This window comes from Acomys minous (genome assembly GCF_964271855.1).
Source record: "Acomys minous genome assembly, chromosome: 15".
Classification (NCBI taxonomy): domain Eukaryota; kingdom Metazoa; phylum Chordata; class Mammalia; order Rodentia; family Muridae; genus Acomys; species Acomys minous.
Genome location: NC_140497.1, coordinates 43,472,177 through 43,543,280, shown reverse-complemented (window position 1 = coordinate 43,543,280; position 71,104 = coordinate 43,472,177). Strand labels below are relative to the sequence as shown.

The window sequence follows — 71,104 nt, the reverse complement described above, 5'->3', positions numbered from 1 at the left end:
TAGGGTAACAAGTTCTTTGTAATGGAAAATAGTAAGAGGCATATGAGTGTGAATAATTTTACATCTCCATAAGTGAGGACAACCTGTCTCCTGACCCGGTTTTGTAAGGTATACCACATAAGATTATGGGCCCATAAAAATATAAAAGTTGCTATGTATTAGTTTATATTGACTTGCAATTATAAACTCTATATATTTTGTCATGTGATATTTTCTCATGGAAGGCATGGTCTTAGGCTATGATCTTAGCTATCATAGTCACCAAGTTTGAGCCATTGCTGCCTTCACCATGGGTGGCCATGTGACCAAGTGCATTGATAAAAAAAAAATAGGCCGATAATGTCAACAGTGCAGTCTTATACAATGAAAAATGTTAATAAAATTAAAGTGTGACAAAAAGATGGGCTGGTTGATTTTTTATAAATGTAGTCACAGGAAAATGAAATAGTGCTATTAAACAATGAAAGAGAAAGAAAGTGATACATGTGATTCTTCCTGCAAAAAAACAGGAAAAGAAAACGCTAGACAGGCAAGGTATCACGTGCCTGTAACTCCTACACTCTGAAAGCAAAGGAAGGAGAAGCAGAAGAAGTTCAAAATTATCCTTGGCTATATAGCAAGTATGAGGCAAGTCTAAAGTACACACAAATATGACCTGCATAAAGTAATAATTAAGTAATTAATAATTAATAAAAATTAAGCAACAATTATTCCTAAAATATGTTGGTTTAGTTTCTTTTGGTAGTAAGCCTCTGTTCTCCAAGCTCCTTAATCTTTCACTGGCTACTCCACATACACATTGTATCCTGGCCTGGCCACATTCAACCATAAACAGGTGACTTGCACTCCACTAAACTCAGCTTACTTGGTGGAAAATGGGGAGAAGGCTTCCTTTTCGATAGGATTAGGATTAGAAGGCATAACGTTTTTGGAGTAGCCTTACTGGAAGAAGTGTGTCACTGGGTGTCACTGGGGGTGGGCTTGGAAGTTTCAAAAGCTCATGCCAGGTCAACTCTCTCTCTCTCTCTCTCTCTCTCTCTCTCTCTCTCTCTCTCTCTCTCTGTGTGTGTGTGTGTGTGTGTGTGTGTATGTGTGTGCCTCTGTCTCTCTTTCTGTCTCTCTCTCAATCCCTCCCTCCTTCCATCTCCCCCTCCTCTCCCTTTCCCTATCTTTCCCTTTCTCTCCATCCCTCCTTCCCTCCATCCCTCTCTCCTTCCTGCCTCTCCCTCTCTTTTTCTGTCTGCCTGAAGATCAGGATGTAGCTTTCAACTACTTCTTCATCAACTTGGCTGCCATGCTGGTGCCAAGCTCCCTACCATGATAAACTGTATGCAAGGCCTCCACTTAAATGCTTTCTTGAATAAGAGTTGCCTTGGTCATGTTGTCTTCTCATAGAAATAGAAAAATATCTAAGACATATATGTAAGGTGTGTGGTACAGGGGTTCGATGCAGCCCACTGGGTTTTCTCCCTTTCTTTCTATAATGGGGCTTTCTCAACCCACCAGTGGTATATAATTACACAGAGACTTTTACAAGGTTAAAGCTTAAGCCTTTAGATAGGCAGATTCCCAGCTAATGCTTAGACTAGACCAGACTACTTTTGCCTATGACTCAGCATGCTCTGCTCTGACCCATGTCTCTTCCCTTCCCTATTGGCTCTCCAATCTTTCCCATTGCTTTTTTCTCCCAGCCTCTGTCTCTGTCTCTGTCTCTGTCTCTGTCTGTCTCTGTCTCTGTCTCTGTCTCTGTCTCTCTCTCTCTCTCTCTCTCTCTCTCTCTCTCTCTCTCTCTTTCTCTCTCTCTCTCTCTCTCTCTCTCTCTTTCTCTCTCTCTCTCTTTCTCTCTATGTCTCTCCTCCACTTCCTGCTCCAGCTATTGGCCATCAGATCTTTATTATAACCAATCAGCAGTAATACATCAGTTGAACATCTTTTAGATTGTCTCTAGGCAAGTGAAGAAGGAAGGATATATACAAAATAGAAAACCCAGTGATGATCCATAAGAATTACAATACCAATATCCTACCAGCACTTAGCTCACTGACAACACAGAATTAACAATAGAAAATACAGAGACACACCTTCACACCATGTGAAGGAGAGTTACCCCAACACTTTCAATGTTGTTTCCTGAAGAGAGTTGATATGTGCTGAATACTTCAAAGTTGTAGCATTCTGTATGTTGATTTACATAAAAGCATCTCAGTGAATAAAATATTTTCTTGTTCACATTACATTTTATTACAACTCTTTTCATGGTGTTATTATTTTCCCAAAGTATTAAGAACCACTACCACAAAGCTGACCCAAGTCTCATAGTGCATGCCTTCTTAGGAAATAGCCCCCATAGATTGCTGGCTATTCTGTGGTGAAAGCAATGATATTTTGCCAATGTCAATCCACAACTATTAATTGCCTATAAAAAAAAAAGCTGACAGATTAGGTCTTCTTGGGAAATGACACTTGGATCTTAGGACTTCATTGTATTGTGGAAATAATTTTCCATTTTGGCAATAAGGTAAGTTCCCATCTGTTTATAACGCCTTATTTTCATATAAGTGTGAAATACCAACTTCATTTGCTTTTGAGCAACTTTTAATATGCTTTTTTATTTTTTAAAATGGCTTTTCCCACCCTAAGATTTTCATAACCACTAGGTTTTTTAAAAAAATAAATGGAATGTTATTAATGTAGTAAATAGGCTCATCTGATTTAAATACAACACCATACTGATTTACAGAATAAGTATCTGGGCTTAGACAAACTTGGGTTTTTAGTATAATTTCACACACACACACACACACACACACACACACACACTTGAGCTTAGCTAAGTCACTGTGATCTGCTGGTGTTCAGTGACTTCCTTAACATCTCTCAATGTATCTGTAGAATAATAAGTGACTTTGAGCAAATGTTCAACATGCAAGTGAGACTAATGAGTCTGAGGCATGTGGTGATTAGGTTTGCCACAGAAGAATGATGCTATGGATGCTGAGGGTCCTCTGTGAAATGTAAGACCTCTCCAGAAGAGCTTGCATGCCTCTTATTTTTCAGCAAGATCATCTTGGATTTCCTTAGGAAAGCATTGTTTTCGTGCTTTCGGTCTAAGTAGCTGTGATAAGACTGATTCTTCTCCCTGTTCTAAGAGGTGCATTTGAGCCAATTTGGAAAAATCACTGTTACAAGGTCTATGTGAATTATTTTCATGTGTGTTTGCAAACATCTATCGCATTTGCCCCAGTTCATTTTCCTTCTTTGGCTGCCTGCCACTTCCATACCAGCATTGCCATAACCAATCCCATTATTTAACAGTGGTGCCATACTTCATAATGTATGATTCCAGTTGGGGTATTACTGAGAACATGGAACGAGAAAACGCATTCTCGTTTTTGTAATATTTATATAGTGACTTGTAACTCACAAAGCACTTTCACATGAGAAATTTCTGTGTTGTACTTTTCCCCTGTACATACCAGATTTTCCTTAGAACCAGCTAGCAATTATTGGAAACAGCTCACGAGGACATGAGTAACAGAAGGATGTGGTTATCATGGATTAAAAGCAGAAAAGTAGTCATTATGTTTAATAATTTCTGAGTGTTCACTAACCACCAAATTCTTTAGCCTTACTATTCTTTTTCACACTTCAAGCATTTTCTCAAAGTCACTGTGATTAATCCCATTCTACAGGTATGAGGCAAAGGCAAGAAGAGGCTCACCACAAATCAGCAGACCACCCAGTCACTCAGGCCAGGTTATGACGAGGATAGAGACCGAATTTTACCTAAGTCCAGAGCCAAATCAGTGACCACTGTATGAAACAGCTGGCCGATCTCAGAAAGAAGCACTTTTTGCTCATTGAGCTCCTGAAAGCAGCCCCTCAAAGGCAGCCATTTCCAAACTGGAGGAGTGTGATGTGTTCCTACCACAGCATGCTTAACCAATGCTGACTTCCATCAAGTATGGTATATATAGCGTGCTAAGAACTGAAAATAAGAAAAAAGCATTGCTCTGTGACCTCAAGATTTTTTTTTTTAAAAAGAAGTGCATCTGTGGAGCGCATAGACTTTGAGAAACATAATCCTGATCAAATGGATAAAGGCATTAGAGTGAAAAAGGAAATCATTAAACTGAAGTGATGGGAACTGAAAAGGGTCAGAGGCAGAGGGAAATGGTGACGAACCAGGACTATCTGCGGCTCCTGTTCTGTTCACTGCAGGCTGCTGGTACAGATTTGGAAGTCAAAGGTGAGCCATGGATTCCATATAGACGACTCAGTCTCACATGTGGAAGTGAAATTCCAAGAAAGAGCATACAAAAAAAATGTGCTTTGATAGGTTAGCAAGGATATTAGCCAGTCGCTCTCACTATAGGAATTAAAAAAAAAAAAAAAAACCTTTAGGAATTGCATACCTGGCGTAGCCTGCAGATTTCCTTCTGTAGATCACAAGGTCACTCTGGTAGGAGAAAGTACAGAAGAAGAGGGCATCTTTCTGGCAAGATCTTGTCACTCTAGCCCTACAAGCACGTTATTCTTTCATCCAGGAAAGATCATTATTTTTATTAACTCCAAAAAAAAAAAAAAAAAAAAAAAGCACAAACTTCGCGTTTTAAAAAAAAGCGGTTGAAATGCTCCTCTTTTGAATGTTTCACCAAGCTCCACCAAACTTGCTCCCTGAAGAGAAAGCTCATCAATTCACTCTCTAGGAGATAGTCTGTGTCCGATCCATTAAGTTATCATCCCGAAGCAGGGAATTTATCATAATTTATTCTAGGATATTTTGAATTTACTCTGTCGATTCCCGTTGTGTAAACAATGTCTGCTGGGAGTTGAGGGTGGGTGATTGAGTGCTGGGATTTGTCCTGAACTGCAGTTACCAGGAAGAGCTTTGTGGTCACTCTATCAGTACAAACTCCAGGGATGTCTAACAAGGAGACCAGCAGTTACAGGAATAAATGAGGCTATTTTTCTACCACAACGTTAATGGGCCACTTACTGAACTGTATCTTTTCAGAGAACTATGCTCATGTATAATGTTAAAAGAATATTGAGAAGTGGTTTGTGTTTGTTCAACAGCTCTCATTTAGAAAAAAAAAAAGCCCACACTTGCAGAAGTGAATATTGAAAGCTTGTCTTTAAAATATGTTGAGTATAAACATAAGCAATGCTTGACTTTCTTATAAGTATAGTGGGAGCTGCTAAAAGTTGAAAAAAACACTAATTTATTCTTTGTTTTCTAAGTTTCTAACAAAGATAACGGGAATGTATTTGGTATGCCCTGAGGATCCTGAATGCTTATTAAAATCAGTGACACCTGGTTGTTCATTTCCCTCAGTTACTGTTCTATCACGCACTCGTGCTTTCTTTTTACTTCACATCAAGCCGTATGTTTGTGGTTGCTATCCGAGTTATTTTTAACCCTTCCCCTTTTGGCATAGATATGGAATTGATTTTCTTGAGTCAATGTTAAGTTTGAACTTTCTTGTATCTCAGGGTAACTGCACCAAAAATCTTGTTTAAATAGTTTTATCTTTGTTGCAAAAGGTTTTTGCTTTTTTTTTTCTACCTCTTACCCCTTCCCCAAAGGAAAAACATAGTTTTTATTTTGTATTTGTTTTTTGTAGATAGCTGTGAGCCAGACTAGATGGCCAACATGCTAAAACTTTTTTCGGTTTACACTGACAGAAAGCTAGAAGAAAATGTCATAAAGGCAAAGAGAGAAATTTACCCATTATCTCCACTTCTTCCGGTCTCTTTGGCTTAGTTCAAATCAGTTCAGACTTCATTCTGCTGTCACCTCCAATGCTAGTTCATCTCTCTCTCTCTCTCTCTCTCTCTCTCTCTCTCTCTCTCTCTCTCTCTCTCTTTTTCTCAATATTGCAGCTGACTTACTGCATGTGTTTCAAGCTAAAATGTTACTGAGCAACAATGTAAGTGATACATAACTGTTCTGGATAATCCACGGACATCTAAGTGTCATATTACAGCCCCATAATTTGGATAATAGACATATAAAATGCCATTGATACACTACATAGATGGCACTGTGGGTAAACCTTGATGACAAGTCTGACAATTTGAGTTTAATCTCAAGAAGGAGAAAACTAACTTCCACAAGTTGTCTTGTGATCTTGAAAAACACTGTAGCATTCACATTTCCACACACATACATGTATAGTATACACATACCAAACAAGAGAAGGGGGGAGGGAAAGGGGGAGAGAGAGAGAGAGAGAGAGAGAGAGAGAGAGAGAGAGAGAGAGACAGACAGACAGACAGACAGACAGACAGACAGACAGAGACAGAGACACAGAGACACAGAGAGACAGAAAGATAAAGGGAAGGAGGGAGTCAGAGAGAGAAAGGGAAGGAGGGAGTCAGAGAGAGAAAGGAAGAGAGGAAAGGAGAGAAGGAGAGGGAGGGGGAGAGATGGCTAGGAAGAGAGGGAGGAAGGGAAGGAGGGAGAGAGGGAGAGAGGAAGGGGGAGGAAAGGAGGGAGGAGACTCCTGATGCTGTGTTTATATTTCCCTGTTACTCTGACAAAGAACTGACTAAGCAAAAGTGTTGTTCCTCCCAAAGCATTTGGAAAGATACTCTCCTGCCTTTATAGTATCCTCATGAGGCCATCTTCCCAATTTAAGAGCATAAGCTAACAAACATCTGTCGATGCCGCCCCCGACCAGCAGGAAAGACACCAACACCGGGAACTCTTCTTGCCGCAGTTTATTCAGGATCCTGGACTACCGGAGTGACCCCGGGAAAAGCTCCCACAGAACCTTTATAGTGTGCCTGGTCCTATCAGAGACTGCCACGTTGTCGCTCTTGGTTGGTGCGTTCGGATCACGCCACCTCACGCTATGCCTTCAGGCATGCGCAAAAGGGGCGCATTGTGCCGGGGAAGCAGCAGGGGGCGCTGCTATCTGTGGCTCTCCACAAACATCATTTCATGGCATCTTACTATTCCTTTCTGTTTGACATCCTCATAATTTTTTATTCTTTGCCACTTTTCTTTGTTACCATGTCTATCGTCATGTCATGATAACTTAGTTGCCTTCAATCTCTTCAAACTTTTGATGTTGATGAAGACTTGATCTTCATCTACTTAAATTTATCTTTAACTTTGTTCTTTCCTATCAAATTTTCTGCTCAGTCTTTGTTCTTTCAGAGTGTGGATATATAATGTAAAATATATACCACTGTCGCTGCTACAAAAGTTCTTTGTTTCTTTTTCTCTCCATTCCTTCCCATGGGTGACTATCATTATGAGGGAATGTAAAGAGACTTACAGATCTAGCTGAAAGCAGAGTAGTAGAATGTAAGAAGATAATTTGATCAAGTCTCCAGAAATGTTGCTGAAAGCTTAATTAGAATTGTTTTAATGCTCCACAAATCCTAATAGATAGGGTTATCCTGCAGTTCCAGACATCTTTCCAGACTTTTTACCTAAATAAATCACATTCACTTACATTTTTTTAAAAAAAAATCATAGAATTATCGTTAGAGTTAAATAAAAAATTATCTTTGAATTTTTAAAGATTTATTTATTTATTTATTTATTATGTACACAGTGCTCTGCCTGCACATACATTTGCATGCCAGAAGAGGGCATCAGATCTCATTATAGGTGGTTGTGAGCCACCATGTGGTTGCTGGGAATTGAACTCAGGATCTCTGGAAGAGCAGTCAGTGCTCTTAACCTCTGAGCCATCTCTCCAGCTTCTTGATTATTTTTGTATTTTCTACTTCTTCCAATTTAAAAATGCTCTATAAGTTCTTTGGGGAAATAGAGACACCTATAGCTTGAAGTAATTCCAGTAGATTCACACTTGTACCATCAACAAACACGGTACATATGTTTCATGAATGAAGCATGTCAGATGAGTGTGGATTAATCAGAGATATATTTTATTTTTTTATAACTTTATTTATCCTGCTGCATTTCCTTTGGTCTATTAGTCTTTATTCCATAAAATCTCTTTCTTTAGTAGGTTCTCTTTATGACATTTTAAAATGCATCACATGTCAAATCCAATTCAACTAAGATACTTAAATGCCTGTTATTTCAATTAAATATGGACAATTCGAAAAACTTATGCTTTTAATTGCATAAAACTGCCTTTCCACATTATATACATTGCAGAGATGAATGTATGCAAGAACCAAGAAATGTATCTTCTTAACTATTTGTTACAATAATTTTTGCTAAAGATTTCAGATATTATTAATCAAATATTCTTTCAAGAAATAAGAAGATCAAAAAGGAAGCAAATCAAACACTGTTTTAAGTCTTACTCTTATCTACTGTATGTAATCTTTTAAATCATTAATAATCAAACCCTCTTTGACTTTTTGTGTTTAAAAAAGTCAGCAATCTAATTGTTAATGCTAATAACATATTCATATAAATAACTATACCACAAATGACACAAGTCATGTAATCACCTTAAACTCTTAAAAACAGACAAAAAGTAGAAAGGGTTATAATAAGATCATGTTATGCTTCCTGGAATTTTTATATATACTATGGCCTATATGTGAATATTGGCTACTATAATTAGCAAATAAAGTACTCAACCCCTTCTCACTGTAGAAAAACAAAGGTTATTAAAATTTGAAGTCATCCACTTTGCTCATATAACTGATGTGTGCAAACATGAAGCTAATGAAATTTATTGTTTTAATTTTTAATTTTATTTATATATAATAATTTATTCATTTTACATCCCAGTTGTTATCCCCTTGCTTGTATCTTCCCGCTCTCACGTTCCCTCCCTCTTCTGCTCTTTTCTCCTCCCATAGAACTCTGACAGGGGGGCCTTTCTCTCCCACCCTCTGACCACAGCCTATCAAATCTCATCAAATATTAGACTAGTCATCTACTTGAAGAAAGAATTTTCCTCCCTAGAAAATGTAATATTGTAGTTCAACTTTAGTTGAAGTTTTTGTTGGGGGCACGGTAACAGCAAAGAGAGAGGTTTTATTTATTATTTATTAATTTATTCAGATTACCTAACAATTGTTATCCCATCCCTGTATCCTCCCGTTCCTCCCTCCCTCCTACTTTCAACTTATTCCCCTCCCCTATGTCTGTGACTGAGGGAGACCTCCTCCCCCACTATATGGTCATAGGCTATCAAGTCTCATCTTGGTAGGCGGCTTATTTTTAATCTGAGTGCCACCAGGCCTCCCCACCATGGAGAAGTGGTCAAATATGGGGCACCAAAGTTCATGTTTGAGCCATTCACTTCTCTCCACTCAACTGTGGATAACATCTTGACCATTGGCTAGATCCGAGAAGGGGTTCGATGTCTACTTCAAGTATTGTCTTTGGTTGGTGTAGTAGTTTGAGCAGAACCCCTGGGCCCAGATCTGCCCATCATAATGTTCTTCTTGGAGGTTTCTAGAACCCTCTGGATCCTTCTATTTCCCTATTCCTGCTATTTCCCCATTCTCCCATACTTCTCTCACCCAGTCTTCACTTACCAGGAGATTGAGATAGAGTTTTTTTGTTTTTGTTTTTAATGGGTATATTTGTTTTCAGTGATCCTTTGAGGTGTAGACCATGATATTTAAATGAGAGATGTAATCTTAAATGTAAGCTCCAAGTTGAGAAATGCGAATCTACTGATTCATTTTGGTGTCATAAAGGAGGAGCATCCTATGATAGACAAATAATATGCAAAATCAAACAATACAGTTAAAATGAGGGGCCAGTTGTGATGTAGTCGGGAAACCTAATAAAGTGGAAGCTTCCTAAAATACATACATATATGAAAGCCATCTACATGAAACCACCTAATAGCAGTGGGGACAGAGCTCAAACTGGACATTTCATGTCACCTGGCTCCCAATACTAGGACTGGGTTACATCCAATTGAATTGTGGGTCAAAGGGCTCCCTATGGGAATTCCCCCCCAACAACAACAACAACAACAACAACAAAATCCCAGGATAGTTCCAGGACTGTACCTGTGGCTTCTCTCCACAAACTCTCAGCAAGATCCTACATAAATCATTGACAACACCTACATAACTCACTGAACATGGAGAAGTTGAGCTGGTGCTTACATAGAGCCTTCACCCTTGTGGACTCGACTCTTTGGTGCAGGAAAGTACTCTGCATGCTACCAAAACGGAAACATAAACACCAAGCCACCTACAAACCCCTACATCTACAATTGTGTCTTGCTTACAAGAATGCTAGTGCAGTGTTGACACAACGCTTGTGGGAGTAGCCAACCAGTATGGGGTGGAACCCCTACAAAAATGCTGTTTGGGTGACCAAGAACCTGAAACTATCAATAGCCCAGGGACCTAGGGGAAAACACATTATTAACTCTTCTACTAAAAAAACACAGAAATAAAATGACACCAAGTAATTACTTGGCTATCATCAAAGAAGTCTCCTACTGCAGCCGCTGGGAACAAACACAGAGACCCACAGCCAGAATATGCACAGTGAAAAGCCTCAACACGTTCAACCCTAAATGGGATACCTGCATCAAACCATTCCCTTCATGCAGTGACTTGCAATCAGGACTCATGGGATCCTGTACAAGAGGGTGCAGAATGATCTTAAGAACCAGAGGTGGGTGGAGGGCACCAAGGAAACAGTCCTCGTAAAGACAGCAGGATTGATTCACATGTATAAACTCACAGGGAATGAGGCAGCATGCACGTGGCCTGCACAGGACGAGATGGGGTCCTAGAGCTGAAAGAAAAGTGGACACATGTCCCCATCCCTAACACAGAAGCTATCTCAACCACTTGAAAATGAACATTTAGTTTTCTTCAGTGGAGTCTCATTGGAATAATGAACAACTCTTAAAGGCCAGATACAGCAACAGAAAGGAAGCTCCATATTTCCTAATGTGGTGTTCTAATTTTTTAAATCATTTTTATTGTATATACTGTATATGAGACCTAATATATGTAATATATAATGTATTTATACATATTAAGATATACATAAAATAAAGATAAAAATATTTTATATCTTATATATTAATAAGTATATATAATATATACCCTACAGGTCCTTTTCATATATATTATGGCTTCCAATTTGTTTTTTTTTAATGAGATACTTGAGTGTGCGAACCAATTTATTTCTGCCTTTATATCTACTTTATGTGTCTTTTCTTGGGTTCTTTTCCTTCTAAATGTTTTTTCTGACCTATTTCAATTTGTTTATGTTTTTATTTTTTTATTATTATCCCTTAATGCAAAAAAGCAAAAATCAAGATTTTGGAAGATACCATAAGAGAACATTTTAAGGTATATTCAAATAGAAAATTTTGAGATATACACAAAATAAAGATCAATTTTTTTACTGACATAATAAAAAATTGACACTACAAGTATCCTTAAGAAAACGCCATGGTATACAATGACTATGCATCAACAAAAAAGTAGATGGATGTGTTTAATGTGATTATATAATGTATAAGGTGTCAAAGCTACATTAAATGATAAATGGATAAGCAATTATGATATATTTTGGAATTGAATAATATTCGGTGATTAAAAATGGATCATCCAGTGATACATACAATGTGAATGGATTCCAAAAACTTTAGTCAAAGAAGCCATGTATAAAAAACTGTTATTGCTTATATAAAACTATAAAGACAAAGGTATCAAAATCAGTAGCTGTATAGATTTCAGAAGGGAAGAATTTCCGAAGTCATGTTAAAAGAACAGGATAAAATAAATATTGGAAATAGAAAGACTCGGTCCCTGCCCTGTGATGGTGGCTGCATGCGAATATATGCCTGAAAAATATGTCTAAAGTAATTGAGTGAAATACTTAAAGTTAGTAGTTTTTCAATGAAAATTATACCACGCTAAAGTTTAATTAACTATTTTCGAGGCATCTTGTAACACAATGCCTTCACAAATTCTTTCCATAACCCACTTTCCACAATTAAGTTTTTACTATTTTCCAGAGACTTTTCCAACAGTACTCATATCATCCCAAGTACATGTCCATTAAAGTGCTGCTGCTGTAGCTTCGACACAGTTAAGTCCCCCAACCCTTGCAGTTAGCATACTCTAATGATTTTGTAGAAGGAGTGCATCTGCTATAAAACTTCAAAGATCAGGACAAAGGGGCAAGAAGAGAAGAGCGAAGATGGGTGGACTAAAAAACATCAATACCGTTTTTGGCTCTGTCGTTTTTCTTTTTCCCCCCATGTCTGTGCTGTCTCTTTGAGAATCCCAGGATGAGATCACGATTCACATACGTTCCTACTTACTGGTTGGCCTTGGGTGGGTTTATCTGTCTCTAAGTAATTAGCTGGAATGTGGTGGTAATATTAAGGGATGTCAAAGTTGTCAGTCTGAGCGCCATGTGGGAGGTCTTAAAGGGACCTCTATGGTGTAGGGGCACTTTTTATTTCTTTTTATAAGGATTTTTTTTTTATCCTCTTCAAAAGTCAGTCAACCTGCAGTCTGTCTCCAGGATTTCTCTGCATTTGTCTGGAATGTTACAAAGAGATTGCACCCCACAAAAGATTTTGACTTTTCTTTCCTCACGTCTTAGAAGAAGACGACCACATGAATGAAATATTGCAGTTTGAGACAGGCAAGTTTGGCAACATATGCAAACACATTTGAAGCAAGCCTCTATCTCTATTGTTCATTTTAGACCTTTGTGCTTGTGTTTCTGCCTGAGCTGTACAAGTAAGAGCTATAGTTACCTGTGCAGTGAACAGTGTTAAGTGAACGTCTTTAAGTGAATGGCACCAAGGTGGAACGTCATCATTTTTATTGACTTTTCCAACACCAGGAAACAAAACTCAGACACCTAGCATCTGATCAGAGCCTTAAACATCAAAAGAGTCTTTACAGTTGCACATTTAAGCATGTTTTGTTGTATTTTTTTCTTCTTTTAAAACTCTGACTCCATCTGAATTTATGGATTAATTTTATATTTATATTTCTCCCCTTTGCTTTACTCATTCCAAGCTCTTCCAAGTATTCGTCTTTCCTCTCTTTCAAATTTCTGGCCTCTTTTCCTTAATTATTACTACATTCATATATGTCTATACATACATATATACATACATTTTATATACATACATACATACATACATACATACATACATACATATATACATGTTCCTAAATATAACCCGCTCTATCATGGGTTTTGGTCAAGTAATATATGACTTCTCTAGATACTTTTCATTCTAAGTATTAAAAACAAAAAGGAAGCTATAAATTAACCAGGCTTGTTTGTGCTTTTATTCTTTTTTTCACTATTTTGTCTTGTTCTTTAAACAGAATCTCTTACATAGTCCGAGGTGCCCTTGAACTTCTATTTCTCTGATCTCAGCATTTCTATAGGCTGGGATTATAGATCACCATGCCTGAGAGTTCTTAATTACTTTTTTAAATTTTTTGAGATATAATCTCTCTAGGTGTCGTCATCTCTCCTGGAACTCACTGTGTAGACTAGCCTGGCCTCCCAAGGCGGACACTGAAAGCCTATGCCACCATGCCTAGATATTTATTTATTTATTTTTTATTGAATGTTGTAAGTGACTGAGATTCGTACTTTTACATTTTTAAGACACAGTCACAGTATGAACCCCTGACTGGCCTGAAACTTGCTATGTAAACCAGACTGGCCCCAGATTTGAGAGGTGCCTTCTGTCCCTGTCTCAAATGCTGAGAGTGAGGACATAGGCTGCAACACCCAGCCTCCTGACACTTCTTCTTTATCCATTACAGCACAACTAAATGATACAGAAACACTATTTCTAATGGGTTTTCTTTTCAAATTTATCTACGTTTTGACCCAAGAACTTTGTTTCTTTCATTTCCAAAAATTCTTGTTTGTTTTTTATTACCTTTGCGGAAATACTAATCTAAGTAAACTAAGTTTAACTTTGGACAAGAAACAGCAAATGCATGAGAAATCAATCCTATGGCAAACACTTGGGTATTTGAATTTAATTCTACCATAATTTTAAAGGGTGAGCTCATAGTTACACTTTCATACACAATCCTATGATGAAAACTAGCCATTCAAGTTGTTCATATAACCAAGTCAACATCGTATTAAGTTCTAGCATGTGTCATCCAGTGCATTGTTAATATTTAACATGTTGTCTGCTCACCACATTTTACTAACTGTATTCATGAGAATTAGCTTTCAAAGTTTACTATTATAGCAGGCTACCAAGATGAGACTTGATAGCCTATGCTCATATAGAGGGGGAGGAGGTGCCCCTCAGTCACAGACATAGGGGAGGGGAGTAGGGTGAAAGTGGGAGGGAAGGAGGAATGGGAGGATACAAAGGATGAGCAAACAATTGAGATGTAATCTGAATAAATTAATTAAATAAAAAATGAAAAAATAATAAAAAAACAAACAAAAAGCAAAGTATACTATTATAGATGTAAATAAATCATTGCATAGAAATATACATGCCTCTGTATTATCAAAATAAAGGATACTGATATCAATTGAGGAAGAAAAATGCTAGCAGTTGAAAATCAATAGAAAACCCATTATTTTTCTTCATTCACAACAACCAAAAATATTCATTTAAAACAAAAGTCTCATGGTTAGTTCAGTTCCCATCACCCACATCACATCTGATGGTGCATAACCACTTATAACATCAGCTCCAGAATTATCAACCCATTCATGGTTGATACACACCATACACACACACACACACACACACACACACACACACACACACACACACACAGATAGATAGATAATGGTTTAGATCATTTTAACTTTGTGTTTAGAAAGATTTTACTAAAGTATGAAAATATCATTAAATAAAATAAAACAAGTGCCAGAAACACGGCTTAGTAGAAAATATTCTTTGTGACTATAAAAATGTCCCCCTAAAATGCTGCAGTCACATACTAATTTAATAAAAATAAAACCCAGTGGAATCTTTTAAAACTGATGGGAATCTAGAAATTAGGTAGCTTCTTTTTGGTTGGGGAGAAGGCCAGAGGAGACGGACACAAGTAATATGTAATGTTTTAATTTACATTTGGTGGCAAAATGTTTGGTACATTAACAAAAACATCTTAGAGAAAGCTATCGTTTGAACTCAAAGCATTCTTTTCTCCCTTAAATTGTTTTCACTTAATGTTAAGATTTTCTTCTTTTAAGAAGTCAAATGGGGAGCCATTGCAGCTGTGTTTTCTTTGAACATGGGAATGGCTTTTACAGTAGTTATAAGTTTGATTCTGTCCAGAGACAGACTCTCCCAAGGGAAGATTTATCAACCAAGTCAATGTCAAGTACAAATATTCACAAATAGTTTCTGAAGTATTTTTTTTATCAGTAGTGCAGAATGACATCTGCTCTGCCCTTTACAATAAGGGGAAAGAGAATAGAAGATTTTAAAACTCCCTTTTTATGCATCCCTTATTTACCTTCTAAACTGAATTTCTCTTAATGATTTATTTTTAATGATGTGTGCATGTGGTGGTGTGCACGCATGTGTGAACAGGAGTTTGTGGAGTACAGGAGAAGGTGTTGGATCTCCTGGCTCTGGAATTATGATCCACTGTGGGCTGCCCAACGTGGGTCCTGGGAACCAAACTCTGTCCTCTTTGAGAGCATTCTATGTTCTTAATCACTGCGCCATCTCTCTAGCCCTGAGTCAATTTCTTATGCCAAGAAGAATTGAACTGGAGAAGAGATAGTGCATTGATTATGTCCAAAAAGGTAACTCAAGAAAGGAAAAAAAAAAAAAAAACACAGTCATCAGCACCAGAAAAGGAAGGAAGGAAAAATACAAATAATGTTGATATCAGCATACATCTACAATGAATCTATAAAATTAGCATAGGTAAAGAATATTATGAGGTCATTAAAATATAGAAAATAAGGGACAGTGGGATCCTCAACTCCCAAATGAGATATCTGCAATGCAAGTCCTCACCTTGCGTGGGCTTGTGAAATTGTAGAAGAGATGTAAAAATTACAAAAAAATGCAGGCCCAGGATTTCATTTACTAGGCAGTGTCCCTTAAACACAATAGAAAAGTTCCCCCATGTAATGTCAACAATATGACTGCCAAAATAAAACTTGCATAATGACAAACTTAGTTTGTTCCACGTGATCCCTGTGATGGCTATTTTTGGTTGTCAACTTAACTATGTGTGGAATTAACTAGAAACCAAAAATGATGGGCACACCTGTGGGGGATTTTTGCTTAATTTAAAGTGGGGAAATGCACTTCCCTTTGGAATCTTTGAAGTGGGAAGATACAATTTTAATCCATATTTTTTTGAGGTGGGAAGAGCCACCTCTAATCAGGGCCATACCTTCTCTGGAAGCCTGTATACGCTCACAGGAAGCATTTTCTCTTTGCCTGCTTGTTCTAACTTCACCAGTAAGTCGAGTCCTTCATTGGCATTAGAGCCTACTGCTTCAGGATTCCAGAGTATACTGAAGACCAGCTGAGACGTCCAGCCTCATGGACTGAATGTCTACTGGATTCTTAGACCTTTCATTGATAGCTAGATAGCCATTGTTGGATTATCTGCACCACAGCCTGGTCCCCTTTCTATATACAGAGATTTATTCTATAAGTTCTGTTACTCTAGAGAACCCTGACTAATACTGTCCCATCCGTAGATGAAGAGGGGCAGGTGGTCAGTGGCTGCTTCAGGTCATCAATGAGTGCTGCAGGTGGTCAATGGTTGCTGAAAGAGGGACAATCAGGGTTTTTCCAGGAACCAGCCCCTACATTTGATCTTGTCTCGAGTGATTAGCCCTGGCCACATATACCTACAAGCAGCACTCATGACCTTGGTAGTTTGTGTACACACGTAGCAACAATTAAAGAAGACCAGACAATTTGGAAGGAGAGGACATAAGAGAAACTTGAGGAGGAGAACGGGGTGTGGGAGAGATGTACACAGTGCTCATATGCAAGGCTCTCCAAAAGAACGAGAGAGACAGAGACAGAGGAGACGGACAAGCCAGAGACAGAGAGACAGAGAGAGAAATACGAAGTTAAAAGCAAATATTCAAATGAATATAGTTAAATGGTAGCAACATAAAAGCCATTTCAACATAGAACTTTCACAACCTTCAAGGCTTCCTGATATATCTATAAACTATTCATGGTCATTATTTACAGGATCAGCAACAAACAATAACTTTCATAACATAACATCACAACTACACCTGTGTCTGTTTCTACAGCAGGTACAATGACTATTAAATTCTTTTTTTTTTTTTAAGTATTGCTTATGATGGGGCATGATGTGGAGGAATTCAAAGGAAAACAATTTTCGCGCAGGCAGTTATGGACGTTTAAAATATATTCAAAGTATGTCGTGAGCATGGAGCCCTGGAAATTTCTCAAGAAGATTTAGCTCTTCACTTTGACCACTAAGCACTCATTTCTCCTGCTGTTCTAATGCTCAAAGGCTGTCCTCACACTGAGTTTGTTGGGCCAGCTTTTAGCTAGAGCCTTTTGACTTGGTCTACTCTCATTCACTCTTTGGTTCCCTTGGTGGGCTGAGTTACGTTTTTCTCAGATTCATATGTTGAAGTCCTAACATCTCATGTCTTGAAACAGGATTGTATTTAGAGATAGGGTGGTAACTATTTTAAATGAAGTGATCCCTATTTCAGTATAATGAACATTCTTTAAGAAGGTGTGATTTGGACTGAGACAAAGAGAAAAGACCATGTGAAGACATCAAAAAAGGCAGCCGTCTACAAGCTAAGGAGAGAGGCCTCTAGAACTTTAAAGATGATACATTTCTATTGCTTAAGCCACCCAGTCCAGGGTGATTTATTGTGGAATGTTTAGTAAGCTATTCCATCCCTTTAACACCTTATATCTTCAATTGCCCAAGGGAGCCAGCTTTTGCTGTACCAATGAGTCTCGCAGTATCCCCTCAGACGCCCCATATATCTGAATGGGGGATAGTTACTAAGTTAAGGCAGAAAGTCAACTAAGACTATGCAGGTATCATGTGAGACATACAGGATGAGGTAAGAATAGTTAATAAGTGTTAGGAAAATAATTCATTCTGAGAAATCAATCAAAGGCCAGAGGAGATGGTGGAATACATAGTTCTTGAGATGAAAGGATGTTCTGCTCGTTAATGAGAAACTAAAGAAACTCTAAGTTGGATGCACTATATAACTTATGGCATGCCATTGCCTTAATGATCATAGAGGAGATGTATTAGTGTTATCTGTAATATACTGATGAGGAACTGGGGATCCAACGAGGTTAAGTAACTTCTGTAGAGTCTCCCAAATCTGGAGTGATATCAGCCCCAATTTGCTTTCTTCAAGATTCTAAACATATTACCATGTTACCCTACCTCAAGTTTCAGTTCAAAGAGAGATCAGTCAGTGATACAGAATGCCTGGATAATAACATGTGCTATCAACCCTATTCAGGCATGTCTATCCATCTAGAATAGAGAACAAGAACAGGAACAAAAGTCACATTCAAGCAAAAGACTAAACAAAATTCAGATAAGAAAAAGACAGTCAACCACAACTTTATACCATTTTTCATTTCTATGCATTCATGTCCTAATTGTTCAATAATCGCTTTTGCTGTCCTCTGGTTCTTTCAAGCCAGTGTTGATTAAGTACATTTTGTGTGTGAGAGAATTTTAGTTTAGAATATGTTTATGAATCCAAAGACTTTGCTGGGGACTAAACGTCCCTTCCCTAGACACTCCACTTGTAGAATTCATAAATCACGTGGCTGGATGCTTCTTACATCTTCCAGATGCAGTTAGGAATATTGTCAGTTGGCACAGTAACAAAAGTGAAGAGGAGGCTTTAAAGATATATCCAAGTTTTAAATGCCATCTCTAAAATAATGGAGTGCATGAGTTTGGAGTGGATTTAGAAACTAGTGCTTTAGCAAAATCTAGTGTCACTGTCAGAAAACAGCAAAACGGAACAACGACAACAAAAATAGAATCTGAAACTGTAAGTATTTTTCAGTGTTTTTAATAGTCTAACTCTATTGCTTGTTTCAATTTTAAGTGAATGCTCTTTGAAATAATTGTTACCGATGCATTTAAAATAACATTGACTATAAAACTGGACAGAAATCATTTTTCTTCTCTGCTAATTAAAATGTGTTGACAAAAAGAAATGTCTATGTGTTATGCTGATTTGAATTTTGAATAAAATTTTGAGCTTAACATTCTTCTGTATGATTTATCATTTGTGCGTATGTGTGCATGTGTGTGTGCGTGTGTGTGTGTGTACGCATGTGTGTGTGTGTGTGTATGAATATGAGTGCAAATGGGTGATAGCAAAGACCAGAAGGCGAATGTCAGAGCTAGAGATGCATGTGATCCTGAGCTTCCTGACATGGGTGCTGGAAATTCACTCAAGTCCTCTGCAAAAGTGGCAAGTGGTGCTCCATCTCTCCAGTCCCAACCTTGAGATTCTCAACATTATTAAGATGTATCTAATTGACTACCATGAACATTGTCATTGTAATCATCCTATTTCAGCGCGTTCCTGGTAATGTCATTCAAACCAGGTGTTATATCCCCAACTGGGCAATACTTTGATGGCATCACAGCCAGCCACAAAGCAGGATAACTATAGCAATTTACATATAAATTATAACATTAGTAATTTTCAAAATATTTTGTAATGCTCTCCATTGAACACAAGACCTTGGGGATGCTAGGCAAGTACTCTGCTGCTGAGCTATAATCCAGCCCAGAAATATGAGTCTTTGTGGAAAAAAGTAAATATGAGTAGTGTTATCTCAACTTTTTGCTATTGATACCAAAATATTTCTCACATCATTATTTTAGTACACCTGATGGGAAAAGTTCATCTCTCTTTTATTCTGTGGAAAAACTTTCACAGTTTACTGTGGAAAGTAATTCAAACAAGATAGTCTATTTCCAACTTTACTACCTCTATGGACCTTTGTATTTCATACTAAATTGAAATTGTGACAGAAATTTTATTGTGACCCGTAGATAAGCTCATAAATCTATTCATGTCCATGGAGGGAGGATGGGTGGAGAATCCCTTGGATTCCAGAAGGACATAGACTCCTGACACATAAGCCAAATAAACAAATTGATATCAGTCATCTTCATGTTAAAAAACATAAAATGATTTGCCCAAAAGTGTAGTGTTTACTTAAAATATACATTAAATGCCTCAGTGATAATAGTTCAGAACACATATAGTTTGCTGTTCCAATGAAGAAATTTCATAAAAATGTTGCTTAAGTATTATTTAAACTTACAAAAACAGATAAAAGTTGATGTTATGATTTAGTACTTCCAGAACTTCTTTTAACATCCCCCAGACTATTGGTTTTGGTAGAGATTATTATTTTGTTTTGTTTTGTTTACAATTATTAACAATAGTAGCAAAAAATTGTAATTCAGTCTTTAAACTGCATTGACAGTTATCTCTCTATTTTTATCTAGGCAATAAATATGTATTGACACATATTTAAGTGTCAATAAAATCTAAGTGAGCATCACAAGAGAAAAATAGAATGACGATCCCTGTTATGTAAAGACGTTTTACATAAGCTCAAGCTGAAGAATGTCTAGGTGATTTTCATATTGCAAGCGCCAGCTCAGTGGGGCTTCCAGGATGGTCAGGGTGGAACCAAGTGGAGCAGAGTGGGACACTTCAAGCCAAGTTTTGAAAAGGATGAAAGTAAAGCTATTTAGCTGAAAGAAATAGATTTCCATAAACAACAAGCCTCAACTGCTCACAAATCCTGCCGAACTGTTGACCAAGGTGGCTTCTGTTTCAAATGTAAACAAAATAATAATAATGAAGTGCAGACAAAATAGCTAAATACACAATATCCATCCCTTAAAAATAAAAAGTCAATAAATAACAAACTTTCCCAAGTGCCCTGTTGCTGCACCATCCATGAGAATTGTGTGTAATCATTTTAATGTGAATATGACAGATTAGAATAGGGTGTAAAGACCCAATTCTAGTATTAATCTTGATGACCAAATATTCTTCAGGCTCTGAGTCTTATCCAGAGAGTAGAGATCATGGTTTGTACTGCAACTTTTCAAGATTGTCTGAGAACTATTGAAGAATAAAAAAAGAAATATTATAAGCAAAAGGCACTGCATGAAAACAATGTCTATATATATATAGGAACATGTATTAAGTACATGGAATTTGGAAGCAATACTTAGACTAGTCCTGGTTTTTTGTACACATACCTCCCGCCCATCTGCATCTTCTGTTTCTGCCCCCTTTTCCTCCCTCTCTCTTTCCTTTGTTTCTTCTTCCCTTCTCTCCTTCCTCCACCCCCTTTGCTGAAGAGAGAGAGAGAGATCTTGTATCTGGCCTTACTGAAGGGCAGACTGTGGTAGCTTGAATGAGAAATGTCCCCATAGTCTCTGACATTTGAATACTGGGTCCCCAGTTGGTAGTCCTGTGTGGGAAGGTTTAGGGTTGTAGCCTTTCTTGAAGAAGAGTATGACTCAGAACAGACTTTAAGAGATTAAGTGCTCACTCTACTTCAATGTTTCTCTCTCTGCTTAGCGCCTGTGGTTCCAGCAAGTGCTCTTGCCTTCTTGCCTCTCTGCCAACATAGCCACTGCTTGCTGCATGCCTCCACCCCACTGTTAGCCTCCCCCACAGAATCACAAGCTAAAACAAACTCTCTCTTCCTTACATAGACATTAGTGATGGTGTTTTATCAGAGCAACCAAAAAGTAACTTCCTATGACTGATTATCTATGAAAGTAAACCTTAGCTTTCCATCAAATATGTGAACACCTGATCTTCCAAGGTTCTGGATGGGTCATTTTAATCAATATTGATTCCCTCCAGAAGTGATGAGCAAGTTCCTAAATCACACAAGACTGCTCATCCTGTAGTCAATAACTTGACAAGTTAGGTGTGGCATTATAGATCTGCTATTCCAACCACTCAGGATGTGGAGGCAAGTTATCATGAGTTTAAGGCCAGACTGGACAACAACTCAAACTCTCAGGGAAAAAAATGGCAAAAATCGGAAATTGGAAAACTTTGTGTGCTATCAGCTTCTTTGTAGCCTTGAAAGGTGAGGATTTGTTTTGGCCATACTGTGGTGATTTACGAACCAGGGTGCGTTACAGGTTATGAGAAGAATATATGGTTCTCTTTCCTGCTGTGCAAATATTTTAAAAAATATAATATACTCCTCTTGTAATATATTAGGCATGAAATTATTTGAACAAAGTACTATTGCTCTTCTGCTCTTCTGATGTATAGAATGCTTCGTAAATTTTAAAAATCTTATTGAAAGAATGAAAAAGTAACATTATCTCATCAGGCTAGTGTGGTAGAAAACACTAAGCCAGCACTCTGAGGCCGAAGCAATGGGAACTCAGAGTCAAGGCCACTATGTCTTACATGGTGAGACCCTCACACAAATAAACAATAGAAAAGAATAACAATAAAAGTAATTTGATATGAGGTAAATGTGCACATTATCATTACAGAATGTTCCTCATGAAAATGATTCAGATGCTTTTAAATGATTAAAGGTCCCAACAGCAGGAATTTTATAAACAGCCTGTTTTATACTTTGCTTCACTTTGCACGCATTCAACCTTCAACTAACTGCATTAAAAATAGGTTTGTATCATTTGGATCGCTCTACCTTAGATTTCATGACAAGCCATGTAATCACAGTGTTGCTAATTTTCTTCCTCTAAACAACTGTTTTCTAGCATCTGTAAGTGACAGCCCCCGACAAGCCCTTCATCAGCTGTATGGCTGTGACATGAGACGGTGCACAGCATAATGTGTTGTGCCACATCTGCTCGGTCTCTCACATATTTAACTAAGCTTTCATCTCTGAAATACAAAGATAATGATTTCCAGAAGTCACTGGGAGGACCTAGACCGTCGGAAGATGCGGCATGTTAGAGATTTTCTTGACTTTCAGACAATAAGAAAAAGTGAAAAATCTCCCCCAAAGAAAGATTTGTGAGGTTCTACGGGAAATATGTGTTTTGCAGTTCAATTTTTGTCTTATAGAATAAGAAGTCTAGTATATGTCAGAAAATCCAACAGGGGAGGAGAAATGCAGTTAAGTAAGTAATCCCAGTGGTGTTGGTTTAAATGCACAAAGGGGGAAGGGCAAAGCTGTTCCAAAATCCAGGGAAGCTCAGAGAGAAAACTGGGTTCCAGCTTTGCTAGAGATGTATGGACATGGCTCAGTGAAAAATAAAAGGTGAATTAGCATCAACAATGAACATCAGCTTAAACAATCTCTGAGTAATGCTTAATATTTTATTAAAATTTTGCTGGTGACTTATTTTGTTACTGTGATTTGGAAATGCATAACTTGCCCAATTTTTCTTTTTCCCTTCTTCTGGATGATTAACTATGCAAAGACAAAAAAAAAGTAAGGCTTAGTAGGTCAGCTATCTGTGATAAAGAAATATGTCCTACTCGATTAAAACAAAATAAAAAACAACTCCATATGCAAATTAAATATAACTTTTTAAAAAAGTAGTTTTCTCTTTGGTGAGTTATGCCCCCGTACTGTTTATAAACCAGCATGGAATTACTCTCACATTCAACTTGCACAAGTCATGGCAACTGCCTCATGACATGGAATCTCTCAGTTGAAGCAGAGCCCATAACCATGCATATGCAAATTTCTTAGATATCACTCTGGCCTGGAGAAATCAAAGCGAGCAACTGTAGATGTATTTGGCACAGACATAGAACACAGTGTCTGAGGTGGCTGTGCTGAGTGGAAGAAATCATGCAAATTCATTACTTAGGGTTTATAATATTATAGTCATATCTTTGTTTAGATTAAATAAATCTACTTATTTAGTACTTCATACTTATCTAAATAAGTATTACTTACTTAGAAGTCCAGCTCTTGTCACATATTTGGATCATCATGCAAACCAGTTTTTTAAAAAATTCATGGTAAATTTGTCACTTTTCTATTTGGTTCACTAGCCTACGTCTGCATGACACAATTTCCGGTGTATTTGCGAGCATTGTCCATGTCTACAGTCAATGCCAGTGTAAGTCAGACTAGTCATTACATTCTGGGAGAGAGATAAAAACACTGGCTGTAGTATATTGTAGTATATGATGCTTCTTGGATGAGAATAAAGAAGTATAAACAATGTTCTTGGGCCAACAATGCAAACTGAGAGCTGGCTCAGTGGGTAAAGATGTTTGCAGGATCCACCGGGTGGAAGGAAACAGTGAGCTCCTGCAAGTTTTCCTTTGATCTCCACATGCCCATGTACTTACACACAAAATCAATAGATAAGTAAGCATTATAAAATACTTTAAAAATAAAATTATGATGTTTGGTTGTCTTCATTGTAATAACTAAGTCAAAATGAAGTAGCTGTTTGCCAGGAACCTCTCTGTGACTCCCTCCCTAGTCTGGGTCCTATAGCCATTCTCATGAGCCCCTTATATCACCAAATTTCTTTCCTGGTGGTTCCAAATGGCAGTGCTAATTCACAGTACATATCCCTATGTGGGGCAATACAACTCTAGGCCATTCTTTGTTTTTGCATCCCCTTTGCAATCCTGGCACAGGAAGGATGTTCAGAAGTGGACTAATCAATGAGTAATGTAAACAAGACTGCATCCTAGGGAATAGGCAGTGTTTGGGAATCATCAGTGTAGTGGCACTGTTTGCAGAATTTAAAGGGCATTATCCCTCTGCCTAAATACAAGAGTAAAAAAAATAGATTGGCCTTAGGTAGACCATCTTCCCACTGGGTACCACCAAGAGGGCTGCTCTCACTGGCATTGACACTGCCTACTACTTGCTTCCCCCGTTTGCACATTCCTCCAACTCAGGATGTCCTTCATGCTGTTGATTCTTTTTGTGTGTGTGGACTTTTAACATACTGCATAAATTACTCCACATATTCAACTCACCTCACAAGAATGTAAGTTCATGCAGATTAGGATGTGTGAACATTCTACTAGAAAAATGTAACCACAGAACACACACACACACACACACACACACACACACACACACACACACGTGCAGAAGTATTTATTTAATTAGTGAATAATTATCTGGATTTCAAGTGCTTAATAAGAGAAGAAACACTATGAACATCATACGATAGGAAAAGACACCCAAAGTCATCCAGTAAGGTCAATAAAATAATTTCACTAAGTGTTAGGGTAGAAGTTGACAAAGTTAGAAACAACTTCTGAGTTTGATAAACAATGATCACTGATAACTGCAGGAGAATTTGTACAACAGTGACTGAGGAATTCAGGCAGGAATTGGTTGAAAGGAAGTCCCTGTTAACCCAGGACTGCATCTGGAACAGGATTTCTTTCTGGTGAATTCAGTAGCAAAACAACACAGGCAGAAAAGGAGGCATTGGGCAGAAGTAAGGAGACAAAAAATATAGATGGTTTGAAAAGAAGGGATGATGGTCCTTTGGTGAAATACAGGGAAACTCTCTCAAGAAGACATGGGCCTGGGACGTGGCTCAGTGGGACATGAGGACCTGGATTTAAATTCCTAAGCCCTCCTAAAGCCAGGCACTCCTAGAGTGAGCTCAGAGGCGGAGACAAGAGAATCCTAGCAGATTATGGGTCAGCTGTTCCTGTCATACACAGCTGCCAACACAAAGAGAATCTGCCTCAAACAAGGAGAAGGTCAGGACCGATGCTAAAGCCTGTCCTCCAACCTACGCACACCTGATAGCAACAACAGATTTAACAGTTTCAACTAGCCCTCAAGTTATTTTCTCTCAAACAATAAGAAACAGAAGGCAAGTTCTATGCAAATGAGTTATAGAGGGGGGGAGAAGATACAAAGGAGCTCATGTTGTTGTGGTTTCTCACGTCCGTATACTCTACGCATATTATCCACATTTATCCTGAGCCTGGATCCCAGTCCGTTTAACTCAGTGGTTCTCAACCTGTGAGCCACGACCTTTTTGGCAAGCCTCTATTTCCAAAAATACTTACGCTATGATTCATAGCAGTAGCAAAATTATAGTTATGAGGTAGCAATAAAAAGAATTTTATGGTGGGGTGGGGGGGTCACTGCAACGTGAGGAGCTGCATTGAAGAGTCGCAGCATTAGGAAGGTTGAGAATCCCTGACTTAACTACTTTTTGCTTGCATGGTTGCTGGAATTGAACACCAGCAAAATACTTATGTTGGGTACAGTGTCTTATGCCCATAATTGCAGCACTCCATAAGCTGAGGCAAGAGGATCCCCAGCCTGGAGGTCAGCTGCCACTACAACCATGAGACTTTGTCTCACTGTAAGCCTTTTACAGTGACTTCCTCACCGTCCTGGCCAGTAGCGCTATAACCGGAGAGAATTCCCCACTAAAGAAGTGGAAATATTGGTTCAGCACGTAAAATTTCAGCCAATGGCACATGTTTAGGGGTCGGAGAAAGAAGCTGTTAGTGAGAACAGTGTCAAGAACTCTGAGAGGTCTGAGAAAGTTGCGTGTGAGCAAGCTGAGAAATTTACCTGAGGGGTTTAATGGATGCTGACTGAAGAAAACTCACGGCTCCTGGGGCAACGCTGAAACACTTCTTTACTCTCAGGAAGCATCAGCAAAAGATCCTCTCACTGTTCCTGGGGCTGCACCCTGCAGGGAAGTAAGAAGACCACATGGTACAGGGTAAGGATTCCATGGCATGAACCCTAAATTCGGGGAATCCGAATTCTTTTTTCTTTTTTTTAAGGTTTAAAGTTTTATTAGAAAAGTTGTAGCAAAATAAAAAAGTACCAAGGACAATACTGGTATTATCTCATCTGGCATATCCAAATCCATTCAAACGTGAGTTAAGGTGTAGAAAGACAACAACATAAACCAGGTATGGTGGTACACACCTTTAATCCCAGCACCCTAGAGGCAGAGGCAGGGAATCTCTGTGAGTTCGAAGCCAGCCTGATCTACAAAGTGAGTCCAGGACAGTCAATGCTGTTAAACAGAGAAACCCTGTCTGGTAAAAAAAAAAAAAAAAAGAGAGAGAGAGAGAGAGAGAGAGAGGAAAAAGAAAGAAAGAAAGAAAGAAAGAAAGAAAGAAAGAAAAGAAAAGAAAAGAAGAAAGACAATAGAATTCTTATTTGCATATATGTACAAATTTTGGTTACTGTAACTTCCTCCCTATCTTCTCCAACCTTCCCCGACCCCTATTAACTCTACCCCTTAATTATAGATCCTTTTCCCCTGTGTGTGGCTTTGTGTTGTTGTCTCCGTTTTGTTTTGTTGTTGTTTAGACTGTGAGCCTGTCTCACATTCTCACCAGAGGGAGACACTCTCTTTTTACATTGGAAATAATCCATTTGCTCTGAAGAGTGACACTGTTTCCCAGGCATATGCTATCAGACACAAAAGGACCACAAGACTGAGACCTGCCTCGGTGACCTAGCTAGACTTTTTTGTTTTAAGATTAAAAAGTAAACGGGGAAGAGGGGAGATGGAGGAGAGAGACTGGAAGGGGAGGAGAGAGGGGAAACTGGTCAGGATGTAATATATAAGAGAAGAATAAATTTTAAAGATAAAGATAAAAATAAACGTATAAATGTAAAAAAAAAAAAAGTAAAAGGAGGAGTAGAGGAAGGGCGTGAACTGGCTCACTGGATGAAGATCTCTCTCAACAACACTGATGACCTGAGATCCAACATGGTGGAAAGAGAGAGCAGTCTGCCACAAGATGTCCTCTGATCTCCACAAGTGTCCAGTGGCATACACACACACACACACACACACACACACACACACACACACACACACACGTATGATATAGCTCTGTAGTAGAGTTCTTCTCCTGCGTTCTTGAGGACCTAGGTTCAATTTCCAGTGCTAAAAGGTCTAGATGATGTTTCTGTTTGTGGGCAAAGTGGGAAGGTGGTCACAACATTGGGATCACTTTTGTGTTTCCTCCTTGGTCCAAGATCCTGAACCAGTGTCCTTCCATTATGGCTTTAGCTCCTCCAGGCCTTTAAAGCAGATGTCTTTCAGCCTTCGTGTAGTTTTCTAGTATAAAGAACTGCTCCAAATTATCTGCCATCCCCAACGCCCTTCAGTTCTCTGAGTCTTAATATTAATGTCCCAGGTCCATTTTATGATCAAACTCACTTCTTTGCAACAGCCATTTATACACTTTTGATTGAAGTGTGTGTAACAGGCTGAAGCGCAATCCTGCAGGCTGTGCATGTTATCTTTTTTAAAAACCACCCTGTTTTCACTCTTTTCACCTCTCTTCCAATTCGTCTTAATTAAAATACATCTGAAATGTTTTTTAAAGTTATTTTACACTTTCTTCGAGATAAAGAAGTTATTTTTCAGTAATATGATATGTTCAAAAGCAGCTCTGCTTTCTATCTGGAGACCGTGGCATCTTAGTAAAATATATGTCAAGTGCTAACTTGCACAGAAGCCATAGATCCCTTTGTCTAAATATTATTCAGCATGAGTGATGTTTCAGCAGAGCTTTGGAAAACAAAAATTGATGAGGTCCTTTCGTCGTAGGTTATATACTTTGTTGCTGTGCTGTGGTAGCATGGTTGTTTGTTTAATTATTTTTTTTTCTTTTGCTCATTTGCTTGTCAGATGATAAATTGAGGTTTCAAGTCTGAAGATGAGTTATTAGCAAGTAACAGAGATACTCACAGAATATCCATTTGGAGTGCAATGTTCACAGAAATTTGATACGCCCCATACACAGTCAATTTACAAGGGAATGAACGGTGGTTTGATTAATCTAGGAATCCTTTATTTCCCTCAACTCTTGGCTTCCTTGTCATTCCTAAGTGGGCATGTGTGCCTGTGAGTGTCATTCTCTCTCTCTCTCTCTCTCTCTCTCTCTCTCTCTCTCTCTCTCTCTCTCATGTATGTGTGCATGTGGTGTGTGTGTGTGTGTGTGTGTGTGTGTGTGTGTGTGTGTGTGTGTGTGTGTACCTGTGTGTGTGTGTGAACTTGTCCACCTCTCCAGTCCCATACCTCTCTGGCATCTGACACGGAAGTGTCCTAGCAGGCTGTGTTCCTTCTCTTGTAGGCAACGGGGCTGCTAGGGCAGTTGCTTTGTTTTCCTTGTATTATTCATGAGTGTGGTCCCAAAGCATTGGCTCAGCCTCCTCGGTGAGCACCTCTTGTTCTGTCCCTGTGGCTTCCTTGTTTCTGAGAAGCATGATCCTAAGGCAGCCAACAGGAGCCCATGCATGTGCATCCCTTAAGTCTTGAGGTCCCTGCAGCCAACTTTGAACAATAGGCTGGTAATAAGTTCTGCTCTCTTCTTCTAGTCCCGAAAATACTAGATGAAAGACCCAATAACTTCATAAATGTGCACTAAAGCTATTGTGTGAAAATGAGTCATGAGAGCATCATGAAGCTCTCTGAAGCCCAGTAGCAGACCCCCGTCTCTCCTCTCCCCCCTTATTCCCTGTGCCTGCATTTCTTGATTGCACCCCTTAATATGTGTTATTAGCATATATGCCTGTGCCTGGAACTCTGCTTCTAGGGAACTGGCCAAGGTAGGCTAATATCATCATTATAATGGGTATTTATGGCTAACTTGGTGGGCCTTGGTCAACACATGTACAATATTGATTAAAGATGTATCTAACAAATAGTATTTTGTTCAGGACAATTATCTCATTGAAGTTCAAGATGGAAACAATAGCAACAATTCAGGGACGATTTGCTGTCTTCCAGGTGCTGTGGTATCTTTTTGCAAGGATTATATATGTTATTTTTCCCAGGAGTTCAATTGATTGGTACAACTATTAATCTAGTTTTTACATATAGGTAACCTGGTATTGCTGATAGGTGAGGTTCAGAGATGACCATAAGTAAGTCAACGTCAGACCTAGAAGACCAGGATCCAATACCAGGACTTCTTTTTACTCCCTCTCCTTCAAGTCTCTAGCTCAAGTTGGCTTCGGGCCTCCCATGGGATTCCCATTGAACTTTTGGTCCTCTCTTCTCTACTTCCTGAGTACTGGTATTTCTTGAATATACCACCACATCTACTTTATACTGTTCTGTGGATAAACCCAGGGCTATGTGTGTAACTCTCTATGAACTGAGCAACTCCCCAGACCAGCACTTGTGTTCTCAACACAAACTGTACTACATTGTGCATTTTGGTTTTCCCTGAACTTCTATTGATTTTAGTATTGGTGCTGATGTTATTTCATAACACTATAATAAGATCACAACTGCATATATAATTTTCAGTAACTTTTCTCCAGCAAAGATTCTTTTCAGGACACTTCTATTGTATCTGCAATAGTTACTTTTCTGTTGCCGTGGAAAAACACTCTGACAAAAATCAAGATAAGTTTAATTTGGCTTACAGTTCTAGGAAGACAGTCTCTGCCACAGCTGGGAAGACATGGCACGCAGGAAGTATGATGACTACAGTTCATCTACATGCAGGAAGCTGAGAGAAAGAACAACGAGTAGGACCAGCCTACACACCCTCAAAATCTTCCCCCACTCCTAACGGTACCAAAGCCTCTTCAAACACGCCACCAGCTGGCCACCTAGTGTTCAAAGACATGAGCCCATGGGGGGAATTGCATATTTAAACTGTCTCAGTGATTATGTTCTTTGCAGTGTAAACAGTGTTGCTCTCATCCTTCGCACTGAAGAAAGAGGAGACTATAACAGTGTCTGTGTAGGATGCAGAAACAAAAGGAGCAAGCACCAGAAACTTAACGACTTGGTAGCGCCGAAATTTGAGTCGTGAATATGCAAGGTAAACGTACATCCTTTCTGTGATTTTTAAACTGTTTTTTAATGTCTATTTAAAAAAATCAAACAACAAAAAAAATATAAAAATGAAAAATCCTGTTGCATTGTTAAATCTGGTTATTTTCCAAAATCAATGAACGAATGTTTTCCTGAAGGGTGAAAAACAGTAGCTGGCTAAAGGCAATTTCTTATTCGGTTATCTTTCTAACCCGAAACAATATAACTCTTCAGTTTATCTGGGATATCTATCCTGATTTTCTATCTCATCGATTAATTAAAGTAAATCTTTTAAAGCATTGTCAAATTAAGTAAATAATTTTGAGGATTAGAGACATGGACATATCTGTCTTGCAGAGGATATGAGTTCAATTCCCAGCACCTACACTGAGTAATCCCACAACTTCCTGTGACTCCAGCTCCAGGAGCCTTGATATCCCCTTTTATCCTCCACAGACACCAGAAACCTCCCCACCCCCCCACCCCCACATATATATAAATATACTCATAATTTTTAAATTAACTTGTCTCGATAATGGAGTCATGTTGACTTTGTTTTATGCTTTGTTTTACCCAAGCTAATTTAAAAGGATATTATGTTGGGACTGGGGAAATTGCTCAGTGGTTTAGAGTGCTGGGAGATCTTCTAGAGGATAAAAGTTCCATTGCCAACTCCTGCTTGCCAGCGGCACACAGCCATCTGTAATTCCAGTTGGAGGGAGTCCAGTGCCCTCTTCTGGCCTCCAGAGGCACTGCACACATGGGGTGATCAGACTCGTATGCAGGAAGAACATCCATACGGCCATAAAATAATAAATGATGATTAAAAATAAAAGGATACTATACTGAACAAGTATCCCTATGTCTGAAATTAATTGTATTTAATTTAATATTCTTGGAGTTCCTTTGATCTGAAAGTGGATTCTAAATGTGTAGTCATATTTAAATGACTGAAGGAACCAAGACAAATTGGGGATCCTCATAATGAAGCCATACAAATACAACATGTATCTATTGCATGCTTACTATCTTTTAAGCACGACTTTAGCTGTTAAGAATCTACAATTAAATATGTTTGAATACGTTTTTAAATATTTAAATTTTTTTAGCCTGGAAAAAAAATGTATATCTGAGGAAAGCTCAAAGATTCGATAAGATAAAAGAGAACGAAATTTTATTTACATTCTAAATAAGTCCAACGTGGGTGGTGTATACCAGAAATCCCACAACTTCAGAGGCAGAAGGGGAAGATTGCAAGTTCAAAGCTTACCTGGGCCACACTGTGAGACCCTGACTCAAACATTCTAGGTGGATTAAATATCTTTTCTGATTAATGCTTTTATGGATTTCCATTCAAGGATTCAAACAGTTTCCTAGCATACCACTAAATTCTGAGCTCAGCCACTCTCACTTTAGAGTACAGCTTTCCAGCATGGCAGCTACTCATCAGCATGGCTAGGGAGCCCTTGCTAAAAACAATCAAATATATACTGGGCTCAGGGACCTTAAATTTTAAGCGAATATAAAGTTAATGTTTTCATAACTACTGAAATAATATTAATATTTAGCATTAAGTGAAATCAATAAAATTAACTTTTAATTTTATATGATTCTTTTTACTTATTTGAGGCAGCTGTTGTCTCTACAAGCCTCAAAAGTATACAGATGGCTTTCATTCTATAGTTACCAGACTTCCTGAAATGAGGGAATGAAAAGTTCTGTATTTGGCATGAATTTCCAGAAATCACCATGAAGAGTGTATTAATTACAGAGGTAAAACTAAAGCACTAGTACTATGCCTTCTATTCAATATGATTTAATATGGGTTTTTGTTTGTTTGTTTTTGTTTGTTTGTTTGTTTGGTTGGTTTTGTTTTTGTTTTGAGGCAGGGTTTATCTGTGTAGCCCTGGCTATTCTGGAACTCACCAGGCTGGCTTCAAACTCAGAGATTCTTATACTTCCACAGGCAAAGCACTGGCATTAAAGCCACATGCCACGATGCTCAGCTAGATATGACCCCTTAAATATATTTATCACTCTAAGTGTTGCATCCTTCTTCACAATGCCTTCTTCTCAAAGTAGAGTCACTCATTTGGATATACTGAAACATAAACAATACTTCAGTACTCAATATTTTCTTCACAAAATCACTCTTTTAACTGTGCTAACATTAGTGGAGTACAAGTTGCCTTTTATTTATAAACATCCAAGTACTGGGGACCTAAGAAATGACTCACTAGTTAAAGCTTCTTACTGGTCTTGCAGAGGACCTAGGTTCTGTTCCCAGCACTGAGGTGGTGACACATAACCAAGTGTAACTCCACTTCCTGGGCATCTAACACCCTCTTCTGGCCTCTGAGGCACCAAGCATACATGTGGTAGCACATACGTACATGCATGTAAACTCTCATACACATAAAGTAAATAAATTGTTTTTAACCCAGTCTCTAAAAAACAAGAGAAGACAACTGTGTCTTAGAGATTATATGTGTTGTTTATTTAGTGCCATAATAAATATTTCAATATTTTCTACTGGGTGTGCTAACGCCTCCCTGTTTCTCTGCAGCCAAAAGTAGAGGTCATTTTGGGCTCCATGACATTGTGTCTCCAAAAAGGAAAGAGAGAGAGAGAGAGAGAGAGAGAGAGAGAGAGAGAGAGAGAGAGAGAGAGAGATCTGTAAAAAAGATGTGCATCCACTATTACAAGGGGGAAATGTGCATTATATAGTATAGACAGAAAACATAGGTACATTGGTACACACATGTATTATTCATTTCTTTTGTTGCTGTGACCAAATATCAATAAAAAGTGACTTACAGGAAAGGATTCATTCTAACTCACAGTTCAATGAGTATAGTCCATCATGCATCATAACATCATACAAAGACATCGAGGGTGAGGAGGAAACATAACGGCTGGTCACATGTTTAAAGAGGAAGTGGGCTGGCCTGTGGCCCTTAAAGGCCCATGCCCAGTGACCTATCTCTGCAAGCCACACTCCACAGGCCAGGGACTCCAGTATTTCTCCAAACCATGCCACCATGCCACAATGTGGGGACCAAGTATTGCAAGACACAAGCCCATGGAACCCTTCAGATTCAAGCCATGATTGCAGAATTTTCTCCGTGATCTCCAAAGCATATCCACTATGTCTCTCCTCGTGAATGTTAAGTAACCAGATCAAATTGATCCTGTCATGTCATCTTTTGTTCTCCATCCTAGGCCCCATTTGCTTGTAGATCTGGGCCTGTCTGAGATACATAAGTGATGCTGTGTGAACTTTGCCAACTGTTTGTGGGAACAAATTAATTCTCTGTATTTTTCTGTTTCTATCAGGTGTGTGACCCAGTAAGTGTAGTGTCATCTAAACCTAACAGACGATGAAACTAAGTTGAGGAAATGTAAAAACAAGAAAACATTTCCACGTGACAATAAATTAACAGCTTGAAGTATTCCCAGATATTCAGGTCTGACACCAGCATCTGTATTTTGCATATCAAGGTGACTCATAACTAACTGCATACTGTCCTGCCAACTCCATTTCACATTATTCTCCAGGAGTCCTTTACAATCCGATAGGAGCCGTTTTCCATAGTGTACCATTTTAATTTTATTTTTCTAACACTTCTTCCATGCTTTTCTTTTTCTGTCTGGGGTATTCTTTCTTATTTCATCTGCTGTCCAAAATCTATGTATTTGTTTTTTGTTGTTGTTGTTGTTGTTGTTGTCTTTTTTTTTTTTACAATACATTCTCAAACTTTACATATTCAGTGAAACTTCACCTCTGAAAAAAAATGATTCCTAAAATCCACGTTTTAGATGAGTCTGTAGAGCGAAGACAAAATTAGGTAATTTAATCTAGAATACTTTAAAGGATCTGATTACCAATTATTCAAATGTAATAAACGTGTAAAAGTCAACTCCCTACACACTCACATGTATTCTGTGTACGGTCTCTTAATTGCCCTCAGGCAGTGATAGAAGAAATACCACATACACACATGCACATTAACACATGCATGCACAGTATATTTGTGTTAACTGAAAGGATAATGTTTCTGTCGCTACATTTGTTAATATTTTGGAAACAAATCATAACTGGATATATATTCACCATTTTTTTTAGCTCTTAGAATATTTCCCTGCTAAAATGACTTACATGTGAGCTTGTGGCGTTAAAACAAACTAACTGCACAATGTGCAAAGGATAGCAAATTAAAATTTCAACTCCAGTCATGACAACAAAAACATGTTTCTCTTCAAATTTAATTTCCATGAGAAACTCTTCTAAATTAAAACCTTCCAGTGCAGTGTCCTTCCATTTTTTGCATTTTTTACTACCTAGAGATCAAACAGTTTGACACAGCAAAAATTCTGGTGAGTTAGAAAGAAATGCTGATTGGTTTGTTGGCTGGTGGCCGGGGGAATGTTATGACCGAGTAATTATGTGTTCCGGACAGATGCATTAACCAGGCTTGGGACTGGAGCCACTGATATTATTTTAGTCATAAGGCTAGAGGAACTGAATAAATTTCAAAGCATTGGCTGGCTGACATTGCTGAGCTGATGCCTGTTCCAATGACTCCTTGGCAGTAACTTCCAACACTGCACTTATGACATGGTAAACAAAAACTACATTAAAGGTTTGCTTTTTAATCATGGAGGAGTTCAGCATCTCCACTAAAGCTCTCTTGCGATTCATCAAGCCACAGTGAAAGCTATTGCAGATTTTCAAAGTCCTATCTTCTGATGGGACTGTAGCAATGTGGCAGGCAAGAAAGGCTCAGTGCTCAGTGACGGGCAAGGACACGTATCAGAATAAAGACGATAATGCACGTTTCCACTTACCTCCCCGTGTAACAAACTGAAAGTTGATGTTGTGCTTTAGTGATGATTTATCTCAATGTGTAAGATCCTATCCTTTGCAAAAAAAACCCTCTGTCTAGTGATTTAGAGAAGTACACATAAAAATAAAATAGCACTATCAATATGATGCTCTTTGGCATCTATGTAAAAAATTCAATAATGAATCAGTTGGATAACTTCCAGTCTTCTTAGACTGGAAGATTAATTTTAAAACTACGTACTAATTAGTAACTTAATAATTTAATTGGAACGTTTAGTTATTATTTTTATAGTACTATTGAAAAGTTAAATAACCTAATTTTATTTTGATATTTTCTTAACTGCAGTACTATTATAATAAAGTGCAAATAATAAAATTAGTTCATTGGAACAGTTGTAAGTCATGATGTAATAGATTTTGAGCAATGGTAAGGTGGGTATATATACATACATATGTATGTATATATACCTATATATACAGAGATATATAGACATAAAGATGGAAGTATTGTGTTGCTTTTATTTTTCTTTAAATGTAGCATCCGAAAATCTTTAGTTATGTGTTATATCTTTGTGATTAAGACTCAAACATTTTCACAAAATGTTTTTTAGAACTATTTGAATTATTTGAGCAAACTCATTTTGTTCTAAATTATTACTAGTTCCACAAATAATGCTAATCAGTAGAAAGAAGTATCTCAACGTTAGTTCATTGTAGTATAAATAGCAACACAGCATATTTTCTTAGCTACTTCTATACAAACAATACTTTTAATAGTCTTTAGAGACATACAAGTTTGGTTAAATTTCATGTTATTCCTATATTCTTTTTAAATTTTCATTACCTTACAGTGCATCTAATAGCCTATGAGTTTTACTTTGTAATTAATCATTAGAAATAAATCTATGGGTGCACATAGCTTGATTATTATGTCTCTTAACCGCAAATGAAATGTCTACAAATATATCAAAAGATTATGAACTATTCGTGAACTATAATTATGAAGACTAAAATCATTACAACTACCTCCTCGTTTACAATTTAAAAAGGAAAGGTTATGCTCTTGAATGGACTTATAAAAATGCTGGGGAGCTTAACCAGAAGGTACGTAATGACCTATCGAAGAAAACCTTAGGAAGATTCCTTCTTTGCCCATTCAGCATCTCCCCATATAGACTCTAAGTGAATCACTGTGTGATCTCCATGGGAAAAAAAAAAGGTACTGAGAAAGCCTTTAAACGGATATGGAAAGAGAAAGTCTGTCTTCAGAGTGACAAGAAACACAGAAGATTATTTTTCAAGACAACTGGGAGTAATGAGAAGGGAAAGGGGAGACTTGGGAGGCAGACCAAAGCACAGTAAACTTGGGTTGCCCCGAGTCAAAATTGGATCATATTTTAGGAAATGATTAATTATGAGTCCAAAATACAGGATATATTAAATACTACCATGCTAAGAATATGTAATGTTAGATTAAAATTTTGACGTGCATAGTAAAATATAAAGCTATATTATTGTTTAGATACAGTTTATGTCAGAGTGTAGCACATAACATAACCACTATAATTAACGGGAAAGCTTTTACACAGATTCAGATGGCTGTTTCCCAACACTGAAAACAGTGTAGACTTCTCTCTCTCTCTCTCTCTCTCTCTCTCTCTCTCTCTCTCTCTCAGTTTGTGGTCTTTCTTTGCAATAGAGCCTCAAACAATTTTATAACATAGGTTTTTCTTAGAAACATTTGAATCAGTATAACAAATTATTTTTGTCCTAAATTGTTACTAATTCCACAAATAGTGTTAATCAGTTCACACTAATCGCCTTTTAACTCAATGTTAAAAAAAATAAAGGTGAGTTGGACATAAAATAAAGCAGTGTTAACATGCGTGCTGTACTCGATTTCTTCCCAAAAATGCAAGAAATCGAAAGTTTTAATGTTGTTTAGGTTTAAAGTATAATGTACTTACTGTAACATCTGTCTTCTAGGGTATAGTTTAAGAATATTATGGATAAGTAAATGTACTTTTAAAAAATGGATTATTGTTTACAAAGCCTAGTCTTTGGTTTTCCAGCTACATTGACTTTATCGTTGCTTTTATTATATATAATAAAACAATATATTATTAATAAATGCATGTACTGGGTACTCTCATGAATTTTAAGAAGTCTATGCTCATATGTAAGGAATCCTGAGACTTGATTCGTTACCTCCCCTGCCAAAATGCTTTTTAGTCTTTAAACCTCTGTTCAATAAGGCATTCTCCTTACTGAAGTGGGCAGAGGACATTCTTTTTTTGGAGGAAAGGCTTTGAAATATCAAAGTATAAGATATGGCAAAAAAAAATGGCTAGAGTCATTTTATTACCATAAGCTGCAGTAAATGCGATTTTGTGGGGAGTGGCTAAATTAAATGCAGAAAGGGACATAATTTTTTTTCTGATAGACCTAATGAAAATACAGTATTTAAGCATGCTTTAAAAGGAAATACAAAAGAAAGAATGTGTGTTAATGTGAAATGGCCCTTAACTAATGATTTTCTTAAACAAACCTTTAAAAGTTTATCTAAGGCCTCAGCAAGGCAGAGAGACACACAGACGCACATCTGTGATATGTTTGCTGGTGTACAGTTGCTGCTTTACAAAGAGGATATGAGTTATGAACTGAGTTCTTTTGTAATCATTTTAATACAGCTGGGTAAGGTGTACAAGGAACAGGATTCCTTCAAGCTGTTGTTATTTAAATGCTAGTAAGACGGTATGAGGTATGAACTTCCTTCTATAAACGGCCCCACCAACTCAAAACACTAGGCTGGCTGCTTTATCACATATGAAATCCTTTGACGAGCAGTGTCTCTCCATTTTATAGAACGGTAAATACTAGCAATGGAGCATCTGTACTGTAGATCTCCGTGCTTTTTGGAGAGAGGATCTGGGTACATAATGCACGAGTTGTGATTTTTGTTGTTGTTGTTGTTGTTGTTGCTGTTGTTCCTGAATCTTCAACTCATTCTCCATACTCAGGGTACAAACGATAACAAGATCAAGAGACATCCTAGCCTTTTATTTAACTGCGATAAGTTAAATAGACACAGAAAAGCCAGTTAACTCTGTTCCTTTTTATTAGCTGTAGCTCTTAAAAATCATAACAAAGAAACGACGAGTAGACTTTCTCTTTTCTGTCTCACCTGCCTTTTCTTGATTAAATAATTTAAACTTGAAGCATCAGCTTTCAGCCTGTTTTTGGAAGGTAATATAGTTTGTTTTTACCATCATCCCTAGCAACTCTGTTTGCTGTGAGTTTCTTTTTTCAATTCTATTTAAAAACAAACAAACAAACAAACAACTTTTGTTAAAAGAAAATACTAGAAATTGTATCCTCTGCTTGAATGACCTGGAATCTGTGATTTTAATATATTCCAATATTATAAAATTACTTGAAGAGGACATGCTAACATGGGGACAAAAAACATGAACCTGGAGAAAATAATTCTAACACAAATTAACAAATTACTGTCAAAGTATAGGAAGCTTTAATCAGAGAACACTGGGCAGTGTCGCTGAGTGTTCACAACCCTTTCTCACAGCTAGTTGCAAGACTCCCGACTGAAATCACCAAAGAAATGTTAATTCTAATGGCAGAAAAATAAATTTTAAAATAAAAATTCATAACATGGACTACATATATCAGCTTCTATAGGACGTTGAATCTATCATTAGCTTTCCTAGACTTTAATTAGCTCTTCCTATTATAAAGTTTATGGTCCTTAACCTTACTGCTTAATTTAGAATGGTCTACATGGTGAACATGACCTATGGCGAAGAATTGCTACTGCAAAATTAAATGTTTAAAAAAAAAATCCCTGGAAAGGAAACCTTGAGATTATAGAATTTGCAAGAAAGTTTGAGTCCTTGCCTTTCTATTAACAATACCCAGCTAATCTGGGATGCTCACCCCCTCTTGGCAGAGACTGTATAATATTTATGCATGCATGACAACAAAATATGTTTCAATAAAAATATATTTGAACTAGCAAAGCAAAAATTGCTTTAAGCTTTTGATCTGTCTCCTCACTCACATCTCTCAAAGCCTTTTCCTTTCAACAGTTGCATTCAAAAGTCAAAGATATATAGCTGACGATTCAAGCTGAATGACACTACGATAAACTATGGTTTCTCCTGCAGATAAAATACATCATAAATCGGGGCAACACTTACCTCATTTTAAATATTACTGTCTCCTTTTATCAGGTAACACTATATGACCTTGTCTTACCTCCTTTCTTCCCATATTTTACATGAGAATTTAATTCTATTCCGTGATCACAAACAGAATTTTTTTTAATTAAAATAGGATATACGGCCTTAAGGCTTAGGTTATCTAATAGGCCAATTTAATTAAAAAAAATAATGAAGACAGACCGGCTTCTGATGCCGTATAAAATGTAGCAATAAAGGAATCACATAGATTTTTAAATTGCAATCCTTCTTTGCACCTAAGTGCGGTTTATTATGGGATATAAAACAATGGGCAACAGTACTTAATAAAATGGAGATGTATTCACAATTAGTTAAAAAAAAAAAGATGTTTCTGCAGGGTATACATAATTTCTAGCCTTTGCAGATTAAGCCACCCAACACAAATTCTAACAGCCCTATCCCGCCAGCATCAGGTCTCCAGTGAACAGTTTGATTTACACAGTGAAGTCTCTAAGCAGAAGTTGTCCTTTTTCTGGACACTGGAGTCTGATTTGCACTCTCAAAACTACTGACTGTATCAAAGGCACTAGCGTAAATCTGGATGATCATCTGAGCAACTTGGGATTTGTACTCTTTTTCTCCCCCCGAGCCTGTTGAAAGCAGCACTTCCTCCTCTGGCTCCCTCTGTTCAAGAGAGTGTGGCTTTGTGACTGGGGTCCCAAGACAGCAGAAACCCAGGTGGTTCTGCCCACTCACCTGTCCTATTATTTTTTTTTAATTTTATTTTTTATTTTTTATTTTTTATTTTTATGTCTTCCCCAGAGCAGACATGAGCATCAAGCCATAGATATATCCATTTTGTCCACCACCAAACCATTCCCATTTGTGTTGCTTTTAGTTTGGAAATGGTGAGGAAAATGTACCCCTGTAGGTTTTGATCCCTTTCACAGCTCCCAAGTTCCTCTGACTTGAGTATTCACTCTTCTGTGGCAGGGATGATCTCTTGCTGCTATGTGCTGTCTCCTAACCACGTCCTTTTTGTCAGGAAGTCCGAGACTACTGAATTTGATACCATTTTCCATATGATTTTAAACAAATTCCCAAAGCAGGTGAATCATTTCTTTTTGGCTTTAATCGTTCCCTTTTAGATTATAGTATATTTATCATAGAAAAGTAACTCATTTTGAGAGAGTTTCACATATATTAGCAAATAATATATCCTATTTTCATATGATACAAAGGAGAAATAAAACACCCTTCCTACAACCCTAGTGGTTTGAAAGGTTTCTGTTCAGGTCATGTTTTATGAACATTTTCAGAATAGCAGTGATGGCTTTTCTTAGCATTCTGTAAATTAGCCCACTATGCCAGGTGCTGTTGTACAAATACTGTATTTGCCATACCACAGCCATGGAGCACATGAGGGATGCTGATGCAGTCTGCAACCTTGAGACAGAAAGAAGTCAGCATCAGCATCCTTCCCAAACCTCAATAGCACTATGAAAGTAGAGGATCCAGATCCAAACAGTCTCTGCGTTCTTCTTCCAGCTTGTGAAAAAAAAAACCTATTACCTCCACACTGTTGTTTTAATTCTTTCTGCTTGCCTCAAAATTCTGGTGTCTCTTTCTCAACAAGTAAGTCCATCTTCCTGTGATTAATTCCACGTTTTCTTGTTTCCTGGCAACAGAGAGCATCATCAGCTACCTGCACGTGTCCTTGCAATGGGCCCCTTCTAATATGCCTTGAGAGGACACACCAGTCTAGCTTGGGAAAAAGAGTTGCATCAGGTGTGACTACCACTTTGCTCCCATTGGATGTGTTTCCCCCCTCCATTTCTATATATTTTCTGGGTATCCATACTTCTCCCTCTATGCTCATAATCAGTTCATTATGAGTTACCTCCTTTTGCCTGTCTTTATGAGAGGCCAACCAAATAAAAGAGAAGGACAAAGTCTGCCTTATTGCAGGCTATCCTCCAGTGCCTACTAGATTCTAGAATATATTGGGTACTTGAAAATTATGGATCACACTGGATTATCCAATCTTAACGGTGCTTTGTAAAACCAATTCCATTCTCTTGGACATTCAAGAGTCTCCAGTTATAGTCTGGCATGGTGTTAGAGACATAAGGATGTTGTGTTCTGACGACTGTGGGCTACACAGCAAGACCCAGTGTTACAACAGATGAAGAGCCCAGTGCTGATGACGACACCGATCTTTGGGGGACCCTCCAGCACACTCTTTATTCTCACTTTTTAATCTCTTTCCCTAAGTCTAACCCTTTGAAATTTTATGAACTACCCACCACCTTCACCACAGCCTTTTTGTCCAGAATACTGTATTAGACTCTAAAAATCTGTGATTCCAGTTCTGACTGGGAAGTATCAGGACACCAGTCTTGGCTGTTGAAAAATCTTGAGCGAGATACACTCTTTGTCCTTTCTTAAAGAACTAAGTTCTTAACTTGGCATTCAAGGGATGTCATAAACTGCATCTTACAAATAAGTGGGTCAAATTATATACCCTCTCTAGCCATGGCTCCTAAGTTATCTGGAGCCAGGCTTTTTACTTGCTAAAGCCACAGCATCTCATATTTTCCTTCCTCAGACTTTAGCTTTAAAATCCATTGCCCTGCCTAGAATGTACCTTAATTTAGTCTGTCTAAATAGTAAAAAACAATAATAATAATAATTTAATATTCAATCCAGATTTCCAAGTATGTAATTTTTCATTAAAGGCCACAAAGAATTCCAAGGTATAATGGCATTTATTTAAACCATGATTTTGAAGTATGGCCAGGTATTTAATTAACTTATTTCATTTGACTAGTTTTAGATAATTTTATAAGATGTTCTCATGTTAAAACTCAAGGAGTGAAAAGGTGTACTGAAACACTGGTCTCTTTCCCAAACCTGTCAACTAGATGGGCAGCTTCCTAGAAAGAGCCAGTGTCCTCACTTTTTTGTATGTCTTTGTGGAGATGCTCTCACAGGAAACAAACAACAGCTAGTGCTTTCTAGTTTGCTTAGTATTTGGTATCAAGCATTCTCTCCTCTATAGCCATTTAATATTTAATTACTTACTATTTCCTATTTACAACAGCCATGTGCCTTGCTTGCATCCTTTATAGAATGTCCCACAAACATTTGTTGATGAAATGTACAATTATTTCAAGCTTGGAATAAGCTGCTCCATGCCGAGACAGAATCTCTACGACCCTTCATCCTCAAGTGAGAAGGATGAAAAGAATAAACAGCGGGTTTTCCAAACACTTCCTCCGTATAACCATTAAAGGGAAATCAAGGCATGACAAACCACATATGCAGATGCGCATTGTTCGTTCCTGATACTTTAATATGTTCCAGATCCAAGCACACATTACTATGTTTCCTTTGGGTCTGATACATGTGCTGATACAAAGATTAACAAAGTCACTGATTTGTAATGGATGACTGTTTCATTTTAAAAATCACCCACTCCTGAAGCATTCCAAGTTCACCAAAAGTATGTTTGCATTGAAATTTTTTTCTCATAATTGCGTCCATCTCCATTTCATGTTAGACGTATTAGAAATGACACGACAGCCCACCCACCTCGTCACTGCTTGCTAAATGCCTTACGGTCCTATAGTTGTTTTAAATGTGTGTATCAAACTATGAAATCAAAATATCAAACCAAGATATTTTTCCAGGATATTTTTTTCAAATAAAAACAATACTAAACAGTTAAGCCTTGGAAGGAAATATATTTCATTCATGATTAAACAGTGTGCTTAGTGATTCTAATTTAAAATAGTATATAGTACATAACCCTGCCGAGGTTCAGTGTCAAGTTGTTTATGTGCTTAGTGAGGAATCTGCTAGGTGAGCCAGAGTCCCTCAGAATCTATTATAGAAACTTTAATTATCAAACTGACTGCTTTGAATTCACCAAACTAGCCTGACAGGTACCAGCTTTTTCATTTTCTTCACACTTTGCAAACAAGAGCCAGAATCCATCCTACATATAAGTCCCTTGAGCTAGGATTTATTTTTACAGTTAATCTTGAATTTAAATGATACCCAATAGTTAAATAGTAATCTAAAAGGTTCAGTTTTTCTTAGAAATTAAACATATTTGAAGGAAACTACATTTAGAAACACTATTTTAGATTACTTTTAAAAACACAAAAATATTTTTTCACATAGTTCTAGAAAATACTAGTATTTTAGGTTTAGAATTCTAGTAGCTCATTAAACCACAATTTCAGTTCATGCTGAAATTCCAGCTTCTTTTTTCCATGATGACCATATAGTTCTCAATAAACACACACAAAAATAATTTTCAAAAGTTTGCTCTGGACATATTTCACTCAGAGAGTCTCGTAAATATATAATTGATCATTATAAAATGTTCTTTCATGGGCCTGGAGAGCTAAGGCAGCAGTTAAGAGTACTTATTAGTCTTACAGGGCACAAGTTTCAATTCTCAGCGGCAACATAGTGGCTTCACAATCCTCTGTAATTCCAGTTCCAGGGAATGTAATGCCCTCTTCTGGCCTCCGAGGGCACTAGGCACCCATGAGGTGCTCATGCATACATGCCAGCAGACAAAGTATTCATGCACATAATATAAATACATACTTTCAGCCACAACATTTATGTTAAGTGAATTACAAATGAGTCGACGACTTTGATTTGATGAACTTATCTTTTATTTTCGGTGTTTATACATTTGGGTATATGTTGTCATAATGGTTTGAGTATTTACCAACAAAGTATTAAGTATTGTCCAATAGTAAGCATGTGACTTCCATGACCGGTCCAGACTTCAGTAGTGTAGGGTGGCAGCACTGTGTCCTTACTGGCACGATGCATAGCTGGGAAGCGTATATCTCCAAATGGTGATGCTATATTTTTTTTTTGAAAGAGTAGCTCATGTCTAAGTATATTAGCCACAGAGACTGAGGTACTAGTTGCCAAAAAATTCTCTCTTTTTCCTACTATTTCTGCATCACAGAGAGATTATAAAGGAAGACAAGAAAAGCAACAGAGCAACTTGAACAGACCAAGTTTTTCAACTAAGAAAATTACTTTTAGGGTTTTCCATCAGCTAACAACAACAAAAAAGGGGGGGGGAGGGAATTATTCTTCTCTGCAGATGAACGTCCTCCTTAACAAACGCTTACTGTTTTGATTCTGACTTCTACAATTTAGCAGAAGTACAAAGATGTTTATTCTCGGAGGGTTTGTTCGCCGTTGCACCAGCTTTTGCTAATCCTCTCCGGCCTCAGTTCCTTTTGGTTGGTGGCCATCTGGCTTGCTGCCTTTGATTTTATGAATAAGGTCTCCAATCGTTTCTGCAGCTGTTATCAGTGCAGCCTGACCTGCTCCAAATGGGGAAAACAGAGGGGAAATAGCCCTACAACCCGCACAGCATTCCATTCCTGTGGCTCTCTTCCCAGACCTCTCATTGTGATTTTCCTAGAGTACATTCCTCAGCGCAGATGGTGACACAGCAAGACCTTAGTTTAAAGAACACACGAGAGGGAGCTTTTCTCAGGAATCATTGTTTATAACTATAATTATGAACTACGGATGCGATCCATTAAGTGTCTGCATCTTATACACGCTGTTGCTTTCATCAGTGGTTCTTAGCGATGCTTCTAACTATACAATGTTTCTACATCCAATGAGTTGTTTCTCATGTCTTCAGTAAGGTGAATATCTGACACGGTGGTTTCATATAAAATAATAGTTTTCAAGTTGTGCACCTAGGGCCCCAGAAGAAGAGGAGATGTGGGAAATAGACACCTACTGGACTCATTTTCGAGTGCTAAGGTAGAAGGGTCTTGAGTTTGAGGCCAATTTGAGTAATGCAGAAAGACCATGCTAAAACACTGGGAGAGGGCTGGAGAGAGGAGTCAGAGGTTCAGAGCACTGTCTGCTCTTCCAGAGGTCCTGAGTTCAATTCCCGGCAACCACATGGTGGCTCACAACCATCTATCATGAGATCTGGTGCCCTCTTCTGGCCTGCAAATGTACATGCAGGCAGAGCACTATATACATAATAAATAAATTAATCTTTAAAACAAACAAACAAACATTGGGAGGGGGGACATGTCAATACCATTTTAAAGAATAACTGACTTCATTTACCTTAGGGAGTAGAGCTGAGTCAACTCAGCACACAGACACAATAGAACCATCACTAAAAGGAACCTTATTCTTCCCTCCTCTAAATAGCTCTCCTTGTAATAAAACTGCCTAAAATTTTAGCTTCTAGTCGTATGTTTAAAAAACACATAGCAGGATGGTGGTGGCGCATGCCTTTAATCCCAGCACTTGAGAGGTAGAGGCAGGCAGACCCGTGTAAGTTCAAGGACAGCCTAGTCTACAAAGTGAGTCAAGGACAGCCAAGGCTACACAGAGAAACCCTGTCTTGAAAAACTGAAGCCAACCAAACAAAACAACAACAAAAAACAATCCTCAAAACATTCATTTTAGGGCAACCATAGAAGGTTGAACCAGAGAGTACATTAAATCACCTATTAAGTCCTCAGTGGGAATAAATACATCTCCTTGCTCATGGGACCTAGTAGCTTCTTGAGAAATCCTGGGAAGAACTGACAGGGGATGGCAGTAATAGGGAGGAAACACATTCCCTAGGTTTTCACCTAGGAAGCCATGAGGTGTTCTGGGGGACCGCTGAGCTAGGTGTGGAAAGGAAGGGTAAAGAAGAGACAGGAAGGGTAGTGATAGGAAATGCAGGCTCCTGTGGCCAAGAGAGTGAGAGCCAGGGAAGATGCTTAGCAAGGGGCGGGATAGGGTTGGGGCTGGCTGGGGAGCAACTCTCTTCACTTACCACTATGCTAGTCAGCAGGGTTTCTACCTTTTTTTTTTCTATATGAACCCTCTATCCTTCTGACAACAGCAACAATAAAGACAGGTTCTCACTTTTATATCTTGTCACCTGTACCCATAACAGCATCTACATTTCATTCATCTGAACTTGTCTCTTTCACAAGACACTTTCATTGCTCTCCAGGTTCAGCCAGTAAACTGCCCGTCTATGCAGTAAACTTCTCTATTTTCATAGGGGAAGTTGCTGGAGGGCACTCAGACTCAGATATGACGTAATACTATAATTCTATAAACACAGTCTTTCCCACAGTAAGATATGATCAGAGTATTTCGCTTCCATATTTGTCTTTAATGAAGAAAAGCCTGTGGGGGTCACCTTTCGTGCTATCTTAAAAGTGAGAATCAGGACTGAGTTATCAGTGAGTTTCAATGTTCAAGTTACCTCACATCCTTGGGCCTGTTCTGGAGGAAATGGTCTTCAGGCCCCTGCTTCCTCCACAGTGATTTTGAGTGATTTTGTGCTTCAGAATTAAGAGCTAATTCTAAAGGCTAATGTGCTGGCAGCTTCACTTACACGCAGGAAAAAGGACACAGCAATACTCAAGACTGTATAACTCCAACCTCAGCAAACGCACCTTGAGATGAGAGTGGGAACTAAAGAGGTGAGTGAGGGTCTAGAACGCTCTGCCCAGCATTCTCTTAGCAGCTGCCCTTGCACTTGTGCAGGAGAAAGTTGCAGCAGCACGTAGCATTGCCATTGTGGGGTTCTTTACAGTTGGCAAAGTGCTTTGATGTGCAATTTCCGGTTTCTGCAGTCTTCGATTTCTCTCTACCCTCAGAGCAGGATGAGTTCATCAAGATACCACTCTGGCTCCTTATTTCCCGTCCCACCCCCACTCCCGTAGGTACCAACTCTACAGGAGGTGGCCAGGATGCACCCACAATTCTGCAAGGACCTGCACCCGTACATGCGGCAAGGTTAAGACTGAGGACAGGATGCTCTGCACCTTCTGCAAGGAAGAGACTAGTGGTTCGTGCCCTCAGAAGAAACCGGTTTGAAGTGCAAATACTTCCAACAGATCAGATCAGCACTTCCTAGGAGGCAAGCAAGGATTGGTGCCTGGCTGGGTTCTCAGTTCCTTTGATGATCAAACAAAATGAGCCTGGCTTGCTGCTGCTTGAAGCTCTGCTCCATCCAGTTTCAGCAGTGGGAGGCCAGAGAGGCCCAGGAAAATTCCTGATGACTCATTCACTCTGAGCTACCAAGTTCCTGCAAGTCTACAACAGGTAGGGAAGGCCCAGGCAGGCTTTTTGGTGCGTGCTGTATCTTCTGTGATGTAAAGCTTTATGTATACAAATTACCTTCTTCTTCTCATTAGCAGCCAGGATTTATTTTCCTAACTCTGTATCAACCACAAACACATTCAATTATGTGAAGAGCCTATCAACGCTTGGGTCCTTCTTTATTTTTATTTCTGATGAGGCAAGTTCAAATCAAACAGTGAAGTCAGAAAAAAATAATCAAGCACCTAGTAGTGGGTTATAGTTTGCCTTTATGCGATTATCCTTGAGGGTCGTTTTTTAATCCTCTTCCTTATCAAGGGATATACATAACAAGCCTGAAACTTTGTGCTCAGTAGGAGAGAGGAAGCCAGAAGAAAGGCATAGGAAAACCCCAACATTCTGCAGGATTCCTGCTCAAGGGGCAACCTCCTCGGTGAAGAGACATCCAGTTGAGAGAGTGAAAACCTTTTCAACAAAACTCAGCTAAGTCCTGGCCACCATTCAGGACATTTCGGATTCTTGCCTAAGTGGATCCCACTTCCCTAGATCAAAGTGACAGAAAGGATCCCAGGTAAGAAGGGATGGGACTCCAGGCTTATAGAAGGAAAATCCACTCCCTCAGGGAACGATGTAATATGCTTTTCTTTCTTTCTTTCTTTCTTTCTTTCTTTCTTTCTTTCTTTCTTTCTTTCATTTTTGCCCCTTCTTTTCTCATCTTGAGGTTTGCTTGGTAACAATAAAGACTCAGAATAAAGATTCCTTAGAGGACACTAGCATCAAAACTGTTAACATGGAGGTCCCTTCATTGATGAGCTCCATCCTTTGAAGGCATGAAGCACCCTACTCTGGACCGCCAGGTCCTGCAGATGAAAACGGGCTCCAGGAAGAGAAAGGAGTGGAGGGTATTGTTGTCCTCTGTTAGGAAACACATTGCTTGCCTTCTGGAAAAGCTTGTGTGTGTGTTTGTGTATTGGGGGTGGGGCTGAGTAATTTAAATGACTTGAATAAAGCTCTTAGGTGAGGAGAGAAAAGTTTCAGCCAGGTGGCCAGGGTTGTGTCTACTGAACATTCCTCTTAAAATCACATCCTCTCAGTGCCAGCCCCAAATGAGTCCTGATATAGACACGATCCACTTAGCGAAACCAGCAGCTGTATGAGAGGTGTGTGTGTGTGTGTGTGTGTGTGTGTGTGTGTGTGTGTGTGTGTGATGTGACTCCAATGCCTCAAACAGGAAACAAGGATTAGTAAAGGGAATAATAGGATGTCAGAATCTCACTACACAACGGGAAAAAGCATTTACTACGGAAAGAAAGAAGGGGACATGTTTATATGCTCTTTAACCACAGTTTTGTGTTCACAAATGACAATAAACAATGCCCCAACGTTTTCAAGTACTCTTCACAATAAAGAGAAGCACAGTCCCATAAGGAGGTGGGGATGGGGGGAAGGGGGGCTCAAGATTGTAGAGTGCATGCTTCTAAGGAGTCTTTGGGGGGGGCTGAAGAAATGACATCTTGAGACACGGGGTTCATCTGGAAGGTGGGACAAACATTAGTTTCCCAGTGTTTAATTTATAAGGGAAGATCGGCAGAACTTTCAAACTGCCTACGTAGAGGTCTGTGGAGAGATTCAAAACACCGCTGTTAGGTGGGTTTGGGAGTGGCTGCAGTAAGGTCCTTGTTTGTCACCGCAATTCCAATCAGCACCTTGGGTGCTAAGGAAATGGAAGCCTCTGGGTCGAACACTGAAGTTCTGGGGCGCAGCGGGGCGGCCGAGGGTTGGCGCACACTTGACAGCGGACTCCCCACTGCGCAACACAGCGGGAGACTCTGGTGTTGGGTTCCCAGAGCCCCTTGGTGAGCCTCAGTCACTGTCATCACACACTCTGGCTCTTCTAATAATAGGCCATGTGCAACTGCCACGTATATAAAAGCGCCTCTCCGAGGGTTGGTTTCGGAATGTTTTTTGGCAGACCCATCGCGGTTCCTAGGTGTCTGGAGAATTCGAAATGCGGAAGTCTGAGCGTTAACTAGATGGTGCGATCCCCACACACTCTACTTCTTGGCCTAATGCCTCTTATTTGCAGCTTTGGGGGCACTGCAAAACTCCCCCCAGCAAAGAGTCGGGAATTCTAACCACTCAGGGATGGGTTCTGTGGAAGCTGGTTGAACCAAACTAGAAAAAAAATCCTGCAGCCGCTAGCTCCAGCAAATCACCTGGAGAGTGCTGAGCGCTTGAAGGAGTGCAAGCCTCGCTGGGCTGCTCAAACAAGAACCGCCCCCTCGCTTTGCCTTCACCAGCAACGGTTTGAAAATTCAGGGGCGCCTGAAAAGGGAAGCGGGAATGAGGTAGAGCCAATGAGGCTGGGGGTGGGGTGGGGTGGGGGTGTAGGCTTGGGGAGCAGCACCTGGGAACGGGAAAGAAGGGTCGCTGACATAGGGTTCCAGGCTTTGATTTTAAACGGCTGTGAACCTGGGTAGCTTGACACCCCACCCCCTGCCTATGGCTCAGCTTGATCCTGGAGCTAGTTAGGGCGTTAAACGGGTACGCGGGTGGGGCAATTCATTAGGCAAGAAATGGATTAGTTGTTTATTATCTATAAACATTCCAACCACAGCAACGGATCATAAAAGCGCGGAAGGGCCTGTAAAGGGAAGGAGCGAGGAAGCCTCCATGTGGGCCGCGCGGACTTAGAGATTGTTCCCGAGTGATAAAGTGTCCATTAGAGAGGGAGAGGCAGAGAAGGGGAAATTATTTCCTAGTCGCGATTTCTCTAAGTTGCATGGGGGTAGACACAATGTCGGGGTGAGTTGGAAAGAGATGATGAGAGAACGGACAAAAGATTGAAAGGCCGCGGTGGGGCCATTAGCAAGGCTCACGCAATAAAAACTGTGGATTAAATGAGGAGAGCAATTTAGTCTTCGGTTTCTTGGCGAAATCCTTGGTAACCATGAAAGCAGCCTAATAAGATTTTATGGAGGAAAAGAAGTTTAAAACCAACATTTTCTGATGGCAGACACACTGTTGAGACTGGCTTTTTAAAGTTCTCATTCAGAATAGAAAGTTTTTAAGAGGAGTTAATCTCAAACAATTAAATACTTTTTAAAGCATAAAAGCCATATATATACATATATAAATACATAATAACAAGTAGCTTTTTCATTTACTCAGTTTTTTAAACTCTCCTTGCATATTTAACATTCTACTTACTATGTCAGAAACAGTGAAGACATATTTATAATTCATATCTAAACAGCAATTACATATACTTTCAATCGAATTGAGAATCTTTCATTGTAAAGGCTTTAATTTAAAAAAATCATTGGTAATTTTATTAGTGCAATTTAAGTAGTATATTGTTTTTAAACATGTCTAAGAATGGTAGTTTTATAAAATAATATTACAAAACAAAGTTCTAATTTCTCAAATAAAAAAAACATATTAAACAGACTATGCCATAAGGGGACATGCTTCATAGGTGAAAAAATGATAAATTATAAAACGTAATAATCTGCATGCAACTACTCAGGAATCAGGATAAAAGGCTTCTCAGCACTCCAGAAAGCCCTCCTCCTGTAGCAGATTTTTTTTTTTAAAAAAAAAATCTCTTTATAGTAATCATACTTGGGGAGGTGTTGGTATTTAAATAACCGCCTAGTTCCCGAATTTCGATATTCATGAAAATAAAAACAACACTGCTTTGGGTATTCTGAAGAGGGAACAAAAAGCAGCCTCCACATTCATAAGGCCAGCCCCCACCTTTCCTTCCACCACCCTGAGAGACATAACAAACAAACCATTACATGTTGAAAAACACATTTGAAAACAGAAAGATCACATTGCTGCCAGTCCTGGGGAACATTAGCTGGTGTTTGGAAAATAGTTGACAGTTGAAGGTTGATGTTTCCCTCTTTTCTGCCCCAAAAGGGAAGGAAAAAGAGACGGGGAGAAGGGGAAAGAGGGATGGGGGAGGGGAGGGAGGGAGGGACAGAAAGAAAGGTTAGAATATGGGATAAGGGCCTGAGATGACAATTTATGAGGCACAGCCCTGCAAAAATAAATTATCTGAATGCTACCATCTTTCTTTTCTAGATTCAAACGCACATATACACACATGCCCACACATGCACACACATGCACACACACACACACACACACACACACACACACACGGACACAGGGACACAGGGACACTCACACAAGTACTGAAAAAATATTAAGTGACTGGAGTTTACGTGGGGTCAAAATGTGAAGAGGGGCTTTTGTTTTTTGTTGGTTTTTTTTAATTATGAAACAATAAAAAAAAATCACAGAAACATCAAACTCTGCCTTCCTCAAGGGGAAGATTCTTGGTCCCTTTGTAAATAGCTTCAGGGAAGGTAGCAGTCAAAGTCCACTGGCCTGACCATTCCCTACAAGATCCAGGACCCCTCTCAGCCCAGCTAATCCTAAAGGCAGAATGCTTCTCATTGACTTAAGTAACCCACCAGGCAGCGTCTGTTGGCCTCTGAGATCCCTCTTATCCGAACTTGTCAGGAAGGAAATTATCATATTGAAATTTTATTAATAAGTAGCACAGACAGTAAATAGTGACTCCTTCATGGCCAGCTCGGGTCTTCTGATATCTTCAGAACAGAAGGGACCAGAGTGTGAGACCCAGCTAAAAGATAGTTGGGATTAGACGGAACTTGCATAACCTTGAGCAAGCCACTTTAACCTGAAGGGGCTCAACTTTCTGGAGGCACCTGTGTCTGCTAATGAGCTCCTGCAGCGTTTGGTTGAAGGACAATATTTAAGTTATCACCAGCAGACATAGAAGCTTATTTGAACCCACCCCACTCCCCCTTTGCTTGCCTGTTAAAAGCGTATATATGGGTCGGTCTGAGGAAATATTCGTGATAAAGGTTCCGGACTAGGAAGTTTTGCGCCGACCTCCCTGCAGTTAGCCGGGGTGGACCCGACGAGACTGGAGCACTGAATCCACCAGTAGCGCTGATAGTGACTCCTGTGCCTGTGACACAGGTGGACTCCACCCCTGGTTTGTCAGACCGTCTGGGAACAGCGCTCAAGTTAACTGTCAGACCAGGAGACCAGTCTGTGCTCTGCAGCTCCAGAGCCCTGAGATCTCAAGTCTTTCAACTGCTGTTATATTCACCTTCAACCCCCACCCTCCGGGGCAAAAGTAAACAAGCGCACTTCCACAGGCCCGCAGGCTCCTAGGGGCGGTTGCAAGGGGTCTTGTCCGCCGCCAACTGGAAGCTGCAGCTGAGCAGAGCTCCACTGCAGCTGAGGTAAAAATAATAATAATAATAATAATAATAATAATAATAATAATAATAATAATAATAATAATAATAATAATAATAATAATAATAAAAAATAAAATCGCTGGCTGCATGCAGAAAGAAAGACTCGCCTTGGTGTTGAACAGAAGTAGCATCCGCAAAGAGAGAAGGAAGTGCTCTTTGCCTTGGGGCAAGAATTAATTCTCCCTGATCATATGTTTTAAGATTCATGCTCCAGTAGAAGCCAGCCACTGACTGTATCCATTCATAGGATCTGTAAAAAGCAAGAAGCTAACCTGTTCTCTGGATGAAGAAGCAACACTAGTTCCGCTCAGCAACAAATGTTTTTTTTTTTTTTAATGAGAAGTGTTACTCTTTTTTTTTTTTTTGAAGATTTGCCTATTTATACATGAGTGCTCTATTTGCATGTATGTCTAAAGCTTTTGTTTCTTAAAGCCAACTAATCCTGAATAATTTTCCATGCGTCCGTGCCCCCCCCCCCACCCCCACATTCACCTCTCGAAGACTCCCAGGAAGCACACCACTTCTGCAGATTTAAGCTATCTGTCCTCTAGTAGAGTGTGGAAACTAATTTGATGCTTTCAGGTACTTTCATGTCTGTTTCTCAATCCATCATTTTAAAAATTCATTTCCTAACTAGTTTCAGATAACAAATGCAAACTAAGATGCATTGCAAACATTTAAAGTTGCCTGCACTAGCATTGGGGAAAAGTGGTATTTGTTTGTTTGTTTTTTCTTGGAGTCACTGGTGAACAAGTCACATAACTTGCTGTGTGTCTTCAGTATTCCTCCCTGAGTACGAATTGCTGAACTGAATACAGGCCTTGGAACCTAATGCAGATAGAGCTCTTCCAGAGATGCAGGCAAAAGCCAGTAGACCCCAGTACCAAGCAAGCAGCAGACAATCTGAGATGAAGACTCATAGGAAGCAAGGCATTTAAGGCAGGGAGAAGGTCCTAGAATCTTAGAGGAATTTAGTCTGGCTTCAGTGCTTCAGCAGGCAGCTTCCTTTTAATATCAATCACCTCAGACCTCACCTGGAAGATGAAGTGGTCCCAGGAGGGAATGGGAGAGGACACTTCACACACCCCAGGCCCCAGGCTTAGCTCTTTTGAATGTTACCAGAGATGATAAAGAGGAAATACATCAAAGGCTAGTGCAACAAAAGTTAAAGGGACATCTTCCTTATTCATAAATAATATTCCAAATGTGCCTGAGTGATTCTTACTGTTCATGATTTGTGACACTCTGTTTTAAGTATTGGCATCAAGCATGGTTTATGCCATGTGCCAAAACACCGTTAATTCCAAAGGTAAAACAAGGGAAGTAAACGTACATGCCACTTTAAGCAACCGTACAGAAAAGGCTCATGAGTTTGAGTATGTCAGTTACAATTAAGAAATTATATTTAATAATTGGTTCTCTTGGTCACTTCCCTTTTTTTTTTCCTACAACAATGACAGCTGGCTATTCAATTTTACTTTGCAGAAAAACATGACTTCCTTTCAAATAATAACAAAAAGTATGTCTGGCCTTTGAACATGCTCTACTTTGTAAACAAGGCATTTTGAACTATCGGATGCATACACAAGACAGTAAAAGTAAACCTATATCTTAGAAATGAACCGAATGAATTTTCTGATATAAAGACCCACTACGGTCTAAGTAGGAAGGAATAGGTACCCTCTGCTAAGCAGGTTCTTTGACATTCTCAAGCATAAATGGATTACTACAAACAAAAAAATTCATGTTTGCAGAAATCATTAAACATCACAAGAAAAAAGGGACCATGATCTTTCTGGTAAATGATAAATATGTACATTTCATATTTTCCCACAGGAAACTGCCACTTATGCACCCTATGCAACATAATTCATTTACAAAATTTCCATTTTATAGCAAAATGGCAACAAGTAATAACGCTACACTTTGGTTCTTTATTTTTCTTTAAAAGCCACCATCCCACAGTGAGAGACTTTGTGTGTGTGACTACACAGAAAATAGTGAAAATTTAAAACTAAACGAATCAGCAATTTGAAAGTCTTCCTGCAGCTCTAGAGATTTCATTTGTTTGACTGTCACTTATTTACTTTTATAATTTTCATGTGTGAGTATTTGGATGATTCTTAACATTCTTCTCCATAAGTCATACAAATTAATTTTGACATTCTTATCTAGGTTGAAGGTGGCATTTACTCCCTCTGTGACATGAGTGAGCGAAACAGTGTTTAGTCCCTCTGACGAAACAAATGTAAGTACTAAATATATTGTTGAGGTCGAATGGCAAGACTTTCTGCACTATGAATTTATAAAAAATGTTCATGGAAATGTTTGGACAGACTGTGCATGTAATCTGTGTTCCCTTATAGTAAATATTAATGGTGAGATTATAGAGTTAGTGCCAGCATTATCCCTAGTCAAGAAACCTGAGCAACAGTGGGGGAGTGTAGACATCACACACACACACACACACACACACACACACACACACACACACACACTTCCCAGCCCTGATGCAGAGAGTCCTCTTAGTTTATTTAAATGGTACTAACCTTATGAGAAGAAAGCAATAGTGTAGCCTCTTACCTGAAAGAGATTTGTCACTTCCGTGGAGCTGAAGTTGTCACTGTTCTATGCTGTGTATCACTGTCTTGGCTTCTGCGCTGTATTGCTTTGGTGAAGGCTGGAGTAACCATGTTTGTCATCGCCTCCAGGGTCCCTTATGAACATGAGATATGTAGCTGGTTCAAATAAACGCTGTAGACCTTGACCTGGGAATCAAGTTGAGAAAACAAATTACCTCACATATGCTAAAACATAATTAAAATGTTATTCTAAACTGGTTTTTTGTGTGTATGCTTTTCTGGATATGCATACTAATTCTATATTCAATCATAAGGATGTATGTATGTATGGAATTACAGTACTTACAGAAATGTTACATGAGCTTCCTTTTATTTTAGAGTAGCAAACATTGAGTGCAGTCGCCTGGAACTTCCATCTTCAAAAATATTCAAAAATTGCATTTTTGTTCTGTTTTGGTTTTTTTTTGAGACAGGGTTTCTCTGTGTAGCCCTGGCCGTATGGGAACTCTCTTTGTAGACCAGGCTGGCCTCGAACTCACAGAGATTTACTGGCCTCTATCTACCAAGTGCTGGGATTCAAGTGACTTGCCACCATGCCTGGCCTTGCATATTTTTCTTCACATATGTTAAGCCCCGAGTTTTGGTGGGTGCTTGTAACCTTAGCTCCTGGAAGGCTACAGCAGGAACTGAAAACTTAAGATCAGTTTTAGAGTCATAAGAAACTCATGCTCCTCTTGCTCTGTTCTTTTCCTTCCTTCCTTCCTTCCTTCCTTCCTTCCCTCTCCCTTCTTCCTTCTTTCTTCCTCCCTCCTCCTCCCTCCTCCTCCCTCCTCCTCCCTCCTCCCTCTCTCTCTCCCTCACTTCCTCCACTTGAACCCGAGGTCTTGCACTTGCTGGACAAGTACACCTTCCCAATGCTACACCCCCATTCTACAACCCAGGCCCTGATAGTTTAAACTTGAAAAAAAAAACTTCTTCATACCTGGCACTGTTGGCATTTGTATTTTGGCTACACATGTATGGGTACATTTTGTACTGACTCACCAACATGAAGTCTGCCTTCCACTTAGAATTTATTATTTGTTTGAAATTGCATTTCTTAAAAACTATGATCTCTATGGAGAGTATTGATTCTATGGAGAGTACAGAATATAAGACCAGAAAGATGGCTCAATTAGAAGTTAAGAAAGTTTGCTGAATCCTGTCAGTCCCCAGCACCTTTGTCAGAGAGGACTCACAGCTGCCTTAACTCCAGCTCCAAGGGGATCTAATGCCGCCCTCTTCTGGCCTTAACAGGTATGGCACCCGTGCAAACACACTTTTTAAAAATTAAAAAAAAAATCAATCTAATTGTAAATTGACTTGAAAACAAGAAGAGTAAGATCTTTCAGAGTGTGATTTACACCTGTGCCATATGCCATGCAAATGTATGTTTTTTCTAACTTCAGAATGGAAATGATTCCGTAAAAGAATTTTGACATAGATTACACAGTAACTTTTTGCGTATATCTATTAGGCTTTAAAATGTAATTGCATATTTTCTTTTCAAAAATCATGTTCAATATAAAAATTAAGAATAAGTATTTAAAAGTATAATGACTCATTATATTTTTTGGTTCTTTGCTTTGAAACAGAGTTTTCATTATTTTAGGCAGGCTTTTCTTGAACTCACTATGTAGTTCAGACTAGCCTCTAATATGTGATCCTCCTGCCTCAGCACCAATTTTCTGCATCCTGGGATTATATACATGAATGGTCATTTTGACTTTTTAAATGTCATTCAGAATGTAGGCTCATTAAACACAGAACATTATTTCAAAAAGTTAAAAAGATAAAAGACATGTTATTTCATATGCATATATGTTCTTTTAAAAAAATAAGGCTAAATCTAGCATGGAATTTATGCCTGTAATCCCAGAATCGTGGGAGTGGAAGCTTAAGTTACCAATATTATCTGTATATATGAAACAATGAGGATATTTCCTATTCCTAATAAGATATACATAATCTTTAACATGAGTATATAGACCATACTTTAGAAAATATTCAGAATTCTCACAGTTCTAGGAAACACATTTTTATCAGCATAACTTTGAGATGCTAATTTCAATTACATTGCCCACCACAGTGATCTTTTTCTGCAGTGGCCATCCCAACTGCTAACAGACAAGCACTATATTAGGAGCACCTAGGAACAAAACAAACAAAATACATGAAGTAGGTAGAATTAGTGCAACTTTTTCCACCAATGAAGTAAATCCTTGAGGGAAGAAAATCCCAGAGTTCTTGAGACAGCCAATAGGTGGCAGAGTCTGTGACACCCATAGTGTTCTGTAGAGTGACAGTCTATGCAGAGGAGAGCTGCTTTCTGTAAGACTCTGTAGCATGTTTTGTTGCAAGTGTCTCTTTTTGAGCAATACAGTTAAGAGCTAAAGACCACAGTACATAACGTCCTCAATTTTACAAAGCATACTCAGCTAGACACTGGTCTGTTCAGAAGGAAGAAAGCCAGCTGCCATTCATTCAAGACCTGCCTGCCAACTCCCTAAGCTTATGTTAATTAGTTAAATCAGTAAGTCCAATTAGTAATTAAAGAAAAAAATTAAGGCTCTTGTCTTCTTCTATTTTCTTTGTACTCTAGATGTTCCAATCATAGCAACAGTCTGAACATCTGAATTTACACAGAGCCAACCAAGCCATGGCTCAATTTCATCCACATCTACATAAATATGTTTAGATATCACACTTTAATCTATTAATCTGGGTTAGTGTCCAAACTAACATTCTGGAATAATATCCATTTGGACAAATACTAAATACAGGCACCAATAAAAACACTGTAGAAAAATTTTAATCCAGCGACATGACTGTACTTAATCTAACACATGTTTCATCCATCTGGCTAGAATACAGACATGCCCTCAGTACACACCTTTAATCCACCAAAAATGTAGGTCAGATTAGTTTGTAGGAGGAAGCAACCATGCTTGAAAGTGGTGTCTAATTAACAGTCAGACAAAGTGACAATTTGACAGAATGAGTCAGAGAGAGATATGTCCAACTCTCAGGAGAACAGACAAGAAAGAGAAGCTACTTAAGAGCAGTACAGCAGAGCTAAGATAGTAGAGTAGGGTACAGGGGAGAGAGAGAGAGAGAGAGAGAGAGAGAGAGAGAGAGAGAGAGAGAGAGAGAGAGAGAGAGAGAGAAATGTAGTAGAATAGAATATAGGAGAGAGAAATAGTAGACAATACAGTAGGATACAGTTCAGTAGAGTTCAGGAGTATAGTAGAGTTGACAGCAGTTCACTTGAGTACAGGTGAGTTCATGCAGTTCAGTTTGTAGAGCTCAGAGGCAGTTTTTCCAAGCAGAGAAATTCAGTGAGAAGCCAAGAGAAGCCAGTTTGAGTCAGTCACCTTGGAGAGGAGTTTTGAGAAAGAACAACCAAGTTGAACCATCCAGGCACAGTTCCAAAAGAACTAGAAACAGTGAGCTTATTCAGCAGTCAGCCTCAGGTCAACAGAGGCTACTTTTACATCTAGCACGCACCCAGCATGACTGGAGAAGGAAAAAGCTCACTGACGTTGTAGAAAGCAGAGGACATCTGACAGAAATATCACAGAGGACAGGAGACATCTGAAGCAAAGCCACAGAGGAGAAATTTGCCTGGGGATCATCTCCTCCAGAGGAAACATCAAATCTACAAGTTTAGATGGATGCTGAGAGAGACTCGGGAGACTCCAGAGCCACAGAAGCCTCTAGTCTAGAGCAAGGAATGACAAAGGAGCCTGAGACAATGAATCACATGGATAAAAACAGGAAGGAATGACACAGAGGCCTCTGAGACAGCCAGTCACAGTAAGCTACCCCAAAAGACAATTCTAATTATATAGACAGACATTTCCTGAATTAAAAAAATTGGGAAAATCCATTTCAGGTCCCTTAAGACAAAGGGTAGGAGTGGAGGGTATAGGAAAGCCATCTTATTGCAATTGTGACTGTTGGAGTAAACCCCTTCCTACTTTCAATTGCAATCTTTATATATTTCCTCTCCAAAAAGGTTGAAAAAATAGCTATACAATAAGAAAAATAATACAGATACTTGAGAGACAAGAGAAATAAGAGAAGAGGAGATGCTTAATGGTGAACCTATGGTACCTAATGAAATTGAGGATGAAGATAGACATCTCATTGACGATGGGTAAGAAGCCTGCCTCACTGCCATGAAGCCACTGGCATGGATCTCGGTATAGAATGTGAATGCCTAAGAATCTACTTTGTGTGTGAATTCATAAATATCTAACTGTATTTTGGTAAACAGAAAAGGGGAATAAGATAGCTGAAAGACACTGGATTGCAGAAAACAAGAACAACAACAACAATTAAAAAAAAAAACAACAACAACAACCCAAAACTACTGAATTAAATTAACCTGCATACTTTAAAGATATTTGAACATCAGAATAGAAGTCAAGGAATGTTTTACATTGGGAAATAGGTTTTGCCTATATTTCCATAGGTCATGAAACACTATGGGCTTCATCAATAGTGATAAAGATCTTGTCTGAGGGCAGACTGGAAAACCTTGATACTGAAATTGGCATTTGTGGAAAGACATGATAAGGACTTTGATTCTTAAGAATGCTCTGTAAGGTTTATGTGATTGATAATTGTTTCTGTTGTAATTGTTATACTGTTTACAATTTTTAGCTTAAACAGAAATAAAGAAGATACAGAGAAATTTCAATCTAGCAACATGCCTGGTTTAGCAAGGGACCACATCCAAAAACCTTCTAGGCCTATGTCATCTTGTCGGAATGCAGGCAAGCCATGGATTACAGTACGACCCATCTTGGAATACACATACATCTTTGGTACACACCTTTAATCCCAAACAATGTTTGTAGATAGAAGCAGCCATGTTCGAAAGTGATGTCTAATTGAGGGTCAGACAATGTGATGAATCAGAGAAAGATTTGACAGAATAAGATGGGTCCCACTCTCATGAGAGGGGATAGGAAAGAGAGGTGACCTAAGTGAGCAGTGCAGAAGGGGAGGGGAGTTTTACAAAGACAGGTTAAAAACTGAACAAGCTAGACACAGGTAAAGACGGAATGAGCCAGAGAATGAGGAGGAGCCAGAAGATTAAAACAGATTGCTAAAGTTAATGGAAGCCAAGCAGAACAATTCAGTCAGACGCTGCCAGTCGTCTTGGAGAGCAGTTTGAATCAGAACAGCTGAGGTGAACCAGCCAGCCAGAGTTCAGAAACCATTAGAAAGGGGCCAGTTATTCAGCAGTAATCCTCCGAGATGAAAATTACCTCAGGCAAATAAAAGTTACTTTTGCAAAACACACTCATAATCATATGCCTATTCAAACAGACCTCAAGCCCTTACATTGGGAAAACAAAGTGCTTCATTTACTCAGACTCCTTCTTTGGAACAGAACTGAGATGGTTTTTTTTCCCCAAATAAAATTGTACTTTTATTCATTCTTATATCTATCACATAGATTAAAAAAAAAAGAAAGAAAGAAACATAGAGGTCCCCCTCATACACAGCCATAGGGAAGAGGAGTAAGGGGAAAACGGCGGGAGGAAGGAATGGGAGGATGCAAGGGATGGGATAATCATTGAGATGTAACAAGAATAAATTAATAAAATATATTTAAAAAAAGAAAGAAACAACTTCATCTTCTTTGATAGTTTGTACAAGGTGAAGAAATATTTGCAACCATTTAACGGCATAAGACTCTTTCTGCATTGACTATATGGGGTCCATATCCTTGTTCTTAGATAAGTGTTTTTTGTTTTTATTTTTGTTTTTGTTTTTTTTCTTTTTAGTCTAGAAGGAACGTGGTAGAGAAGAGTGACAATGCTCTGTTTGGAAATGTTATATCCAGGGGACTCTGCTCATTTTCTAAGGACATAAATGGATTTTTATCTTTTGGCTTTGTCTTCTGAGTTTGTTGGGGATGATACTCAGGGCCTCACACACCTCACGTAGGCAAGCACTCTGTCTTTGGGTTGCATTCCCTCTCCCTCTCCTCCTTCTCTTTTTCTTCCTCTTACTCCTATACTTTCTTCTTCTCTAGAGTCTTTCTAAGTAACCCAAGTCAGGTTCAAACTTGATGTCCTCCAGCCTCAGCTCACCCTCTTTAGTGCCAGAATCACAGGTGCCCTTCTCCAAACCCAGCTATACTCATTTTATTGAGTAACGGTTTGAGTCATCCTTTTGCAGAATCTTCATCCATATAGTCACCTAATGAAATGAGGTATCTACTAAAATATAATTTAAATAAATGGTTTTGTGAACAACAATAACAACCAACCCACATTTTAGACATATCATTTCTTTCATTTTTTTTTATACATGCATTTTCTTACGCTCCGCTTGCCCCTGTAACTGACATTTCAATAAAATCATAATTTCCAAGCCTAACCCTAACATTAAGATGTGCATTTACTTTTGAGAAAATAATAGTCTTTGTCTTCAGGAAGGCTTTGTCTTTTACCAAAAGAAAGAAAATAAAAACCACAGTTATCTCTTCAGAAGATCTAGTAAATGCTAAACGAGTCATGAAGCAAAAGCTCTTAGTCTAGTAAATACAATAAAAGAGTAAGCAACATGCTATCCATGGCTCTTATTACAAAATCATTGTCAATTAAATATGAGAGTTCTAAGCCCATATAGTAATGATATGTCTTTCTACAGGAAACTACTTATGAAACGCATTTCCAAAAGGTGAGTTTCCGTCCCAAGCTGGGGCTGAGCTATGAAGCTTGATGTAAGTGGCCCAGCATCACAGGCTTCTTTTTTTTTTTTTTTTTTTTTTTAATTTTTATGGATTCCAACTGGAAAACAATTTAGGGATGTTTTTGATTGAAAACAAATTTTGAACTCTGCATGCATTACATGCAACATGCCTCCATCTCAAAGTGTTTAAATTTTTATTATTGTGTTTATCACATTGTATTACAGTCATGAGCAGCATAACCATACATCCTTGCCTTGTGCCTGCTAGGTTGAAGCACCATCTGTTTTTTGCATTTTAACACTCTCAAAAGTGTCCTGGTTTAGACAATAAACCCCATAATTGCCCCCCCCCCTTACAAGGCAGGTGCCTGTTGGAAAGGCTAAGACTCACTGGGGTGGTCTTAACCTGAGTGTGGGTCTGTTTGACAAATTACTGATGCTGGGTACCTAGAGATGGCTGGCTGATCTGTGTACACAGGGAGACCTTGAGGAGAAACCTAGGTGAAGGGTCAAAGTCAGAGAGAGTCATTAGAGGTATGCCTAGAGAGAGTCAAGGGCTGTGGTGGGACTATACTAAGAAGGTTCTTCATCCCACTTCTACTAAGAAGAGAACGTGCTCTACATAGTGAGTAGTGGAGACAACAGCATCTGTTATTTTTAAACCTAGTCTCTATCCGTAGCCCAGGGTGGCTTCAAGCTCCCTGTTCTCCCTTGCCTCAGCCTCCAGAGTATTGGGGCACCCGTTTGGTTTCATTGGGTGTGTGGCTATAAGTGTGTTAGGCAAAGCAATCAAGAGCAATAAGCCATCCTAGAAAGTGGCGTTTGCCTCTAAAGCATTTCTGCATACTCTGAGATGTTCAGGGCCGAGGTTGAACTTGGAGTTGTGTTTGCACATGTCATAGTCATTAGGGTAAGATTTAATATGGGATAGTATAACATGTCTTGAGTATAAAATTAGATGGTCTATCAGCTAGTTAACAACTATTCTTGCCTATTTTTAAATTAATTGATTGATTAATTAACTTTACATCTTGACTGCAGTTTCCCCTCCCCCCTCACCTCCCACGCCCAGCCCCCTCCTCCATCTTCTCTCAGTGCTTCCATCCACTCTTCCTCCCTTTCTCCTCAGCGAAGGGGAAGCTTCCCACGAATATCAACCAGCCTTGATATACCAAGTTGCAAGTAAGACTGAATGCATCTTCTCCTACTGAGGCTGGATGAAGCAGCCCAGTATGGGGTAGGGGTCCCAAAGTCAGGCAACCGTTTCAGAGATAGCCCCTGCTCCTGCTGTTAGGAGTCCCACATGAAGACCAAGGTACACAACTGTCACCTATGTGCAGAGGGCCAAGGTCAGTCCCGCGCACTCTTTGTGGTTTCTTGTATACTTTTTGAGACAGGGTCCATGTAGCCCACAATGGCCTTGAGCTCAACACATAGCTGCGAATGACCTGAACTTTTGACTTTCCCGCCTTCCGACAAGTGCTGGACTATGGGTATGTGCAATCATGCCCTACTTGCTCATTTGTTTTCATCTTCCTTTTTGTTTTAGTTTCATGCATTGTTTTGGTTTTGGGTGTGTAGACTAGTACACAAGCACATAATCTTTCATGGTGCTTCATAATATTCCTTCCTACCTTTTTTTTTCTAAGGTGGCTGCTTGGCTAGGTGGGTTTTTTTTTTTTTTTTTTTTTTTTTTGCTGAGGACACAGACTCATGTCATCCAGTCTGGCCTAGAACTCACTGTATTGCTGTGGGTACTCTTGAATTTCTGATGTTCCTGGCCTTCCTCCCCAAGTAGTGAGGTTACAATCATAACAACTATACATAATAAAATAGTGACACATTGTGGTTTTAATGCCACCAATCCCCTCAGTCATTCATCGTTTGCTTAGGTAACACTATTTGAAATGTTTTCCTCTAACTTTTTGAAATATGTGGTATATGAGCAATACCTGGAATTCAAACTGATAAAAAAAAAAAAGAATATTTGGAAATGGAACCCTTAATATACTGGTGAGGACATATTAGCAAAATAATACACTTCTGAATGCAGGAACTTGGTACTGAGGTATTTGTTTTTGTTTTGTTTTGTTCTTGTTGTTGGTTTTTGTTGTTGTTTTATTCTCATTTTTCTGTTGTTGTTTGTTTTTTGTTTTTTGAGACAAGGTTTCTTTGTGTACCTCTGGCTCTCCTGGAACCTGCTATGTAGCAGGCCCAGCCTGGTGGTCTGTCTCCTGAGTGTTGGCTTTAAAGGTGTGTGCCACCACCACCTGGCTGAAAGATGACCTTTTTGTTTGATTCACTTATTTGACAAGTTAGCTGCCTATGTGGATGTGGATGTGTGTGCACATGTGGAAATAAGAGGGCAAATTTCAGGACTCTTTCTTGCCTCCCACCTTGTTGAGAAAAGCCATGTCCTGTTATCTCCACCAGTCTGGGTACCATTGTCCATCTGGCCTGAAAGCTTCTGGCTGATTCTCCTGTTTCTGCCTCCTACCTTGTTGTAGTAATGCTGAGGCCACAGACTCACACCACATTCTCTGGCTTCTCATCTGGGTTGTGGTAGCTGAATGAGCAGGCTTGTTGTGCAGCTGCCTCTACCTGAGCTAACTGCCTACCCTCAAGGTTCTTCATATTTGAATGGAGTCTGGCCACCATGAGCATGGCGAGTGTAGCCCGGGCAGGTCTTTGCCCTTCTCCCATTCCCTCTGCCTTGTTCAGAACTGTTAGATTGCATTTCTAAAACTGGACCCCCAAGGTCTGCTCCCTTCTCTGGCCTCTCCCTTCTCCTGAGGCTGACTACCATGGTCCAGCTATCGAAGTATTGAAGTCCAGCAATCAAAAGCTCCCTTACGCTTATCTAAATAATGTGTCCAATCAAAATTAAACATCTCATCCTAATAGGGTTTTTTTCCCCCCATTTTACCTTTATAAACTGCCATTTTCCTAAGTGCCCTGTCTGTCTCCTCTCTATCCAGAGGCAGTCCTTGGTACCACTCCAGGACAAAATATCCCTTCTCCCTCTCCCCCAGCTTTCTTCCCCCTTTCTCCTTTGTACCCTTCTCCCTCTTCTTCTATCTCCTGTCTTTGTCTCTTATCCATTCTCTCTCTCTCTCTCTCTCTCTCTCTCTCTCTCTCTCTCTCTCTTTAGCAAATAAATCTCCTTTGTGCTGAGAACTTGGTTTGAGAACTAAGTCATGGAGGTCCTGGGCTGATACTTTTCCTTTTAAAATTAATTCGGGATGGTTGAGACATGGAAGTAAAGAGACGGTGTTTCAGGATGCTTGGCTTGAGAACACCTGGTCAAAATCTGCTGTGCACATTCAGTGAGTCCTTATTTAGACCACGTATTGTGCTAAATATATATGATGGTATCGGTCTACGCCCTTGATTTGTGTTGTTTCCTACTGGCTTAGGACAAGTTCCTCAGCACTTTATCTTTACCTTTATCTCCCATGGGAACAATAGATTATTGAAGAGGTTTGAATGTGAAATGTGCCCCATGGTCCTGGCTATTTAAGCACCTGGTTCCCAGCTAGTGGCACTGTTGGTGTTGGTTAAATCCTATCCTGGTGGGAAGCATGTTGGCCCTGCTGGAGGAAGTACATCACTGGGGTAAGCTTAGAGGTTTAAAGGCCTCCATCTCTCAGTTTGCTCTCTCTGCTTCCTGCCTGTGGTTCAGTCTGCGAGCTCCCAGCTTCCTGTTCCTGCCACCACCGTACCTGCTGCTTGCCGCAATTTCTCCACGTCACTACAGTTGAACCTCATGCCTCTGGATCCAGAAGCCAAATAAACTCTTCCTACTGTAAGTTGTCTTAGCCATGGTGTTTTGTCACAATGGCAGAAAGTAACTAATACAGTCACCTTTATGGAACTGTCATCTCTGGACCTTCACTGATTGAAAGTGAATGTGTTGTCATCCATGCTAATGCCCTTTCCCCTTATTGTCACCTTCTTCTCAACCCAACAAAACTCCGCCTCTGTCCTTGTTCACCTTTCGATGGCAACACTTTCGGGCCACACGGAATAAGCATTTTCCTCCTCATCTTAATACACTAAGATGGTTTGCCTCAAAAGTGTCTCTCAAAGCCTTTGCTGCCTCTCCTTCTCCATTGACAGTGCTAAAGTTCATGCTTCAGTTATATTTCACTTTCATAATTAAAAGCATATCATTATAAACCTATATTGATTTTTCCCAGAATATAGTTTATTGCATTTTTGTTTTATATTTTGGATTGGTATTCGGAAGAATGAAAACTGGTCAGAAGTGACACGTTTTACACAGCTCCAACTGTACACAAAAATAAAATGCTGAGTCACTTTTTCAGTCCTCCCGCCGTATTTTCCAGTCATTCCTTAACTAAGCTTTTCCTTACTCTTACTTTTGCTTACCTTACTCTCTAACAACAACACGTGGTTCAGGATTGCAACACACTTTGATTTCCGTGCTTTGGTTTGAAGACACTTGTCAAAATCACATTTCTGCCAATGATATTAACATATTCTGCCAGAAATATTAAAATAACATATTTTCTCCTGTTTTTCCTTCAGGTTAATAACTGTATTAGTTAGAGCTTCTATTGCTGTGAGGGCACGTCATGTCCACTGCAACGCTTATAAAGAGAAACATTTAACTGGGGCTGCCTTACAGTTCAGAGGGTTGGTCCATTACCATCATGGTGGGAAGCTTGGCAGCACACAGGCAGACATGGTCCTGGAGAAGGGGCTGAGAGCGCAGCATCCCTGTTGACAAGCAGCAGGAAGAGACTGCGCAGTGGGTGTGGCTTGAGCATCTGAGATCTCAAAGCCCACGCTTAGTGAAACACTTCTAACAAAGCCACACCTACGCCAGCAGTCAGCAAGGCCACATGTCCTAATAGTGTCCTCTTCTTGTGAGCCTATGGGGGCCATTTTCTTTCAAATCATCACAGTTACATACACAGAGTACTTGAGAGCCACAAAAGTAGCACGAAGTACCAGTGTAGCTGTGGTCCCTATAGTGCTCATGTGATTCTCAAAAAGCCACAGCACCCCTACTCACTGCTGTATTATCTGTACCTATTTGAACTATACTAGAACTGGCCATAGCTGTGATGTAAGTGATATGAAGTTGGAAATATAAAATTTTGACAGAATTTTAGCTTACCTGCTTGAGTTTTTTTTTTTTTTCTTCTTAGTCTCCAACTCCACAGCCACGACGACCATCACTCAGATTTCATGTTTCGTTTCTATTTCTTCATCGCATTGCTCTTTCTTCCTAGTGGACTTTTCCTACAACAGCAACACAAATTTCTTCTCTTTAATGTCCTGCTTCCAGGAACTCCATAGTTAAGTGCGTTCATATTAACAGAGCCTACAAATCTGGGCTGGCGCGGGGGCGGAGAGGGGCGGGTATAGAGTCTGACGCACCAAGGACCATGCATGGAGAGGACCTAGATGCCCTGCTCAGATGTAACTGAGGGCAGCTTAGGCTCCATTTGAGTCCCCCTAGTAAGGGGAGCAGGGGCTGTCCCTGACAGGGACTCTGTTGACACCTCTTTGATCACTTCCCTCTGGCGGGGCGGTCTTGCCAGGTCACAGGGGAAAAGGACACAGGCAGTCCTGATGAGACTTGATAGGCTGGGGGCAGTTGGTAGGGGAGGAGGGCTCCCTCTTTCTGAGGGCTGGGGGAGGGGAATGGGAGGGAGAAGAGGGAGGGAGCGTGGGGTATGGGGGCAGATAAGGGAGGGGTCTACGATCAGGATGTAAAGTGAATACACTTTTTAAAAATTAAAAAAAATTTTTTCTTACTATAAAACAAAAGTTCATTTTATGGAGAAAACACGGAAGCATATGCTGGCAATACCTAGAAGAAAGTTATTTCAGCTATCGAGGTTTGTTCTTGTAGCAGGCTGCCAAGAAGAGACTTGATGCCCTATGAGCATATAAAGAGGAAGGAAGTCTCCCTCAGGCACAGTCATAGGGGAGGGGAGTAAGGGGAAAATGGGAGGGAGGGAAGAATGGGAGGATACAAGGGATGGGATAACCATTGAGATGTAACAAGAATAAATTAATAAAATAAAATTTTAAAAAGATATCTCGATTTAAAAATGAATTTGGCTATTTTGTCTGTGTAAGATATAAAGCATTTGATTTGGGTAGGTCACCTTGCGCTGATTTCCAAGAGCAGCCATCTACTTTAGACGGTTACTAGTAAAGAGACAGAATCTACTCACAGTGTGTGTGTGGGGTTCACTGTAACATTTACTTTTGTTCTGGATTTAAAATCAATGTCACGAAAAATAGATTTGCTTCAGCTGTGTTGACAAGACCGGATTTCTGGGGTTGGGAAGCAGACCCAGGCTCAGCCCACCTCCATTACGGTAAGAGATCTCCCCTGGGGTAGCAGTTACAAGGCATTGGGTTTAACCTAATTCACTGAGTCTCATGACCCAAGAAATGTCTCTAGCTTGTTGCCCAATGCTGCAATAATCTCTGTTGATGGAAGTCCTAGAAAACATTGTGTGTTCTCCTCATTCTAACATTAATTAAATGAGAGAGAAAAAAATAGAAAAATATGCTGTTTCAAATTTGCAGTTAAGAAGAAAAATCACCAAAGAGAAATAAAATGAGTGATTGTGACCTCTTTGTAAACTCATTTGGGTTTTTTAGTTTATTATACTGAATAACAGATAATTCTGAATTCTATAAACAAAAGTGTGTGTATGAGTTTAGGGGTTTTGCGCATCTTTGAAATACAATGAACTGAGCACCTTACGTGGCTTTGGGAGAAAGTCATTGCTGGTGATGTGATGGGTGACTCAGGTACTGTCATTACAACACACAAATACTTCTTTTTATTTCTTTTGTTGTCTGAGTAAAACCAGCAGCCTTGGCCAACTAGGCCACGCCACTGGGTCTTCACTGCAGATCTCACGGTGGCAGAGGTTTCTCTATTCAGTGACAGCCTAAAATTGTTCAGCATCAAGGCACTTGTTCATTTTGTCGGCTTAACAAAAGTTGGTGAATGTACACCATGTTAAGTTTCCATAGAAATAATCCCGAGATGTTCACTACGTCATCAAGATTTTTTGCGTGATGCTTTTGTTGGGAGAAGTTTCTTTTCAGTGGAACATTTGGAGAGATTGAAAATACAGTCATGATATGAATAAATTAATAGAATACATTTAAAAAGAAAATAAAATGAAAATACAGCCATAAATATTGGTACTTGGACAGATTTTTTTTAAAAGCCATAAATATTGGTACTTTACTGGTGTTGATAACTGCTGCAGGTAACAACTTGCATAATCTTACTGTGATGCAGGACTGATATTGGGCCGAGTACTGATAACTGATATTCGTTATAATTGATACTGGTACATGCTTAAGTCAAATACAATGTAATAATTTTGTAAAAGTTTGTTTATAATATCAACACAAAGAAAAGTATTACTTTGCTTACTAAATAAGCAACCATCTTCTTTCAGTACTTTAGTACTAGCTGATCATGTGATTTATTTTAAACATTAGTTGATGAAGAAAATTGGTACAAATAAAATTTTAATCGTGCAGATTAATTTAAAACCACAACTAAATATCAGATCATGCTTATCTGTAAAACTGTTTTAAAAAGTGAAAAATGAAATAAATAAATAAATAAAAAGTGAAAAATGATTTTTCTGATCAACTGCTCTAACTCTTAAAAAAAAATACAGAGAAAAAAGGAAACAGATGGAAACCTGAGATCCTAAATTCTTTGTTTATTTTAATTTTTAAAATGCATTAGAGCGGAGGGAGGACATAGGAAGGGTTTTGTCTTCAAATACTTGCCTTTGCAAACTGTCAAAGACGTTTTCCCATTCTAATAAGTGATTAACTGCTTGAGGAGAGACTGGAAACAATATCTTAGGTTTGTGTCCCCAAACATACACATTTCTGATGTAGACTTTTAAAGTGTCAATACTAAGGAGACAGTGCCCTTGACTTGTACCTGGCACTAGTTCCCTCTAGTTAATTTCTGGCCTGGAGAGTGGTTTGGGGCGACAGAGTGGCGTCCCGGTTTCCCAGGTTGTTGCCCTGACAAACTGCAGCGCTGGTACACTCAAGGGGCCTGACAAAATCTCATTAATCATTTTAAATTAAACGCAACCATTCTGTCCTGTCCTGGCAAGAAGAAAGACCCTCCCCCCAAACTTTAGCAAATGAAAATTTCCTCAGTGCAGATTTGGTAAATTTTTCTTGTTGGTCTTTAATTCAGTTAGACAAAAATAAAATAAAATGATCTGCTTTTCTGCACTTGAAAACAAAACATTTGTCTGAAACACAATTTAGCAGAGCAGACAAATGTCCTAAATACATAGCAAGCTTTGAATAAAAATACCTGAAAACATTCTGAGGGTCAACAGTTTCAGCAAATTAGAAATAATATTTACCTTTATTGTTGTTGTCTTAATAGTTCAGTAAACTTATTTTGCTTTACCTAAAACAAGTTATTCTTAAGCACTTAAAAGAGGAAATAAGAAAAAAAATCATTATAATGTATTTTGGTATTTTCCCCCATCTGCTCTTTCCCTTCATAACCTTTAC

The 71,104-nt window shown here is 39.0% G+C and overlaps 2 long non-coding RNA genes across 2 annotated transcripts; one reads left to right on the top strand and one right to left on the bottom strand.

The window, feature by feature from the left end:
- The first annotated feature begins 50,173 nt into the window (after window positions 1–50,173).
- Window positions 50,174–61,335, top strand: LOC311584255. The gene is made up of 3 exons (XR_014774811.1): window positions 50,174–50,240; window positions 55,377–55,449; window positions 59,841–61,335. It is a non-coding gene; the product is annotated as an uncharacterized lncRNA (long non-coding RNA).
- On the bottom strand, window positions 51,129–67,808 carry LOC311584254. The gene is made up of 3 exons (XR_014774810.1): window positions 67,683–67,808; window positions 55,785–55,969; window positions 51,129–51,807 (listed from the first exon to the last, which is right to left on the bottom strand). It is a non-coding gene; the product is annotated as an uncharacterized lncRNA (long non-coding RNA).
- Between the last annotated feature and the right edge of the window lie 3,296 nt (window positions 67,809–71,104).